This window comes from Pterocles gutturalis, unplaced genomic scaffold, assembly GCF_000699245.1.
Source record: "Pterocles gutturalis isolate BGI_N339 unplaced genomic scaffold, ASM69924v1 scaffold31938, whole genome shotgun sequence".
Lineage (NCBI taxonomy): Eukaryota > Metazoa > Chordata > Aves > Pterocliformes > Pteroclidae > Pterocles > Pterocles gutturalis.
In genome coordinates, this window is record NW_010126686.1 from 1 (window position 1) to 62,885 (window position 62,885).

The 62,885-nt window shown below is 37.7% G+C and overlaps 1 protein-coding gene across 1 annotated transcript; it reads right to left on the bottom strand.

Annotated features, from left to right (window-relative positions):
* Positions 1-13,182: 13,182 nt before the first annotated feature.
* On the bottom strand, positions 13,183-57,659 carry ITGA1 (integrin, alpha 1). The gene is made up of 29 exons (XM_010079068.1): positions 57,514-57,659; positions 54,049-54,161; positions 53,008-53,096; positions 52,801-52,915; positions 52,034-52,161; positions 45,220-45,368; positions 43,323-43,473; positions 41,558-41,723; positions 37,278-37,351; positions 35,278-35,422; positions 33,960-34,102; positions 32,511-32,654; positions 30,597-30,851; positions 30,043-30,173; positions 28,498-28,661; positions 28,168-28,304; positions 27,127-27,237; positions 26,720-26,805; positions 26,381-26,516; positions 25,308-25,388; positions 23,377-23,453; positions 22,594-22,683; positions 21,450-21,552; positions 19,647-19,760; positions 17,907-18,011; positions 16,657-16,761; positions 15,723-15,815; positions 14,100-14,216; positions 13,183-13,344 (listed from the first exon to the last, which is right to left on the bottom strand). The coding sequence occupies exons 1-29, from the start codon at positions 57,585-57,587 to the stop codon at positions 13,300-13,302; spliced, it is 3,441 nt and encodes a 1,146-aa protein (XP_010077370.1). The 5' UTR covers positions 57,588-57,659; the 3' UTR covers positions 13,183-13,299.
* Between the last annotated feature and the right edge of the window lie 5,226 nt (positions 57,660-62,885).

Here is a 62,885-nt window from a genome sequence, read left to right on the forward strand (position 1 = left end):
GAGGGGGGAGGTTCCGGCGGTCCCCTGTAGACTCTGCAGCCGGATTGTGCCCCTCGGTTCTCCCCCGGTTTCAGTCCCTCGGGGACCGCGCCTCAGCCGGGGGTACCCTGCGGCAGTGCTTGTGGGAATGCCGCTTTCCGAGTTCTGGAGTCATAAAAATGTAGAATCGTGGTAAAGCATGGACTTAGGTAGCCGCATAGAGTGGCCGTCTTCCTCGGGTATTAAATTGCATGTTAAATGACATTAAGTCTCAATCTTCTCCTTTATGTGAAATTCCTGCAGAATATGCCCTAAGCTGTGCAGGAGTGCGACAGGATCCAGGAGCCTTGCCACACAACTGATCTGGAGTTGTCAGTGATGGTGAGGATATATTGCCTATGCAAGATATTGCTTGTGGTGGCTCAGGTGCCAGGACGATATCCAGGGAGACAATGGGAATCAAAGCCAGTAAAAAAAGAGGTAGGATTTCAACTTGCAAAGAAAGCAGAAGGAAGTGTAAAGTCCAGGGTACCTGTGCAGCTTTCAGCCTATCTAGCCAAGTCAGCACTGTTTGAATACTGTATATTCAGAGTATTTGAGAAACATTATTTTTCTCCATCCAACGGTTCTGGAAAATACCAAAATCTGTGGTGCTACCTTTTCATATATTCTATTTTGTAACAATGATTTCTGCTGAATAATTCTGAACTTCTTGGCATTAACATTGTGTAATGAAAAAGACAGTTTGCCTGGAAAATTGCCTTCCCCCTTCTCAGCATCTAGGTCATAGTCCTCTAGGTGTGACACAGACTGTAGCTATTATTGCGGGAGTCCTACAAAAGTGCATGTGTTCTCTCAGTTTATTATTTCTTCTTAACATTCTGAATCTGAACTGTAAGTTAAAATGAAGAAGCCTGTCAGGAGGTGGGATTGTTAAAGAAGTATTTATTTGGACATTTGTTCTTTAAGGACATTGTGTAGTTCAAGAAACCTCTGCCAGGACATTAAAATCATTGACTTGTCCCTGTATAACTCACATTCGTTTCTTTCATGTATTTACTCTTTGAGGACACCCAGACGTGTTAGTCATTCTAACACATGAACTTGCACATGGGCTGACTGTGAGCACTCCCCAAGACACTGTCGTGTCTGAACTCTGAAGCCCTCAGTCAGTCATTACCAGAAGTGACTCACGTGTGTCTCCGAGCAGTCCCTGGCTTTCCTCTTCCTGGTGTGACAGAAGCCCTGCAAACAGACACTTCAAGGTGTAGCTACCTAAGGCAGAAATGTCAACTTCAGTACCAAAGGTGATCCAGTGACCAGAAGGCAAATTGTTATCAGGAGAGCAGCTCTAGGCAGTTCTCTTCCTGTCTGCAATGAGTCTATAAACATATGTGCAGCTCTGGGACAAGGAAGAAGAAAAACACTAATTAGTGGATACTAATGAAAGGACAATAACAAAAAAAAAAAAAATCCACAGTACAGAGAAAAATGTTTTTTTAATAGATGAAATAAACCTAGAATCTCCCTCTGCCCCACCCTAAAATAACCTCCACAGACTAAGATGTCTCAGTTCCCTCAGAAACAATGTCTTTGATTCAGTTACATCATTCTAATTATAAATATACCCTAAGGATATGAAACTTTCTTCCACATCCAGACACAATATTGAAAAATAGTTTCTCACACACAAAGGCTGTCTCCCAGGGTGTTGCTTCTCAGACCAACATGTGTCTGTATCTACAAAGAATAGGTCATAGGAGAATAAATACTGTGAGGATTGTTGTATTCTTTAACAAAATTCCCTTAGATGAATACTTCTGTTTAAAATAAATTATAAGGCATTTGATAACAACCCTCTCATATAACCCTGAACTGTATATTGCACATCATAGAAAACCGTATTTTCTATACTGTCCAGTATTTCACCTTATTTTACTCTCTTCAGTCATTTTATACATATTATTCAGAAAAAAAATATCCTTTATTATACCTTATCTACACTGATTAAAAAAAATAATACAGAGAACGGTTCGGTTAGTGCTTTTTATCTTTGCAGTTTGAAATGGGGCCTAACACATACCCTTTGCTCTACAGTCTTTGTTTCGTGGTGTGTTTCATAGCACCCTGTTGTGTCTGCTTGTCGGTGGTCATGGGGACACTTGCCAAAAATGCTGTATCTGCCTGAGCTGGTTTGCAGTTTCAGGCTTGGTTCTATGCAAATTTGGATTACTTGCACATCAGAAGAAACTATTTTGTTGACAAGGGCCAGATGAACTTTCTTCTTCCTGTTAAGGACTGTGGGAAGCAAGTAGCTTGACGAGTTCCACTACAAAAAGATCACTATGATTTTTGCATTTTCAAGAAAAACGAAAAGTTGCAGAGGGAAGATACTGAGCAAATATTTGATTTTTAAAAGATATTCAGCTGAACACATACTTAATAATCAGTTTTATTGTGGAATTTTGCAACTGATGTGTGTTATCCTGGCTTCTTAATGTGATGACAAAATGTACAATTAATGCCAACCTTCTCAGAAGAACATTCAGGTATCTCCATTTTCGTCCTCTGTGAGGGGTGGCCACAGAATCAGAGTTTCTGTGGTATGCAAAACTGAGGAGATTTTGTTAATCCATTTCTGGGAGGGGCCCTTGCTAAGGTGATGTAATTTACACACAGAAGGCCAAGGCATATGGCCCCAGGTGAGTCCTTTGATGTGATTTGTCTGAAGATGTTAGAGGGACGGGCTACCGAGTATGAGTTATTATTTTTGGCAGACAAACGGTGTCTGTAACAAAAATGTTACGTTAAGGGCTGCACTGAAGGAAAACAAAGAATAAGGTACAAAAAAAAAAATTCTAACAAGGAAATGTTAAAATTAGCTGTGAGGATGTAGTTTAGACATTAGTAATAATTCAGTTTCAGAATTAAATTGGAAAAGGTCAAAAATACACAAATGAAATTTTAGGAATTATTTAGGCAATGCACAGAGAATAAAACAGCACTTCACTATGCTACTGTCCAAACCACACATTTTTAACACTTTGTGCTATTTTGGTTCCGTCATCTCAAAATACTGCAGTAGAATTAGAAAAAGTTGAGACAGAGTAAGGAAGGTGGGGATTGTCCTCAGTACAGAGGCTAATCAAGTAAATTAGGACTCTCTGCTCTGGAAGAGAGATGCCTTTAAAAGGACATAGTAAATGTATACTAGAAGGGGCATGGGTCAGGCTGATGGGGTCACTTGTACTCTGTCTTTTACAATACGGGAGCGAGGGATGCCTGATGAAGCTACCACACTGCAAGATCAGCACAAACAGAAGATGATTTTTCTCCCAGGGATCACCCAGGTGCAGACTGCGGTGCTGCAGGGTGCCAGATGTGTAAAGTTAAATTGGACTTCTAGTCAAGGTAAGGGAAGAGAAATCTCCCAAAGATTACTAAACACCTTGAAGCCTATGAAGACCTTGAACTGCAAAAAGGCTGGAGGCTGGAAGAGTGCTTGTGGGAAGCTGGTCGCCTCCATACCTTGGACTTCTGCTTTACCAGTGGTATCTGCTTTGACTGACATGCGTCAGGACTCGGTACTGCATAGACCTTTAGTTTGACCCAATATTGGTTGTTTAATGTGTTTCTGCTATTGGGCCATGTTACAACCCGCATCATCAACCCTGGGCCCTGAAAGGGCTGCAACAAGGTTCTGAGATTCCCCATGGGCAAACAAAGGTGGAATTAATGCCAAGCGACAAAGAAGATCCAATTGAATTCTTCATGGATTACACAAAAGGAGTGGCTGTGAGGTAAAGGGTATAACTGTAGCTAGTCTAAGTCCAAACCTTATATTGTGCCAAACACCAAACAGAGTAAACTTTTCCAACAATTCTTATATAATGAATGTGATCAGGAATATAACTTTAACTGTACAACTATAAATGTGATTGAAAGTGTGACTTTAACTATATTTATACGTCCAGTAATTCTTACGTCATAAATATGATCAAGAATATAACTTTAACTATATATATGTATATCTATTTTTATGTATGTGTCTATGCTCTAACCATATGTTATCTGAGAATTGCAGAAGAGTAAGGAGAAGGAAAGGAAAAGAGAGGAAGGAAATAAGTAGACAAGAGCACAAATACATCTACTAAAGTCAAATCAGCCATGATATTCTCATCATAAAGATGATAGGAAAGGGGGGGGTATCACCACCCTAGGTTCCAGCAATGACTTGTTCACAGTCATCTGTCGAATCATGGGTCCTAAGTGATGGGCCAGCACATGGCTGCTCCATCTGGTGTCTTTTATACTGTTTCGGTTGGAAGACTCTGGAAGGTGTGTTGCATGGGTCCCCCTTGACTGAAGTGGTCCTCCCATCGGGTGGAGTTATGCACAGCATGTACATGTGCACCACCTCCTCTAAGAAGTTCTTGAGGTGTGTCTGGGGGTGCAGGGGGGACCTGAGGGTTTGTTTGCACTGCTGTGACCGCGGTTGGGACCTCTTGTGGGCACATGTGCCCTGAGCTTCCTGTCAGAGCCAGGGAGTTGGAGAGACAGCGTCACCTCTCTGCACTGAGCTTGCCACTGATCACCACTTTCCCTTCTGGGCAAAACAGTGTGTTTCAGGCATACCTTGTGTAGATCACACAGTCAGCCCATAACAGGACAACTTGAAGTTGTCTATTCAGTTGATTTAATTATAATGAATAATCAGGAAGGCAGACTTTCTAGTATGTATAAGGATTAGTTATTTTTAGTATCTAGCTCATTCTGTGGTTTAATTCCAAGCTAGTACTGAGAATATCATGGCTGATTTGACTTTAATAGATGTATTTGTGTATTCTTAATGTTGCTTTATTAACAAGATAGTTGCTTTCTCCTGCTAGGAATATACACAGAGGGCAGAAGATTAGTGACAGTGGATAATACCCTGTAGTCTCACTTCCCTTTGAAAGCCTCTGCATGGAAAGGGTGGATAGTTAATTCAGGCAGCAAGACTCCCTCTGTGTAGGTTTCAGAAATACCTAAGTTACTGATTCGAAGGGGAAAGCAGTCATATGGTTCAGGAGGACACCTGAAGTAGTGTGTAATGTGTAAAGTGGTAGGGTGAGCCCCCTCCCCAGGCACATGCACACCCCATGGGAGGCAACCTGAGCCCCACATTTAGTGTCTGTTCCCAGGCTTAGTGTTCACAGATTAAAAAGTCACAAGGTACAGCAATTAATGGATCATGACTGCCATAGGTGATGTATTCTTTCAGTCTCGCTCTTTGGCTGTGCTTTTGAACCAAAGTAAGCCTAGACTCAGTCTCTTTGCCTGGCTGTGCATCCCCAGCTCTACCTCTGGTGGTGCAAGGGTGTAAGGAGGCAGTCGGGGCTGGTGTGGCTGGAAGCTAACAGACACACACACAGACAGACATAAAGGAAGTTGCACATGGGTTACAAAAGCAGACAAAAGGCAGATGGGTTTAAAAGCCATGGAGTTGCCTCTTTTGCCTCTCTACCCATCTCAAACCCTCTGAGAATCATGCAAATACAGTTTGGGAAGCTGATTTTCTTACATGGTGATAACAAGTAACCTAGCTTGTTACACAAGCCATCCCAGAGTAAAAATTTTAAACCAACTAACATGTTTTCCACAAAAACTATTAAAAAATAACAGAAAAAGTCCAATAGAGATAAAAAAGACTCAACATAGACTATGGCAAAATGTTTGAAAGTCTGGCTGGGTTAGCATGTACTTGATTTCTTAACCAGGTAATATGAACCTTGGACTAAATGGGATTGAATATTGAAGAAGACAGGATTTTAGGGGGAAAACACAGCCGCCGTAGGTAGTTTAATGCTCCTTTTCACTACAGGCAAAGACAAGCATGCCAGTGTTCTGATCTAAAGAGCAGTTCTGCAGGAATGGTGCTCCTGTGCTTTAAAGTAAGGCTGTCGTCTGAAAAATAAATATAAAATTGATTTCCAGATAAGTTTCAAAGTAAATCCTTCAAAAGGAATCTAGTGTGGGCATCATATCTTCAGCAACAGCCGTATGACTTTCCAGTCCTGCTCCTGATGCACAGCACTGCTTCCTGCTCTAGACACACCAGCACACATTTACCTCTTTCATGCTGTTTTGACTGAGTGACGTCCTACATAGCACAGAGTATATACATATTTTTACTGACTCTTTTTCCAGGTGAGCAAAGTGTGTGCCTGTCATGGGGAAATTATATTAACCAGAAATAAGGTAGCGAGTGAAAAAAAAGTTCCCATTCACCTGTGAACCCCAAAAGTCAGTCCCTATACAGGAGCCTCCCAATGCAGCCTATGTAATTTCATGCTCTCTAGAGCAGCCAGTGTGCTACCACAGCAACTTCAGCCCATTTACCAAAGCATTAACCTTGATACAGCTCCAAGAACTGCTTGAACTCATAAAAATAGTGGGTATCTTGAAAATATTTCTCAGACAGGAGTTATAAGTACATGATGAGAAGATGAGAACCTCTGTCTCCTCAGAATATGTGTTTATCTACATTTTTGACCATTTCTATTTTGAAAACATAGTAGTTGTTTTCTGGTTTGTGGAGTTAAGACCTGTCCATTCTTCCTTTTTATTTACTGGTCACAAAAGTTGCTCAATCATTTGGTAGGCATTTTTTTAGCAAACCTGACTCCCTTGATAATTCCCATGGAATCACGCTGAATTTTAAATTAATTAGGTAAGATGAATTTTAAGTCTTCATGCATTGCTTTGTTTTTGGTTTATTTATTTTCTTCTTTCTTACCTTGTTTGCAACTTAAATGTGTTAATTAAAAAGAATACTGAATATATAAAAAAAAGTTTTGGTATATACGTAGCTGTTGAATTAGACCTATTCTCAACTGATCATCTGTTACATTATCTACCACTAGCTACTAAACCTTGAGTTAAAGATGAAATATCAGACAGGTGGGTGGGATATAAAATGTGGTAAGGGGATCAAGTGTCATCTAATTGACCAGCTATACAAAAGCGTTCCTTATCAGATTGCAGAAATTTTACTCATCCTATAAGAAAAGCAGGCCAGCCCTCAGTAACTGGAAGGAAGGGACGAACTATGCTGCAGCAGTGTCTTGTAAGACACATATTGCTCTCTAAATATACTTGCTAACGGCTGATCGCTGAGAACTGTAGGCTTCTTTCCCAATATTGGAAATTCATAGCATAAAGGAGGCCAGAGACTGTGAATTAATTTTGGCAGATCTCTCACATAAACATCAAAAAGCAACTCAGTAGTTTTTGAGATTCCTGAAAGTCTCAAAACCTACACCAATACCAGGAGAACCCTTTTTTTTTTTCTTTTTTTTTTTTTTTTTTCTGTCTAACAGGGTAGTGGGAAGTTTCATCTGAACCCTAGAAGTTTTGAGATGTAACAGCATCTGTTGTGGCATAGTGTAAAATGACTGAGACCAGAGCAATAGGCTCTTGTCAGTGAGATTTTACGAGCTGGCAAGCAAGAAAGTGAGCTATTAATGGCTATTAATTTGGGACATGAGATGAGAATACTCAGCAAGGTTTGTGTAGACAATTCCCCAAGATGAAAGAAAAATAATTACTTTTCTTCCACTATGTCCTCTGTCACAAAATTGCAAACCTTCACATACTTTTTGGTGAAAATTGAAGAGATCCTCTGTTTTTCATCGTGTGCTCTCTGGTAAGATGAAAACGTTCTGTAATGCAAGATGATACAATGGAACTTTCACTAGAGAGAGAGAGATCCTATTCTGTTATCCCAGGAGGAAGAATAATGGAGCTCTTACTGTGAGTAAGCCTTAAGGACCATGTGTAACACTGAACCAGGTACATGAAGCTTTGCAATAAATATTAACTTCCAGTACCAAATGAAGCTGAACCATAACTGAGAAGCAGGATTTCATCACTGAAAGTGAACAGAGAATGTGGAAAGGGGATTGACAAAATGTGCCAAGACCACTGGCCCACTAGATCTAAATGTGCAATCCACTTTGAATACTTCTGCTCCCTCTCCTATTTCTCTAAAAATCCCTACGAGGTGCAACATTCAGTGAGCCTCTGAGGAATGTCTGTCCTTTCTGAGAAGACTTACAACACTGAGAAGATAAGAAGGGCAGAATGGTAAGTGCACAAGAGGGGAAAAGCAGTAAAGCAGCACTATGCCTCATTGTCAGAAGAAAAATCTGCTTGACTGTCTTTTACCCCCTCCCCCCCCCCCTTTTTTTTTTTTTTTTTTTTTTTTTTTTTTTTTTTTACTGAATGAGCAAAGCCTTTTTAATTAAAACATGGTTGCAATGAGGACAGCTCACTTTATCATCTGCTTCTTTAAACAGAATCCAGTTGTGCTGTCTAAACTGTGGTATCAGCCAGTTGTTACTAAAACTTCATCAGTGCTTTAATCTTGATGACTCTTCATTCTCACAGGGCTCAAACTGCACCCACTGTATGAACTGCTTTTGCCTTTGAACTGTGAAGTATTAGGGCTACATCTGCTAAAGGGAATGAACTGTAATCCAGTTTTGTGCGAAGGATACATAATATTACATTTATTGCTTTGAGAAAGCTATTCTAGTTCTTTTTTAAATTCAATTGAAAAGCAATTTAAAACAAACAAACAAACAAAAAGGAGTGGCTTTTTGTGATTTGCATTTAAATACTCCTATAGAAAATGTCCAGCAAAGTCTAATGATCAGCTATATACAGAGTAGGACACTTTGTAAGCACTCCCCTATGACTAGACAGGATGTTGCTCTTAGAGAATTGTGATTCACCATCAAAGTAGTCTCTGATGAGATAACAGTTAAGTAATTACATGGTTTGTAATATTTTCTAAAAGTTAACTCTGATATAAAAGGTGTAATCTTTGTCTTCTAGGAAGTTTTCATACAAATGTTTACTTTAGGGAAGATGATATGAATCATGTACAATTATGCAAGACAACAGGCTATTTGGATCACAGGAATAAGTTGTACAGAAAAATCACTGGATAGGAAGAATGGCTAGATGAATGAATGTGTCTTCAACTTTTTTGTATGTAATGTCACGAAAACAAATCTGTGTCAGCATGTTGTATGGTCCTCTGAAAAGCTTTCAAATGTGGCTGTAAGTTCAGAATCCATACAATTAATGGCACTGTATTTCTGACAGCTTGACCACATTCAAGCTCTCCTTGCTGTTATGCTATGCAGGAATTTTTATTTCTATTGACTGGTAGGTAGATGTGCTTTTAGATACTTAGATGCCTATATATTATTCTTACATCAATTAAAAACAAACAGTACAACAGAGGCTTGCTAGACACTTTAACTTTTTTTTAATCAATAAAACACATGGAATAATTTTACAGGAAAAAGAAAATGCTGTGCATAATGTGATTTTCTCAAAAAAAGATGCAAATCCCCTCTTATTCCTGTTAAGTGGTGTGATTACCAACAGTACATTCCGGTTTCCTTGTTCTGGTTTTATTTCTGAATGGCATCATCATCTATACAACAGTTAATTCAAGAAGTTAGAACAATTAGACTATGTGGTATTCGTTAGATGAGTGTGACCCTTAACTCCAGCCTCTCGGTGCCAAGTGAGATGAAAACCCTTGGCTGCAGTTGAAGGTTGATTCCCCTGACTCAAACTCTGCAGAAGAGGAACATTATGCTCAGAATGACTCAGGACAGGATATGTACTAAAGGGCTCAGGTAAGGAGTCAGGATAGGTGGGTTGTGTCTGTAGCAAGGGCTCATTGTACAGACCTAGAGTGACACCGGACAAGTGCTGGAACGTAAGTAGCAGCCCAGGGAGATTGCTCTAATGTAGGTGCTGTTTGCCAAGTCTTCTGAAATTACACATGGGACCAACAAGCTCTAGAACAGCCTCAAATTGAAGCAGAAGTGATGGTTTAAAACTCTTGCTTCTTTCCAGAGAGGTTCTACACTACAGAAATGTAGCTTGTCCGCTCTCTCTAGGTTTAGCTACTTGGTGATGAAGTTAGGAACTAAGCTACTAAGGGGGCCACACTCCCTCTCTCACTTAAGCTCTAGTTATACACCCAATTTACTATTATTATTATTTTTACAGGCTTTTATTTGAAAAAAAAATGTTTAGCTTGTTAGTTATTAGAATTATATTACAGTGCTAATGTGTCTTTTTATAGGAACAAAACAGATTACATGCTGTTCTGGTATCTTTGTGCCTGCTAAATTTCATCGAGATGTTCCTGATGTTTGCAATATTGCTTTCAGTAGGCTCTTCTGTTGTATATAATGAAAAGCAGTAAGATACTGCTCTTGCAGTGCTGTATGGAAAGGCTCTATGGATAAAAATAGTGATTTTACTAATTTATCCTGTTTGAGAATAATGTGCTATAGTGCTATCCCCTTTACATACTTATATTTTAAATACTTATACTATAACTGAAAATCTGGTAACAGGGCAAATGTGAAAAAGGAGTGAGCATAATGACAAAGAGGAAAGCAGTGTGGTTATATGAAGCTTATTACTGTTTTTACAGTGAAAGCAAGTCTAAAAAGAATGAAACACTGATCTCAGATGTGCTTTGCATTGCTAAAATACTTATGTATTGGTGTGTAGTCTTTATCTAGGGAAACATTTCTGTTGACTTGTATTTTTTAAGTTAGGCTGATGCTTTAAAATAAGACATGAAATGTCATCAGAAAAGTAAAAAGCTCTGGTTAAAAGCTTATCATAACTAAAAAGTGAAACACTTAAACAAAATAAAAGTATGCTTCATGAAAATGATGTGTGGCTTGCACAACTTGTGAATAATTTTATGAAGCCAGGAAAAATGACCTCATGGTTAACAAGCTGTCTGAATAATAATAAATATAAGTATTTCCTCTGCTACCACAGACTTTCTATGTGTGCATAGGTGAGTCACAAGTCTTTCATAATTCTGTTCCTTGACAAAACCATAATAAAATAACAGCACTGCTATGCCTTTACAGGGATACTATAAGAAAAAAAAAAAATACAGTTCTGAGGCATTCAGATGATACAAGTTCCATTTAAATCTTTCAAACAAATGGGCAAAATCATACATTTTCTTAAAATAAAACCTGCATCTTACATGGGACTAAACCCACCTCTGTGAATATTAATTTTTCTTCATTGTTCAGCAAGGGATTTTTGCTTTCCTTCAAGGACTATTTAATTCACACGATGAATGAAGCAGGGATTCTCTCCACACCTGCTCTGCATAATTTTTTAAATATTCATTCAAGTCCTCCTTGTGTGCCCAGAACCAGGGGAACTGACCTCGTATCCCTTTGGACCGGATGTGCTTTCAGGCATGCAGACGAGCATGGCAAGCAAGTCCGCTGGCTTGGAGGCTCTCCCAGGCTCTGCAAAGCACAGCCACCCACAGTGTTCCCACGGAGGGCTTTGCCCTCTCCTATGAGTCATCCTGCTACCTTCAGCAGACTCTTGTTATGAAATAACCACCTTTCCCACAGGCACAAGGAGAAATTGCAAACACTTTCAAACTTAATCCTTCTTGCTGCATTCACATAAGTCTCAGCCTTTCCCAATAACGACTCTCTAATTTAGGAACTAAACAGAAGAGACTTGAGAGTGACAGCACCTTTCCAACAATAAAGAACCTTCTAGCACTCTTCCAGAGCTATACTTGCCAGTACGCTCAACCAAATCTATGGACTCTTCTTAAAGAATAAACAGTCTTATAAAATATATTACTGCTTTTAAAGCTATTACTATAAAGTCTGTGCTATGTTAAAGCCTTTTGGAAAACTGCAATGATTTCTTTTTCATTTCAGTGACATCTGTACCAAGAGGAACAAATTATCCTGGCTTCCTTGGCAAGGCAAAGGCTTTTCTGCAAACCAGTACATCTTATAGAACTTATAGTACGTCTCCTCAACATTTTCTGATCTATTGACAATCAATACTGAGTCGTCCTATGCTGAGGAAACATCACACTTTGCCAGTATGCCTCCATTTTCTTCTATTAATTTTGTGTGGCTGCAAGTGACATAGGAAGCTCTCAAAGACAAGGCACAGCCCAAGAGCCCTGGGGAGGGATCGTCATGGAGGGAAGACAATTGCATAAAAGAAAGAAAGAAACTGAATAGTCTAAATAGGTTTAAAGAAATATTTTGCTATCTACATTTCAGTGTATTCTCATATAAACTTTTAATCTTTGACACAAAATAAACATCATTTGTTAAGTGCTTATTTAGTATGCAAATTCTTCATCACTTCTGAAACTCATAAGTAACAAAGATGAGGTGTGATTTATAATACTAGAAGAAGCTTGCCAGTACTGAGTTTCCTATCTGTGCGCTTCTGTTAATTATAATTTTGTACACTTTAAACTCATTTAAACTCATTGGATTAAATAGCTACAAAACAAATTTACAGTGACAGTTTATGAAGCACCCTCCTGGCTACTCCAAGATATACAGCAAGAGTCAAACCTTCAGGGTACCTCTAAACATTTTCTGCATAAATATGGACATTTCAATTTGCAGATACAATTGTGCCCCTGCTTATTCGAGTACAGTGTGCAATCAGATGGGCTTGAATGTTTTGTGCATACATTTTTAGGCCTTCCAAATATCAGTTTCAAGTTCAAACAGTTATGTAATTTAACAAATCAATCCTTTATGGTCTGCTTGACCATGAAAATCTCTTTCTTGAACTACCCTGGGTTCAGCTGGACACACTGAAAAAAGCAGAAAGAGAAGGCCAAGGTATTTCAGTAACTCTCACTCAGAATTCTGCAGGTGCACCTACCTTCTGAATTGTCATTACATCAGTTACCATACAGTATTTGGTGCATTCTCAAAGTTTGCATGTTCTACTTCACGAACAGTCAGTCTGCTCTTACAGAACTGACATAAGGAGGAAATTTTGAAAATTATGCTTTTTCCGTTTGAAAATTGTAAGGTGATAAAAAAGGCTGGGATTGCTACATACCAGCTGACTTGTTGCACAATTTAGAATGAAAAGTGATTCCACATACACAGGTATAGAAAAATATGATTACACATTTTCCATATTAAAAACATCAGAATCTTTGAACTCAGTTACTCTCCAAAAATGAGTAACTCTTGAATGTATGTCCTTGAGTATCACAAAATGTCATAAAGCTGTTCATTCTTCCTTTGCATCGTTCTTTTGCATGTGTACTTGATTTGCTTCTTCTTGTTATTCTTCTTATTTTTTTAATTCACCAGAGTTTAGAAAACATTGTGACCACTGTATGTGTATCTAAGTTTATAATTTTACAGTAACATTTTTGAAGCAGACCTGAGCAAAAATTTCTGCTTTTTTTTTTCTTCTTCATTTCTCCATTTTCTTCTTCAGTGGTCTCTTGAAAAATCCAGCCTGCAGAAAAGAAAAAAGTGACTAAGAACTACTCAAAGCATACAGCCTGTATTGGTAGCACACGTGCTGGTTCTTACTACTGTTTTAATACTTTCAGTACAGTAAAACATCTTTTAATATTTTACCATTGAAGTACAACATTGTTTTTCTGGTAACAGAAAAACTAAAGAGACGTCATAAAAGCAGACAAAAGGAGTACAGTTAACATACAGTGTGTGATTGCTGAATCATTGTTATGTCTACATAACGTCAAAGGCTAAAACACTTGCTATTTAGTACTAAATTGAATAAATAATACTTTATTTTATACTTGTCAAATTTTTCAAGAGATTATGCATGTTGAAATTTATAAATTCTAACCTTCTAATGTAAGTATGAGCTAAATATTTAGCTTGAAGAAGAGTGCCCACTTGTGGCAATACTTACACCACAGGCCTAGCAGCTCTTGCAAAAATTTAAAATCTGGGTATCAAAGGCCACGGTCAAAGCTAATAAAAAACTCCTTAATAAACTCTTAATTGTACTAAAATATCTTTTTATTTTTCTTTTCAAAACATACTGGCAATATAATAGGTTTCAATTGGCTAGCATTGCATGTTACACATCAGAAAAATATAGTGCTATTGGTTATTTTTTAGTAGATTTTAGTAGATTTTATGCTACTTATTAGCATCTGTGAGGTTCTAGTTATCAGAAAGACATGGCAGAGAATGTGTCTTTGTTTATTTTAATGGAGACAAGAATATGCAGCTTACCTTCCATAAGGCAAATATAAGCAGTGCAAGAATCAAGAGTCCAGCAAAGATACTCAGGAGGATAACCCATAAGGGGACTGTACCCGGTGGGAGTTCTTTGGAAATCTTAATCATGGTCTGCAAAGCGTTCAGAATGTAAGTAATAAGTAACTCATCCTTCTAAAATATCAACAGAGCAGCATGACTTTCATCAGTATGCATTGATTTTCCAAGGTATCACTTCATTCTTAGTACAGGAATTTGTAGAAGGGAATTGAGAAAATAATCTCCAACGTGAAACCCTATGTTTACATAATATCTTGCAATTTGTAAGTGCATTCATATCATGAGGGTTGGCCCTGCTGTAAGTCAGCTATCAAGGACACAAGACCAAAACCATGAGTAATTGAAGTGTACGTTAAGGATCATCAAGTCCAACCATCATTCATCTCTCAATGCCTGCCTCCTTGAAAGGTGGCAGTGATTAACAAGCTCCTAAACCAATTAAATGAAATAAGTGTAAAAGGCTGTGTAGATACTAATTTGATTTTTAAACCGGGTATATCAGGTGTAAACAAAACTGAAATAAAGAATATTCACATTTATTTAAATGTGACCATATAGGAGTTTGAATTATTTTAACTTAAGAATTTATTAGAGACACAACTTTATAGTTCAAAAAAAGCACTGAAGAGCTGAACACTAAACATTCAGCTTGAAATTATGTCTTGAAAAAAGTTAATTCTGAAATCCTTGGTTTGTAAAGGCAGCTCTCATTACCTGCAAGCCTCTCAGCTGCATTTTCACTCTTATATTGAATTTTCATCTATCACTTAAAAGAAATGCCTGGATACAATACCAGCTAATAGTTGACCTGTGATGTTTTTATTTCTAAAAATATTTTGCACAAGCTGTAATTCACACTAATTATTACTTCGCTCTACATTTTGGGGGCATTAACAATAGTAACACATAATAAGACTTTTGCTTAAAAATGTACATTGTCGTAAATAAGCCCCTGAATGTGTAAGTTATCACAAAAATCCCCAATGCATTAACTGCTATAAAAGTCTTTGAATAAAGAGTACTAAATGATAAATAACAAATCTAACAAAATGGAAGACATTTGTCTTAATATCTGACACCACTACTATAATGTTATATACTTTCTTATCTAAGAAAATGAAAGGGAACGTCTGAAAAATAAAAGAACCTGTTTCAAATATATATCCTGGGCAATGAAGTGGAAAGAAATAATAAATAAATTAAAAATAAAGCAAATACAATATACAAAGTAAGATCACTCCTAAATAACCCAGGACATTTTTTAAAATACTATTGATTCCTTTAAAAAAATTTAATTATGGTTTTAATTTGCACAGATGCAGAAAGCATTTATACTGCAACACGCAGAAATACTTCAGACAGGACATCTCACCCAGGTACACTGGTGGGTAATGGGATTTTAGGGTCATCATCTGACTAATTCTGACATTGCTACTGTAATATGAAACAACTTACTTTTATTTAGAGTAGGATAATACATTACAACAGGTAAGATCAGTTCACTAGTAATGAATTAAAATGAATGATTCAGTAGCACAGTAAATACTATGAAGAATAAATGCAGTATCGTGTTCTTACCTCCAGTTTTTGATGGTCATTTCTCAAAATCAGTGATGAGTTCTCACTCCTAAGTAATGCTTTCACAACAAGGGTTAAGCTGTGAATACTTGCCTGGAAGCAGAGAGAAATGGCTATGGTTTATAACTAGGTATTTTAAAGTAGAAAGCTTTGTAGAAATTAGAAGGGTGAAACCAAAACTTAATGCTGAAGTTTTGGGAGATTCAGTGAAGCTGCTCATGTGTGTCCCCTTCAGCACACACATCACGGTTTGCAAGGCAGCAATACAGCTTTGAAAGAGTAAAGAGCAGAGATTTCAAAGAAATACAAATTTATCCTGGAATACTACTTTGGCCACAAGGACAGATTCAGGCTTTCTAAAATTCTGCTGTATCTCCCCTCCTGTCCTGTTACTTTCCAGAGGAAAAAAAGAAGACAGAAAACAGGAGCTTAGCATCAGAAATTTATCAGCTGAGCAAAACAGTCCACAGCCTCCTCATTGTTGTAACCATCAGAAAATACTGAGGCGTGCTCTGAGGTGGACTCTCTCTCCTCTACTCTTTTTGATCAAAAACATATTTTCTAGACTTGAGAAATCTTTCTGGACTAAAATTTATTTTAAAATTATATGCTTATATGTACCCTTCCTTACATCTGCTGATTTAGAGTTGGTGGATGCATAAATATTTAAAAAAGGACTACCAATAAAAAATAAGCAAGGGATATCTCCTTACCATGTTTTGAAATTCCTGCTAAGCTCTAAGCTAATAGAGCTTATAAATTGCATGTAACTTAGCTTTGAGGAAATTTTAAAATAGCAAGAGAAACTATTTCCAATACTGCAGGGCTGTGGAGACTTAAGAAAACGAAAGGAATAATTTTAATAGACATCAGAAACATTGGCTTAAGTTTCTCAAACCCAGAAGTAATCTGAATATACATGGGATTTACTTACTTTTATGATGGTAGGTTTCCATACTCTTAGTGAAACATTCACTTGAGATATGTCAGATGGGACCAGGGCACAGTTAATGGATGCACAGCTGTATGTATCACAGTCCTGTTTAAAAGGCACAAGCATGAATTAATAGGAAGAAACTTTTCACATTAGTAAAATAATAACATGTAAACTACTGTATTACATACAGATCATTGACTTGCTATGACACCCTTACTAAACTGATATTAATTACTGGGGCTTTTTATGTAAAAATGACATTGCAGTGTATAAATCGAGTTGAGATATTCATGCTGTGGTAGAATAGAGTCAGTTTTTGCAGGCTCTCTTAGCCTGGAGGAAGATCTGTTGCTGTAGGTATGCAGCAAAAGGCATCAGCAGAGCTCCTATAAGAGGCACAGAATGTAACAGCAAGTTTTTTTTCTGCCAATGCAGCTATGGCCTCTCTGCAGTGTTTTTTTATCCTTTCAAATCATGGGACACCTGCATCTTTCAAGCAGGGCAGGATGTGTGTGTTAAAATTTAAGTATCTCTATTTCCCAGTATCACTTGCTAGCTGGGAGGGCAGCATAATCATTATCACCACTTTGGAAACATTTGCTTTATCATCTCTTTGAAGGACTATGATAAGCAAGGCAAAATACTCTTCTCATGGCATGGTTTGTTTCATTTGCACCAGAAACTCAAATTGTACCTCTCTGCTGAGGAGACAGTATGAGGATTTCCCCCCCAATATGCCAAAATAAATAAAACAGCAAAATTACTTTGCAACCCCTCCACCTAAATATGAGAGGCTAAACCTTTCCAAACAGGATCATCAATTAAATTTCTACCAGCTGCATGGAAAATCTGTCAGATCAGAGTGCTAGCATTTGAAAGTATTTTCAACTGGATGTCTAAAAAAGTTGCAAGGGAGATGAAGCCTTTAAAATACTACTATTTATTAATTACAACGGGAATATAGAAGGTGAAGATTTACTCAGCTGCACTGTTATTTATACATTTGCTAAATTTAAAAAACCAAATACCTCAAATTCAGTTCCATATGCACTTTTGTAGCCAAATAAAAACTATACCTCATCTACATAAAGAAGGCTCTTCAGGCTATTAAGACAAAGGGAGTTTTCATAGGGTACAGTTTGAGAGAAGCTTTTCTATATTTATTGCAGAAGTACTCAGCTCAAAGATCTGGGTTAATATTCTGAGATTAATATATATATATATATATACACTATATGTAGACTTACCATAATTGTATCCTTTGTAGGTTCTTTTATTTTTGGCAACACAAATGGTTTCCCAGTGCTGATCTTTAAGGGATCTACAGGGTAACTAGTCTGGCAGATGGCATTCTGTTAGCAGAAACAGAATTATTATTCTTATTGTCTGAATATCCAATCTATTACAAAAATTCTCTGTAAACAAGGCAACATTATTAATATTTGATATTTAATAAAATTAATAATATTTACTAACCCATAAATGCAATATAACTGCATATTGCAAGAGTGCAGAATAGGAAATTCAGATGGTATAAGTATTGAAATATCACTATTCAAACAGCAAATTACCTTTTTATGAGATAATTTAACCTAAACTCTAACCAGCTATTTAAACATTTGTAGAAGCAAACGAGCTTTCTGCAATATGACCACTACATGAACCAGGTGCTGAGCTTTTGCACGGGAATCCACAGAGGTTCTGCCTTAGCAAGCAGACAGGCAGTTTAAGTGCAGGATTGAAAAGCCCCCATTGCAGCACCCAGGGAGAGGGAGCAGGTGCTGGAGCACTGATAGACCTCCATGGCTCCTTCAAAGGCACCTGGGAAATGCTCTGGTGTTTCTGGTGTGGGGGATTTTATTTTTTTGGCCAGGTCATTCACTTTGAGATTGCTAGCATGAAGACGATGGCAAATCCCCTGCAGTGCACTTTGGCACACTACTGTCACTAGAGTGTAGGTTAGTGGTAGATGAATTATATGCACAGAAAAAGCACAGGTTTGTTGAGTTTATCTGCAAACTTGGGTCAAATGTGGTGATTGCCTAGGAGTTAAAATAACGGTGGAAGGAATTAAAGAACAGACACAATTTCTTTGTATTCTGAAATATTCTGGTTTTTTTTATTTCTTTGTTTTAAAGTGAACTTTAACCTTCATTTAGACCATTTGGTTTGTTTTTCTGTGGTGCAACACCTCAAAACTAAATGAAATATTTGGAGAGAGGTGCTCCTCTGTATGTGTCTCTCTCTGAGAAGAAAAAAAAGCCCAAAAAAAAGCTCGAGGTCACTACTTAGTGATATTTGGGTTCTTCAGTCATACAGTTATTGATATAGCTCTAGTTTTAATATTTGCAGATCTGGAATCATGGGACTTGCTTGAATTGTGATCTGTTCCTGCTGTTCTGGAGGACTGAAATGGAAAACTCAAATGAGGGCTGCAGTGAAGAGGATTTTGAAGATATGACCTACCATCCCCTTCAGGATGTCTCAGTGGCCCAGAGAAGGAAGAAGCCAGAGGATTGCTAGTGCTGGAGAGCAGACATGCAGGAAGACTAATTTCAGTGACAGAAAGAAGAGGACTGAACAGGAGATTGACCGCTGGATGTACATAGCAGGACTAGAGCATTTGCAATAAGCACTGCTGATAATGGAGATAATCTGAAGCTCGGTAGGCAAAACTAAGAAAGAAATTGCTCTTTCTCAGTTTGGACCCCTGATGACTTGGCAATATATCAAATTAACCTTGTCATAGTCCGCTTATTGTTCAACACCATTTTAAATTTGCTCATTCTCTTTTAAGAAAACTTATCTCTGTCTTCTTATGCACATCTGTACAAACTTGTAAAACACCAGCATCTTGTCTTTTAGCCTAAAAGCAAGATCCATGTTGAAGCATAATTTGGGCATAATCCCAAAAGTTTGCATTTTGCAGTTCCTTACAGCAAAAATTAATTTTAAATTAATAATAAAATTACAAATTCCTAGCTTACTTGGGAATGTGACAATGCAGTAAGGTAGAGAAGAGTGTTCTTGGCTTCTGTTGCATTGGGAAATAAGATCTGCAGTGTGAGGTTTGGCATTGGAAAGTGTTCACCTTTTTCAATCTACAAAAAAAACAAAGAAAAATGCTTTGATTAGTACTTTCCTTATTTTTTGGTATTTGACTTGTGGTTTTTTTCCTTTCGTGTGTTTTTCTTTTCTTCTGTTTTTTTTTTTTTTTTTTTTTTTCCATGTTTCCCCAGTCAGTTACGCAAAATAAGTAGTGTGATGAACTCTTACTTTTTCCCTGAGAACAGCCTGTTGTGAATTAGCAGACACATTCTTCTGTGGTCTCTGGTAATACAATGCTCTATTGAAGGAAATCAAATGAACAGGATGAGAGGGCCCATTTTGACATAAATTCTTTCTTATATTCTTTACTGCATCCTCTTATCACCTGAGATTTCTATCTAAGGTAATTTCATTTCAATTTTTAAAAAAGTCCCCAAAAGGCTTTAACATGGGAGAGAAGCCGCTGTACCAGCAGCTGCTCCTGATGATTCCTCCTCAGGTGTGCTTAGGCAACAGCCCTCCTGTTCACTTGCTCTTCTCCCCCGTTTTCCTTCAGAACATCATAGGACATTGGGTAGATTTAGATTAGATATTAGAAAGAAATTTTTCACTGTGAGGGTGGTGAGGCACTGGCACAGGTTGCCCAGGGAAGCTGTGGATGCCCCATCCCTGGAGGTGTTCAAGGCCGGGCTGGATGAGGCTTTGAGCAACCTGGTCTAGTGGAGGGTGTCCCTGTCCATGGCAGGAGGGTTGGAACTCAATGATCTTTAAGGTCCCTTCCAACCTAAACCATTCTGTGATTCTATGACATATCTGTAAGTTGCTGCTTCTGAACATGCTTGTGGCTGAGGATGGAGAAAAAGCCTAGGTGGAATTACTGGCAGGGGGATTTGTGATCCTGTCTCTGAACCATACTACCTTAATAAATACTCAAGAACCTGTTTAACTTTTTCTTCTATTTTTTTGTGCTAAGCTGCTTGCAGAGATGAATTGTGCTCACGAGATCATAAATGGTATGCTCTGCAGTCCACCAGCTCTTATATTCAGAAAACAAAGATTTTGAAATGAGATTAATCATTTTTAAACATCCACAAAAGCTCTGAGATTACTGGATTTGAACTTTCAGACTAAAAAAAGTAGCTGAGTAAAACACTGTAGGTGGGACAAAAAAATACAAAAAAACCTTTGCCGTTGTTAGTTAGTGAGAGCAAGAACTTTCTCATGGCCCATTTTTCACAGGCAGAAAGTTGATTCAGAGACTTTTATCATTTGTATATGGGACCCTTGTTCAGCTTTGGTTTTGACACTGTGAAACAAGGATACTCTCCAGAAAAATAAATTAAGTCCTACTGAAACTTGAGGCTGGGCTTCTATTGCATTAAATATCTTTTCCAAGTCATCTGAGTTTGCAGCATTCATTCCATTTGGAAGACAATGTTCTTGGAGCATGGCATTTGCCTTTTTCAAAGCTGACTGGATTTTAAAAATTGCAATGAGTGCAGGTCAAGTTCTCATTTACTGGAGCATGCTCTTTCCCCTGCTGAGGGCAACAGCTCTAAAACCCACCCGAACTACTGAGACCCTCTGATCCACCTTGCTCCAAAGCAAACAAGAAAAATAAAGTTTTAAATACAAAATACTCATTCTATTTAAGTAATAGGCTATGACATTAAGGGATCCAAACCAAATGATAAAGAAGATGAAGCTAGTACATATATCATGCAGTTTTAATTGTTTCTTACCCTATAATGCAGAGTAACTTCATCCCCAATCTGCTCTGTTGTGTTAATAGCAGTAGGTACAGTATCGTTTGCTGCAATTATAACATGGTGTTCTTTGAAAACACTGCAGGTTAAGAAACAAAACAAAAACCCCAATAAGCACAAAAACTTCATAAAAACTCTAGCAGTTAATAATACTATAGGCATTTTCATTATTTCATGAATCCTCCAGGACTAGTCTTGCAATTAAGAGTGCACTGCTACTTCCACTGAAGTTCAACTCATCCATTTTCTGAGTAGTATTTGCTTTTTACTATGTATGTTTTAAATGTTTTGTTCAGATAAAACTACAAAATGAGCAAGTATAGTCCCTGAAAATAACACGAGGGCCTGATTTTGCTGTTCTTATTCTAGCTGTGCAGTCCCTTATCCTGAGTATTGCCATGTGAAACAGGCAGGGTCCTATAAAAGACAGAACAGAGTAAAAAGAGAAGAGAACCAGCATTTTCTCAGTTAAATGTTATTCCTTATGGGTCAAACAAAGGCTGGATTTGAACCATGAAATGTATCCAAAATGAATTTAATTAATTACATCCACACACTATGCAATATACTCTACTGATAATATTTATAATGTTTTACAGGGATGGAATTTAACTGAATTCTAGCTATTTCTGAAGATAAAGTGTACCACAAGACCTGCATCAATGTTTATGTCTGAATTGATAAAAAACCTCTCTGAGAATCTAAAATTAAGGCTAATTTTTGAAGCTGGAAATCAAACACCGTACCATGCAATATTATAGTGATACAAACTCACGGCCATCAGGAAGCTGGAAGTTTTTGCTTTCTTATGTACCTGAAACATTCATTCTTTGAATGAATACAGCAAAGTACAAGAATCAACAAAAGCTGCTGTTGTATTTGCAAACTGCAGATCAAATTCAGACAGAAAAAACTGAGATAAAGCCAGATAGGGACAGTAACTGCTCCATTATTTCATGTAACTGCTCTTTTCAGTGAGACCCCTGCTTCCTGTTCATGAATCTAGGAGCTGTTATCTGTGGATACTGAGCACAGACCAACAACAGAACAATACTATATTCTCCCTGAACACCTGCTATTTACTCTGCTAGCAAGTAAAAGTACAGAGAAGCATCAATACCTTACAAATATTAATCCTACTTCATATTTTACTGGAATTGTAACGTGTCCTCTGTTGTCACTCAAGGTCTCAGGTGGTTCTTCACTGTCACTAAAATAAGACAACATATGCCACTCAGATCAGACTGTGACAGTCATCTGCACACACAACACAACTACTAGGTGGGAAAGAATCTCAAGAAACAGAAATACCTATAGCTCTGGGCATGAAAAAACACTACAGTTAATTACTATCTCCTAAAAATGAATTCAAAAGACTATTTCCAGTAAGTAAAAAGTTAAATCCTGCACCAGTCCTACCTCAGAGATGCATTTTTGTCAAAATTATAGACTGCAGTTGACTGAATTAAAATGGATCAGGTAAGGGCTGCTGCTCTCACACCATCCCTGGATTTTGCAGGGACAGCAAACACTGAGGGCAAGCGCATTCCTCTACTGTATCACAGACCACTTTTGCAATGCTCTTGCTCTTTGAAGGCCAGACCTTCTTGTTTGGCACAAACTGCAGTTCATGCTAAACTATGCAGTAATTCTGTAGGAGAATAAACCTTTTCTGAAGGTAAAACTACTGGAAATTATGACTCATTAGTGACTCGGGCTCTAGAGACAAACCGCTATTTATTTAGTCCACTCAGTCCACTGCTGGACTGAGTACATCCATGAAGCTGCCAGCTCTACAGCTTGTTTAACTACTTGTGAGTTTAGAAAAGTCATCCTTGTTTTCCTATGAGCTTTCTCAGGAAAAAAAAAATCAGAAGGTAAACAAGTAATGATTGCAACTAACCTTGTTGCATATACATGAACAGTAACATTTTCCAGGAGATAAGATGCATTGAATTGGAACGATATTTTGAAGGAAATCTGTTTGGAGAAATACATTACACATTTTAAAAGAAAAAAAAAAAAGAAAGCATATTAATAATTTTTGGTCTGATGAAAAATTAGTAAATTTTTGCTACTTACATCTACAGAATCCTTATTCACATTTTAACACTTTTCTATGCATGAATCCACTTGTTTGAATTTCTCCCAACCAAGAGGGAAATCTAATAGTTATCTCTTATTAAACAGAAGGCTCAAATTTTCAGAACTGGGAAGCATCAATAAAACTTATTATATAGAATATTACAAATACATACCTAAATAATTCTTAATAGAAACCAACTGGTCTTGCAAGCAATTTATAAAAACAACTTTTTTTCTCTAATAAGAAAGAAACAAAGCTTCAACAAAGCTTCAAAGCCTCACAATTACAGTGGAGATGAGTTCCCTACAGAAGGCTTCTGGCATCTCACTTAATATACAGTAGAACACCTAGAATACTGAACAGAAGTGTTTACAACATAAAAAAAATAACTACTATGTCATCACAAAAATTCCCTCCTTGTTTTAACTAGGGCAAATCTATCACAATTTGGGACCACACAGAATTTGGGAATACTGTCCGAAACATGTCACTCTTCATATCCTGACTCTTAAGGGTAATTTTATATGAATCAAAAGTTTTGCTATTTGTTACTGTACAGGTTTTTTCAGCTCAGACTTTTGTTTTTCTTTTAACGTGTACAAATCTTCATTGCAATGTGAGTCAGGGAAAGTTGTCTTAGATATTCCTTAATATTTTAAAAAAATAGGTCCAGAAATAGGCTTCAAAAAAGACTGTATTAGGGATGCATATCTATGAATTAGAGATTAATTGATTTCTGAATGCAAAGGAGAGCGTGAAATTTCTAAATTTAAGGATCTATAGCTACAGACAAACTAACAATCAAAGCATGAAAGGAAAATGTGAAAAACAGAGTAAAGCTGGGAAGGGAGGATTGTGGGCACTGGCATTGGGTAGTATGCTTATTTGGCTCCAAGAACGTAACAGCTGACTTAATTCCTACAAGTCCAAGACACAAGCTGGAATGTGTATGTGGGAGGCAATGTAAGACGACATCTCTCCTGTTACTCCCTCTGTTATGCATCTGCAACGCAGACCTGATAACACAAAGGAACAACAAGAAACTGCCAGGAAAGAGGGTTGGTCTTATTTGAATGCAATTTGGTATCTCCCAATTCAATATCAGAACCATTTAAGTAAGGCTTAGATGCATATTTTCAAAGGCTAAGTTTAGCTAAAGCTCCCTCTCTATTCCAGGACGAGATACAGGCTTATCACTGGAGCTGTTCAAATTGGAGCTTGATTTCAAGTGGACTGCCTGCTGGAAAGGACTCTTGCTTCCCACTGAGCAGAGGCAAAGTCTTGACACCTGGCTTTGGCAGATCCAGGTTAGCATTTCCACATACCAGCTTATTCTCTTTTCAACCATATGACCAAATTTTATATACAAAATAACTAAAGTCATAGGCTACAGTCTGTCGAAAGCCACAGTACCTAATGCCTTATCAGTATATCCTAACCCATATCCTACCCAATATCCTATCCTTCTGGAGACAGACCCTTCTGGCTAGGTGTGCCACTTGCCTTCAGCCAGTGTCAACAACGGCACCTTTTACCTCCTTACATACCACAGCTGACTGCCCAGGTACTGAAGACCTGATGTTTACCTATCTGGCGCAGTGCAGTTCACATCAAGGATAGCTTGGGAAACATGCAGGGACAGGTTTTGCAGTGAATACAAGATGAAAGAAATTCAGAGGTGATAGGGACTGCCCTGGCCTTAGAATGAGATGGAGCAAGGAGAATGTGCATGCAGGGGAACTTTTTACCTCTTCTTCAGGTTTTAGAAATGGATATCCCACTTTACAGGTAATGTTGTGGTTAGATTCACAACTATCTTTCTGTACATCCTAAAGGAAAAAGAAAGTGAAATCATTACCTTATGCAAACTGCCTTTAAATTCTGACTAAGCTTCAAGGGCCTGTTGAACATATACACCATTGCTGCTTTTTCCTGTCAAAACATCATAAGAGTCAAAGCCTTAACTGAACTTGAACAAAAGTAGGAACTCACAACTCCTCCAAAATAATTTCCACCTATAGACATCTACATCAATTAGTAGCCATTATTCCCTTCCAGTGAAAGTGTTTGGAACATTAGGAATTATATACAAACTGGACAAAATGCAAATTAGTCATGGGGTCTAGCAGATCAACATACGTATAAGTACACAATTTTTAAGTGTAATTTTGTAAATGTGTTCCCAACTTGGAAATAAAATTGGCATTCATGCTCAATAAGTTATAGTCTCAGGGTTAGCAACAGTGCTATGGACCCCTGACTTCTCCTCATGTGTAACACCCAGGACCTCTGATTAAAAACAAATTTCTCCTAATGTTTCTCACCCCAACAGAGGTGAATTTGTAGCATATCTGCTGAGGCAGGAAGAAAAACAGGTACTTTGTAAATGATGTGTGAGGCAGGGATGAGGCAGGCAGTGATCAATGCTGTCCTGCAGAGACAGTACTTTTTCTATACACATGCAGAAGGAGAATTCTAGAGGAGGCTCAGGAGCTGAACTCATCAATAACGAGGCATTTCTGTCTGTACAAATGCACAGATTATTCATGGTGCTGATGTTCACCTAAGATGCAGGCACTTACTGTCCAAATGCCATTGTGAAACTTGTGCCTGTAGTTTAAGGAGACCAGGCAACAGTTCACTCAGGTCAAAATAAGTACACTGTTTTAGAGGGATAAACAAAGACAGCACTCCCAGGGAATCTCTTCCAATCAATCAAGATGATGCCAGAGCAGTGAAATTCAGGCTTAATACAAAGACTTCCTTAGATCTCCCTATCCATATAGGTTATGATAAATGTCATAATGCAAAAAATTCCTACCTCAATGCCAGCAAAAATAATATTTGGAGAATACTGAACCAAAACTCTGGTGTTATAGGCACTGTCTTTTTTGTTCTTCACAGAGAGCTGGATGGTGAACTTATCATTGCGTGACTTTACAATGAATGGAGAAGAGCTGTAAAATAAAGTGAGAATGTTGGACATCTTACCTTTTGAATCTGTTTTCAACATAAAAAGGAAATTCCTTCAGTGTCCAGACTACATTGCTTCTGATTTGGAAATTACACCATAACAATATCTTTTTAGACTACAGAATTTATAATTTACATAGACATTTTGTACAGATATCAAGTGATACAATAAACCCAGTGTAGTTACCTGTCTCCAGCTATGCTTGTTTTTACATTCAGAACAAGATCTGAAATGCACTTATTTTTGGCTCCACAATCTTTTGTGAAAGGAATCTGCAACAAGAATATTTTTATTCTCAATCTTATTACATTTATTATTAAAATTAATAACAAATTTTAATTCCTTATCTAATTTTATTTAAGGTCTTCTGTCTGACAATCAAAGACATCTCCCCTAATACTAATCAGTTAAGCATGCCAATATCCTGTAGAATGCACAGGTGAAACATAACCTTTCTACTTATGTCATTCGTCTGGATTAGAAAAAGACCCTCCCTCTTTAGCCAACTTGTGGACAATACTTTCAGCTCTTGTGTGGGCTATAAGCTTTACCTTAAATAGTTTGGTTATTAATACAGAATCTTGCTGACTTACATATTCTGATATTGAATTTGGCAGGCTGCTATCAAGAACAGGTCCACTCTCCGGATCAGAAAAATTGAACTCCAGCAAAACTTTTACAGAGTCCTGAAAGTCAGGCTTATCCTAGAACATAAAGAAAAGAAAATTGCTGTTATGGACATCCACTTTAGTACCTAAGGAGGTTAAAAAAGCCCAAACAATGCTGAGGTAAAGTATTGTTCAGTCACACTGTCGCCATCCTTGCTAGAGGAGCATCTGAATGATTGCAATTGATGATAAAGCATTTAACATGCACGCAAATCCTTATAAATATTTACAAATGTTTTTGTGTATCTCATCTCATCATACAAATGTCACATAGCCTGAGCATATCCAACACAGTTTCATTTAAGAATGTCATGGAATGGTCAACTCATTGACTTTCCTCTTTTAGTTGTGCTTAAAGGATCAGTGAGATGAAGAACAGAGGTATCGCCTTGCACAAAGTCAAACTGGGGCCTGCTGTTAGGACATATATTGCATATTCAAGGAAATTCTAGGCATAATTTATCATTAGTTTTGAATTATGATACAACTGTGAAGTCAATAAACATTAGTTACAATCTGAGAAATTTCATACTCACAGTTGCTTAGTACATTTCTGTTTTGCAGTGAATGAGTATTCTCTATCCCAAACTGAATTTGCGAGTTTTTAACTGTATTTTAGTAAGAGGAATTGCACTAATACGGAAACTAGACTTCTAGCTCACATACTCCTGCTGAGTTTTGAATGCACCTAAACTATTAACTACGACAGCTGCTTAGTTCCACTAAGTGTGTTATGCTCTTTCTTAGGACAGACACAAAGAGACAGGTAAATAGACTGTACATGTAAGTAAATAGTTTATATCCACATCTATATACAAATATATAAATCCTAAGTAGTAAACAAATTTTATGTACACTTAAGATTAATTCTGGATGAAGATTTTCTTGTTCAATTTACAATTAATGGAGTACATTTGGTTTATTATAATGTCAACATGAGAAAAACACTTTAAATGATTTACTTGCCAACATGTAGAAGTTATGTTTAATACAGTCTGACCCTTTGATAGTTATATTTTTTTGCATTTTCCTCTCATGGCTTTCTGTGAACAAGCTTCGAGATATTTGTCTCTGTGCGTCAAGAGTAACCCAATACTGCAGACCTGCAAAAGAAGTTGAGATCCGTATGACAAACCAATTTGCCTCTACATATTCTTTTTTTTCCCCCAGTATCTTAAATGGACTTTGAGCAGCGATTTTAAAAGGGTTGCATTCCATTTTTCTGAGAAATAAACGAATGTGAGCATAGCAGTTTAATAGCGTAAAGATTCCGTAACTTAGTGCTCTTCTACTTACTGGATTCAAATGTATTTGCCTTTGACTTTAGTCTGGTCTTAAAACAAATCGTGGCATTTATGCATATCGTTTTTCTTTTATTTATCTGACAATTTTGTTGTTGGATATTGATGCTTTTGGGTACAAATTGCATGGAAACATTTACTTCAGCCACATCACGAGACCTTAACAAAAACACAAAGAGAGAAAGTGCCTTGAAAATAATAGCAGCAACTTTTCCATTTAAGAATGAACTTAAAAAATATTCAACATTCAACATCAAAATGCACATATGTGATGGTCTAGACAAATAACTAACTATACACTCTATACACAGTAGCAGTAAACAACAAATTAAAGAAAAAATGGCCACAAGGTTTCTCCACAGTGCTGTGCTTGTTGCAGAACAGACACCAGACGAAAGGAAACATTCAAAAGCAGCTCTATAGAGCCAGTCCCATTTTAAAAGAGACTGAAGACCTGGACCTATCCTTGAGGGTATCGCTAGATGAACATATTATTATACACAAGCTGGAGGGTAGCATACCACCTCTTAGGCTATGGGTAACTAAACAGGCTGAGATTCACTAAAAATTTGCTTCAATTTAACTCCCTTTTATCCCTGTCCATGCAACACATTCCTGCCTCTCCCTCTGCTATAACTCAGTTCTTTTTGCTTTTGAGTATGCTGATACACTAAACCAACAGCAAATTTAGCTGGCAAAACAGCTTGCTTCAAATTTGTGGTCTAAACAATGCAGTGAAGAGGCATCTCATTGCATTTACAGATGGAGTTTTCAGAAAGACAAACTACCAGATGAAGGTGAGGAGAAGCTGTCAGCTTGAGGATGGTAGAAAGACCTGACTAACTTGATCACCTAGCAAGTGTGCTAGTTGGAACAGTAGGACAAGGAAAGCAAGGATCTGACTTAGCAATTACCTTACCAGAGAGTTTTAGTTGTGCTTTAGAAAGAAGGGATGACATGCTACCTTGTTTATGTCTCTTACTGGTATTTTTCTGTTCTCCCTTAAAAAATGTATTACTCATTATACCATCTGAAACATGCTCTTTTGTAAAGAAAATTAATTCACTGTTAACCAGAAATTTTAGTCAATTTTTCCCAAAATTTTCTGCAGGGACTCAAACTAGAGTTTTCTTGTTAGGAAGTCAAATGAGTTTTCTTAGTGATCCCTTTACATTTCAATTTCTCCTTGATATTGCTAATAAGATGATATGCAGTATACTGTAAAAAAAGTTTTTTTCTGTTTTACTTGGTGCCACAAGTGGAATCAGTTTCTGTTCTGAATATGATCTAGAAAGACAAGGTCTTCACAGTAGGCTAACAAGGTTTCTAAAACATTCCTGTATTTGTTACTGCTGTCCATCAAGTTTAACACCAGCTCCTCCAGAGAGACATGAAAATATGACTATTTACAGACAGTGTCAATGCATGAGATGAAACCAGTATCCTCACAACAGTCCAAACAGTACCGCGCGCAAGTTACACCAGTAACCCAGGGCAAATGGGTACTTTCCAGCCCGACAGCTGCTGTGAGCATCCGTACCAGAAGAGGGCAGCCCCACCAAGGCCTCCAATGGTGACATCAATCAGCCCGTCATCGTTCAAATCCATTTCTCCATGCACAGACTGGCCAAAAAATTTCACTTTTTCTCCATCTCCACCTGATGCAATACGCTGTGAAAAGCATTAGGAGTGCATATTGAAAGATTTTATAAAAACATTCAAGACACATTTGTTGGCAGTTAGATGACTGTTAGACTCTTTAAATACATTAAATTTTTATTACAATACTCCTAAAATGGTTACCATGGTGATGAACACACTATAAATTTTCAGAATTGCAAAATATCTACTTTTCTGGCTCTACAGAACATTTCAGAATGTTTCTAATAAAAACATGCAAATATACTTTCTAACAATGTTAGAGTTAAATTCAGTTAAAGCAGTGTGAGTTTAAAAGTACAGAGCACTTTAAAAAAGAAGCTGTCATGACAGGTCGAGACACAGTTTGATACTATGTTGGGAAGACATGTGAAAACAGGATTTGTGCTATGTACACTTAAAGCAGCTGCTAATCTTTAAAGTTTTATTTCATACCTGTGAATATTTTTTACTGATTGTGTTGCCACGGCCATGATAAATATAAACAGCTCCCCGATGATCATCCTCTAAGGGAGAACCTATTACAATGTCATTATATCCATCAAGGTTGAGATCCTTCACTGCAGCAATTGCAGTCCCAAAGCGTGCACCACAAGGCTCATTTTTAAGAACTTTGCAGGTGTCCTGCTTCAATGGTGAACAGCATGTTTGCTTTATAGGTTCAAGAGTCATCTGGTATTCAAACTTTGTCTGTGAAAGAACAGATTGAGAGTTTGTGGATTTCCACCAACATTTTAGCAATGCAGGCTTTTAAGAGCTCCTGTCCATAAGACAAACTGATGAATTAAATGAAACAATTACATCCTACTCCTAGTGACTGAGTGCAATTAGAAACTGTGATTTTGGAACTATAATTCAAATGCTCTTTCTAAGCAGCAGGTGAGAAAGACATTCTCACTCCCTCTCCTTCTGCATCTAGATGGTTACTCATGATTCTTGAAGTTAGAGGTTCACAGGAAAGTGTAGCAGCATAACGATATTTGGATGTTGTTGTAAGTAAACCGCTTCATTCTTAAGATAGTGTAAAGAGTTTCTCTAAAGCCATTCTCTTAATCTGAGAAGCAAGCCAAATTTCTGATGAAACACAGATGGCAATACTGTTATTCTAGAACAAAAGACAGCATTTCTCTTACATAGACTGAATTCTGCCCTCAGTAGACACATACTCCATGGCCTGACATATGTATTCTTCTGGTCTAGTCTGCATCCTAAACCAAAAGAACATACACAGTGTGGTATGTAACAAATCTTTCCAAGAGATTGGCACCATGAGTTCCATGTTAGAAATTAGCAGCAGCAAGAAGCTGCTGCATCTCTTTTATCTCGATAAAAGGAAGCACAGGAAAAACAAATTTCAAACCCTCACAGTACTGGAGGACATGAAATTCTTGTTTTCTCGCCAACCCTATTCACCAGCAATTTGTTGTTAGCAACATGCATGTAGAAACTGGAAGAGTTTCCTGCCCAATAGATCCAGTCGTTTCAGGTTGCTTCTTGCAATAGTAATTTAGGAGACCATCATTGCTAGGATACACTTTGACAACTGTTATGATGATTCACAGTGATCTTTATGTCCAATCTAAATCTACCCTCTTTCACTTAAAAACTTGCCTCTTGTCCTGTCACTACACTCTCTGATAAAGAGTGACTCCCCATCTTTCCTGTAGGCCCCTTTGAAGCACTGGAAGGCTGCTAGAAGGTCTCCCCAGAGCCTTCTCTTCTCCAGGCTGGACAACCCGAACTCTCTCAGCCTGTCCTCATAGGGGAAGTACTCCAGCCCTCTGACCACCTTCATGGCCTAATACTAATGATACTAATGATACTAGACTTAAAGAAGACAAAAAGAAGAAAAAGTATGCATAGACATTGGAAGGAGAGACTTATCAAACTAAGAAGTTGAGGTGTAGCTGATATATTCCTCAGTCTAGTCATGACATGCTTAGGGGTTGTTGGATGTACAGGCGTTAGCCCCAGGTTAGTAAGCAAGTCACGACGATACTGCAGCACACACTTTTAGGATGGATGAGCCCTACTGTTTCCCTAATCTGTGAAAGCAAAAAGAAAATCTGATAGAAAATTAATCTTATAAATTTGCATCTATGCCTTATTGCACCTTACAGCATATAGTGCTTATCTATATAATATACTCCATCAGAAAAAAAGGTGAGAAAACAAGAGTTTGGGAAAGTTTTCAAAAATAATCTGCATTATACTCCCAATTGTCAAAATCATGTTTCTCTGTTTTCAACAGGTCATCTTCCCCAGCGTAAATTATCATATTTCTTTAAAATAAAACATGAAGACAGTGAAGAGAATGTTCTGTTCCTGGTCAATAAACACCATCCTTACCTTGTTCAGACTATAAACATATACTTTCCCTTGCTCTTCTTTCTCAGTTCCCATATACATAGGAGCTCCAACAAGAAGAAGGTCTGTAAATGAGTCCCTATTGATGTCGATTGTGGTAATAACACCTCCAAAGTATGACCCAATCTGCAGGAAAACATAAGGTACAAATCAGATACAGAGTCAGCAACATCATGTAACATTTCCTGTTGAGAGACCTGTTTTATGGTTGCTTACAACTACACAAAAGTTAACCATTAGGTAGAAATTTTCTTTGCTACTTCGAAGATCTTTTTGGTCTGTTTGCCTTTGAAGCTTGTTTTCTGTTTTAGGGTTTGTTGTCAGATTTTTTAATTTAAGAATTTAATTTTCAACTCTCCTGAGTTTGAAAGGTACCAATGGTGCCTTCTACCTGCTAAGGGGAGGAGGGCCCCTTAAGACAGCATTTGAAAGAAGTGTCTTGGGGAAGGCCAGTTTTCTCTTCAGTCCCAACAATAATACATAGAAGGAGCAAAATCAACAGTCTTAGGCTTGCTAGGGGAAAAAGGTAGGATGGTGGACAAGAGCTCTGAGACAACACAGTGCAGGCAGTCTCCAAAAATTCCCAAGTTGCCACTGAATGCGGAGGAACAAGATCTACACAAAGAGCTAGATACATTTATAGTCTGGGTACAAGGTGTGGGATTTATTTGATTGCATTCACTTCACATCTAAGCTAGACACCCTGCATTTCCTTTACACTCAACATGGAAGCAGTCTCTTCTAGTGCAAGATGCATCTCATCTCACTTCATGCTTCCAGTAGGCCAGTTCCTTCACACCTTAAAAACGCCTGCTTTCCTTCATTGACTCTAAAAGGATTCATTGATCAGATGAGTTGCAGATGTCAGCTACAAGTTAAAATTAGGTAATCTTAATTCTCCTTAAAGAAGCTTGTACTGCAGCCTGGGAAGACCCGAGTAGGCAGGTCTTTCAACCTTCATGTGCATAATATTGTACTACCATTTTTAATTATGTGATTACTTCCTGTTTTTTTCCCGCAGGAATAGATCTCAGTGAGCTGCTACTCAATATAATAAGCAGCTACTCAATATTTCCTGTTATCCCATATTATGCTCTTGCACAGAACCCTGCTTGTTGAACCTGCTTCCTGACAGAGACATACCCCTTCCGCTCAAAAGAAAGAGAAAATTGCAAGTACACAGATGGCTACAGCCACTTTGACACTGGGGAAGGCTTAACTCATATAGACAAATTTTCCCAGGGTCACTGACTACTGTAGAATCTACTTTCCATCACTTACTGTACCAGACTAGCTACCTAACCTTTCCTTCTGATCTTGCTTAGGATCCCATTTCATTTGCTCTTCTGATGCAAAGTTCTCATTTGAAATCGCTATTTCTGCTTCTTGCACCACATTCCTCTCATATGTTAATCATGAATGCATACTTACTTGTTCTCCTTTTAACCTCTGAAGTACTTGTACCTCTCTTCCTTCCATTTTATAAATGATAACTTGGCCAGTGTGATTGTATCGTGGCTGTCCTGCTATGTACAGTACGCCCCCAGGTGTGAGTGCTGAATTCACAGTATATCCTAGGAAGCAGAAAAGAAGTCAAGATGCAGTACACACAAAATGCATCAGAAGTACTTGCTGAGATTTAGAGCCTTTTTAGGGCTTATTCTACCACTAGATGTTTAGTCCTACTCATGCTAGAGAATAATATCAGAGTTAATAAAAAGATCTGGATGTGTATTTGTCTACAGTCTCAGAGCCATGAGCACCACTATGTTAATAAACCTGTTCAGAGACTGGTGAGTCATGTTCACTTTGCCGTTCTCACACAGGGTAAGATGATTATGGTGCTGATGAAATAACTCACGAATAGGTGGTTGAAAAGAACAGTTGTCACTGGCTCACTGTCAAACTGATGGAGTCTTACAAATGTAATTCTGGGGGCAATTTGAACCTAGATCTGTTTAATATTAACAACAATTTAACAACTTTGGTGAAAGAATAATTAAAAAATTTGCAGATGAACCAAAACTCTGCCAGGGTTGCAAGTATTACAGAGGATAGGATCTAAATTTAAAATGATTTCACCAAATTTGAGATATTAAAACAAACAGCTAATGACATTTGCAAAGAAGACAAACAGTGTACTTAGGGGAAAATAAATATTCTAGTGTTGATTGTTCATCTTTGAAAATGTGGCTTAGATGAGATAACAGAGCAAGCGGAACCATGAGGTGTAGAAAGACAGACCTAGAGAAGAGAGCAAGGCTGCTGACACTTTTTCGCAGAAAAGGCTGAGAGGAAAACAATAGCTTGCCAATATGCAAAACATTATTACAAAAAAGAGAGTGGTAAACTGTTGTTCTTGTCCATTAACAGAAACCAGCTTAATTTTAAGAAAAGATTTAGGCTGAATATTGTGTAAAACTTTTTAACTATCAAGGCGTAGAAAAAATTGATAAGAATAGTAGAGGAATCTGTGAAACTTTTTTTGAACAGACTAGGCATCTCTGTTGGGGGGTAATATAGATATACTCAGGTCTGTAAGTGTCTGGACTAGTTTTTTTGATTGTAGAAGTAGTAATTTAAAAAAAAAAAAAAAGAACAAGAAAATAATACAGTAGACATGTCCATACATTATACATTTCCCCAGGCTCCTAAAATATAAGATAATATTCTGTAAGATGTGTTTGTGAATGAGATTTGAGAGAGGTCTTGTGGTAAAAAGTGTTACAAGATGGGCTACTTCTCTTACCTAGATAGGCTGCAAGGGGTTCATTTTTTTCTGAAAGCCTGTCACGAAAAGTGTCATTAGCTGGTATTGAAATACCACTGTCCTTCACCATGACCACTGTGCCATTCCAGTCATAAGCTCCAACTGCTCCAAGCATGACCCAATCCTTATGTAGAGAAAAACAAAAAGCCTGTTCTCTGTGTGAACCATCTTTAAACATTCATTCATCATGATGCTCACATTTTGGGTAATGTTTCCCGTATACTTACATATGTAGCCCTGCTTTTCCTATTACAGTATAGCCCTTATGGTCATAGTATGTCTCCCCCCTCTTTTTTTTTTTTGGTCAAAAATGCACCCAACAGGGCCATTCAGGAAAAATAGCAGAATGAAACTTCAGCACACCATCCCAGGCCAAACAGGAAGACAAAATGGATGCTAATCAGAGAATACAACACTTACATGCATTTCCCAGAAAAACTTTCAGAAATTCGAACCTTTCTCTGTTGAATGTGTGAGTCTTGTATATTCTGCAAGAGCCTTTTGTCAATGAGAAATGGTTTGCTGACCTTTCTTGCCTGAAGGCATGAACATAATGTTCCACATAAGACAAACACCAGAGATCTTGAGTCTGTCAATGTTCCAAGGACTGAGGACCTACTTCTGAAGTGAGGTTCTGATGATAGCAGGTCAGTTGTTTGTGAACTTCAAGAATATGCTCTACCAAGCAGAAAATCTTATAAACAATCTTTGTGCTCCCTATCAAGATTATACTTGTTTCTAAGGTATGATGCTTCACCATCTGAAGCATCATACATGATGTAGTGCAGAGTAAAAATGAACAGGGAGTACTTCTGCAATAAAGTAGTTATGTTAAATCACACTGAAGGTCTCTTATTCTCTTTTTTACCAGTGATATGCTGAGCTGTATACAAACATATGTTTTCTTACATATGTCAGTTTGTCTTGGATGGCTTGATTTTTGTTCAGTTCAGTTGTGCTCTTTTCCACTATCACTGCTTTTTTGGATCTTTAAATTTTATTTCCTCCTAGTTCTTTTGATCTCATGTTAAATTTTAATTTCATTTGTGTACAGTCAGCAGATCATCACAACGGATACTTTTTGATTTTTCAAGAAAAAATAAAATACATAGGGAGTGATTTTCTGCTAATACAAATTCCCAGGGATTTTTGCATCCCAGTTTAATGTTCACCCCCTGAGAACTGAAGTAATCAATGTGTTAACAGAACTAAGAATATGTTGTGCTACTAATAATGCAGATCATATCCATGATAGAAATATCCTTTTTATATATATTCTGTCTCAATTTCACTGGTACAATCCAGTATCAAATGATACATTAATATTTAGAGAGAACAGTTTTATAGTTCACAGGATCATAGAATGGTTTGGGTTGGAAGAGACCATTAAAGATCATCTAGTCCAACCCCTCTGACATGGGCAGGGACACCTTCCACTAGACCAGGTTGCTCAAAGCCTCATCCAGCCTGGCCTTGAACACCTCCAGGGATGGGGCATCCACAGCTTCTCTGGGCAACCTCTTCCAGTGTTTCACCACCCTCATTGTAGAAATTTCATCTTTATGTCCAATATAAATCTACCCTCCTTCACTTAAAACTGTTGCCCCTTGTCCTGTCACTACAGGCTCTGAGAAAAAGTCTTTCTCTGTCTTTCTTAACGTATTGTAGACTATTCTCCGTAGAAAGGGCTACGGGACCATTACATCTAGAGTTCATGTGAAGAAGGTACTTGTTCTCTTAAGCTTTCATTGTTTATAATAATTTTTTACAGACATTTTACAAAAAGAAAAAAAAACAAATCACAAAACAAAAAAACCCCACACCAAACCAAAAAGCAAAAGAGATTATGGGAAACTCCAGAACTTCCAACAGCAAACAGGACTGTACAAAGAATTCTGAAACACTCATTCCAAATTCATGCCATCACCAAGAAAAATCTACTTTGTAAAAGAATTTCTATTCTCCAACAGTTTGTTTACCTGAGAATAATGAGCACTGAAACCAGCTTGAGACATTTCCATTTCAAATGAGGCGGCCTGCTGGTCTGTTGTTGCTATTGAACAGAAAAAATTAAGTTTCAAAAGTAAATTAGTTTCAATCTGAAAAAAGTATCTCAACAGTGTAATGAAAGTGCTCATGTGATAGTAAAGGATAGCATAATTAACAAGAATACTCAGTGAATATAGTTTGCCATAGATTTTTATAATAAACACAGAAATTAAGATCTGTGTTAAATGCTACTATTAAGTATGAGAGTTTCCATTTTAAGATCATGTCTCAGAACTTGTCCAACAAATATTTCTGGGATAAAATTGACCAGATTTGACCTCAGGCTGACGGTAAATATGTTTGGAATGTTTGATTAATATGGTTAAGCCATTTTCCACTTGAGCTAAGTGAACAATAAAACACCAGCCATGTAACCCCAGCTTTGTATTCAAGCAACTAAAAATTTGCAGGCAGCTGGAGAAACTTTAAACGACAAACATTTGATGTTTGTATGAATGTTCGCAAAGAACAACATAGGAAAATCTCAGCTGTCCAAGATTCATAAGCCTCAGGGAAGAGCCTGGGAGCTATAATCCTGCCCAGAAAGTCAGATGAAAATCTTCCTGATTCTCTTAAGCGACTTTGAAAAAAAAAAGGTATCAGGTGACAAATTTCAGTATCTTGTCAGGTAGTCATACACTAGTTATTAAACTCTGATGAGCTGCTTTGCTCCTAGAGACACTTGCAATATCACCAGGGAAGGAAAAGATCTGCCTCTTCCTCTACTTAAAAGCAATACTCAAGGACTATTTTGCCACCTTAAGTGGCCCCGTAAGATAGTTATGTTCTGCATATTGAGTCCTCAAGAGCAAGATACCATAATGGGTAGTAGAGGGGAACTACTGTGAAATCTGCTCTGATGCTTGACCAGAGAGAGTTCACAATTTTCTACCAGCTGAGTGCTGAGGTAAACCTCCAACTGTGTGAATAAAACATCCATAGCAAGCCATGGCTGCATGAATTTCAGGCATCTGGACTAAATAATACTGAACTTTTGATCCTCAGCAACTAAAACACAGAGGTTGCTCTCTGAGACATGATGTCTGCTAATTGTTGGGATTTATAGCCAGTCATCGGAAAGAGACATGATCTCAAACACAAAATGTTTGACACAAACATGGACCATCATGTTTCTCAAGATGTAGCTGCTTTGCTAAGTCTGAAAAAGTCCCTTTTAAGCATAAATCTCTTAAGTTGCACATTTGCTGATAAACAATATTTTCCTGTGGTAAAGGATGCTCCTTAATGAGCTGAGAAAGACAGGACTCTCACAGTCTGAGACAGAGGACAATGCCAGCACTGTTGGTGCATGCAGCTCTGAATGCTACTCAGATAACAGCCCTCAGTCTAACTTTCCATTGAGTTTCAAACTGCCAAGCATCCTACAAAGGATATTTTTGTACCTGCCTACGGGTTGGATAAAACATAAAATTGCTGTTAAAACCAGAAGTGCATGCCATGAGACACAGAGGCATATGAAAAAGATTATGTGTAAAAATCGACTGGCTGTCAAGTATGGGTTTTTGTTGGATTTGATTTTTCAACCCTCTCTCATTTTTCCTTCACAATTTTTTAAAGGCCAAAACCAAAAAGAAAACAATTAATCCAAGAAAAAAAATTAAATGTACTGCTACACTGGCAAGAGGCTCTTTAGATTGAGAATTTAAACAGATTCAGATGCAGAATATCAAGAATTCAGCTACAGTGTATGAGTTTAATTAATCTTTTCCACACTGCACACATCCAATAAACTGGATTGTCACCGGAAAGCTGGGTGGGACAGAATTAATCTGCTTTTCTCCCCCACCATAAAGATGTGTCCATGGACACAGTTGCAAATCTAGAATAGCTCCTGGAACGCTTTGGGAGGGGACAGGAAAGCATGCCTGAAGAATCAACAGAAGCTGATTTAGTCATCAGCCTCTTCAAGCTCCAGCCTTACCAACCCATTGGAGGAACTCAACCTTGCTAAGTTTTGACAAAAAGCTAAGATCCCATTTTCAGTTCCTATTCTGATTCTCTTGCAGCCAGATTATGTGACTTCTGTGACTTTCACAGGTGGACGAGGTGACATTTCTTGCCTCATATCACAGGTGTCTTATATAGAAATCATAGCACATCTGAGTTCCTAGTGAAAATCTGGAAATTAAGAAGCCTTTTGGGAGTGGTGAAATCACCTACCTGATCACTTACAGTGTAGATGAAAATAATTTTCCACATTTTTTGTGTCAAATATATTTTTTGTAATACAGCCAAGTTTATATAAAATAAAAATTCAAAATAAGGAAAATAGATCAAGGCACAAATATCATAACAGTTTATAACAAGTTAATGTTAAATTAAAAGTAAAAATATCCAAGAAATACATATTTGTTACTGCATCTTTTCCAGAAAATTACGGCTGAATTCAAGGAGTACTGCCAAACTTGTTGATACTTAAAGAGGTACAATAAATTTAAAGTACCAAAATACTGAAGAACATGTTGATGAGGATTAGTCTGACTACCATATAAACAGATAACATTTACACAATTTATTCAAGCAGTTACCTTCACCACTGATAACATAACTACATATTTTTGGATATTTTTTTAAGTTACAGAACTTATTTACTGTTCAAATGTTTTGTAATTTTTTTCTGTAGATTTGAGGAATGAATTACTAAAATCAACGGAAGGGTTAGGGCTGGTGATATAAAGCATTCCCCACTAGCAGGGAGTTCAAGCCAGCAGAATTTACTCCACTATTTGGAGGCTGGGGTTTAATGTGACAGATAAGTACCACCTAATGGCTACTGATTGCTAAAAGGGACAAGGCAGAGTGTGACACAGTGAGACCATCTCTTCCAGTGGCAGATAATTGTTCAAAGGGTTGAGCTATGGCATGAACCCTTGAATCTGAGTACACTGATATCTAGAAACTCAGTCATGTTAGGTCTTATATATCCCTTGTCTGTTGTCACGACTAGCAGTTGATTAACTTTTTATTCTATATTCATTATATTTAACAGGTGTAACTAACAGATTTTATTCTACTAATGAAAGACATTAGAGAGTTGTCTCACTTTTCTAGAAGTACAAAGCACAAATTGAAGACTAAGTTTTCAATTTCTGTTTGAACAACTATTTTTCCACTGAAAGTGTATTCTTCATAGTAAACAGAGACTTAACAAAAGAGCCCCCTATTCAATGAACTCTGAAGCACTCAATGAGTTTAAGTAGGCTATATTTTGGGCTTTAGAGAGATTACATTCTCCTCAAATTAATCTCCTTCAAAAATGAGGAAACAAAATTTTTCGTAAAGAAAAACATAAGAACACATAAACTGGAAAAATATTTAGTAATAACCAGCTGGAAACAATAATATTTGATGAAGCTAAATGATAAAATAAACAACCCCTAAATATGGCATTAGAAGAAAATATAGAGAAATATAGCTCCGATTTAAAAAACTTTAAAATACACTCTCGTATTTGTACTATTTATTGACATAAAAGTGAACATTATCTTTCGTTTCAGATGTAAACTACATAATTCTAGATACTTGAAATTGAGATGTTGGAAAAAATAAGTCCAAACAGATGGATGTTTTCTTTATCCCTTCAGAGTTGTCCAGTATAGTTTATAACTAATAAACTCAGTCTGTTACCAGTTGTGTGCTTGAAACAAACAGAGATTTGGAAAGCGTTGTCTAGTTTGTGTGGAGAATTTAAGCAGACATTATGAGAGAATTGACTTTCTGTGCTAAAATCTGCATATCATGAACATTATATATCTTGTCGACTCTATGCACGAAGTCCATCTTAACTTGCATAGCAAAGGAATATGATATAACTAATAACTAACCACAAAGAGAACCTAAAGGTATAGGCCGACGACCACACGATCATGGGGTAACCAGGCTATGGCCTGGCAATGCTTTTTTACCTAAGGGAAGGCAATATTATGTTTACCCCAGCTAAAACAGTAACGCTTACTCACACTTTTAGGCTATAGTCTCCACAGACTCTAACCCCTCTGAATGTATTTCACTTAAGTATCTGTGTTTTCGAGGCCTATTGCAAAATACTTTCATGATCAGCATGAAAAAAGTAGCTGCATAACAGATTTTATGCAGCACAATACATTCCAAAGGAAGATAAAAGCAGATGGTCTTCTATTTGCTTCAGTCGTAATGCAGGCATGAAGTACAATTTTAAATAATATCATACCTTCCAGGGCAAATATTCTCTCTCCAAGTGCTTCAACAATAGTTACAAGAGCTAATTCATCTGAGACATTGAAGAAATGCTTTTCAGTAGGCCTACTGGCAATTGATTTTATTTCCTCCACAAATTTTTCAGTACTTAAATTTCCTCTGCTGTAGCTGCCAAGAATCTAAAGAGAATTTAAAAAAAGAAAAGTCAAGGATACATTTTATAACCTGTTTTAAAAGATACCTTTGAGGCAGGTTGTCAAAGAATATTTGGAAATAATATCTGACCTGAACTTTTTTCTCTTAAAACCTCCCTCAAATTGATTTGAAACCATTATTATCCAAGGAGAACAGAACTGTATGAAGGCTCAGTTGTTTTTCTGAAAATATCAAGAATAGCAAAGAAAGCAACTGTATGGTGTAATGCCTGCTATGCTCAACTGTCCTTTTTTTTGCCTTTGTGACAAAATGCTAATGGTTTATTCAATGATTCTATGATTTGTTGAAGTAGGCCTTCATTTAGGAAAAAAACAACATAACAACACCCAAACCAGAATCCACAGTTGCACTGGCTTCCGCACAGGTGGCGCCAGTTCTCCCCATAGTGTGGTACATTAGCAATTAATGACTAGTTAATTACGCATAGAATAATTCTTTTTTGTGTGCAGATTTGCCCTACAAATACATATAACAACAGCATTCAGAGTTAGCAACTCCATCACAGTACAAGACCTTAGATTTGGCTTGCAATTTTAACACCACTGCTGTAAAAATTCAGGATGGCTCAGAACAAAATGACTCACTTGTCCAATTCCCAGACCGCCAAGTATTTTTCACGGAAAAAAAATGCTCTATACCCTTAACTTGATTTGAGAGGGAAATAAAACCGAAACTCCCATGTTCTAGCATTCCTGGAAAAACGAACAATTCATATTTGGTTCTAGACAGAGATTTTATGCCTAAAAATTATTGCAGCTTCAAAGACAAATTTTCCTTCATGATCTCTAGATTTATGAAGGCAGTGACAATTTGTGTGCTGCTTGATTCAACTTCTGCTTTATGTCTTTCTTTAAACTAAAGATAACATCTTTCTTGAAGTTGCGGGGTTCCATACCACCTCATTGTACCAAAACAAAGAAAGACAGAAATAGAAAAGCAACTTTCCAAAGTACCTTCAAAATTAATGAGAGGAAACATGATTTGAGTATTGTATACACAAATACAGTGGAAAGTTCACACCAAATCTGTCATTAATGTGTCCATATTTCTTGATATGGGTAAACTTCCATCATGTTCATCCTCTCTTTAAGCTACTAAATTTGCTCAACACGAAAATGACAACTACAGGATGCCACCAGACAAAACAACCAGGATAAACCTGGTTTTTGTTGGTGGTTTAGATTTGCCTTTTTTTTTTTTTTTTAAAGTAGGTAATGTGTCTGTAGAAGTTGCTCAGAAGATTTGAACTAATCCACTCTGATCAGTACTGCTCTTATCAAAAAGGATTTGATTTTATACTGCCCCTCAAACTCTTTCTCCTTTTTCTTCACATGCACGCAGACCTGTCATCACCAGGAGGACAGATGGATGGCTTTTTCTTATGTGCTATAAAATTGGAAAGCAAATTTTAAATTTCTTTTTTCAGCTTCTTTCTTTTTTTCTTCTCTGAAATTATTATATTTCCCTAAAGATTCCATGAAATGAACTTTTAAACAGAAATTACATTTGGAAGACGAAACATGCTTTAAAGATTCTGAATTTTCCCATTAAATTTCACTTACAGCAATAGCAAATCTCTGAATGTTTTCATCTTCACAATTATCAATCACTTCTTGTAATCTGTAGTTGTCATGTGATTCCCCATCAGTCACAATAACCATTACTTTTTGTACTCCTCTTCGTGCACCGTGAGCCTCAGTAAAAGCCTCTTTCCTGAAGGGAGCATAAAGCATTTGGAGAAAGGCAATATCAGCATTTAGCACATGCATCATATTTACATAGTCAACGATAAACAAAAGAACATTAACTAAGACACAGGAAAAGGAGACTCATATTAAGCATGAACAAACAACAACAGTAGTTCACATCCAAAGTGTTTCACAAGCATTCATTCATTATTCATTCATTACAGAGCAACAGCAGAAAATACAGTGCTGGGTAGTGAAGAATTCTTCCCCTCTCCAGATAAACATCTGTCACCTTAAAATAGCTTTTGGCAGCTTATAAAAAACATAACCAACACCCCCTCCCCCCACCCTCCCATCCCAAAACCCACATACAAAAACCCCACCTATTTCAACCCCACAGCAGCACTTGAAGTGGTCAAAGTATTTACTCAGCTGCCTGCACACCTCTGTGCATCTACAGTAAGACTGAGTGTTGGGGATGTGGCAGAAGTAAGTTTCAGGTGAGTGGAGGCAGGTGGGGCTGACCAGTCGAATTTTAGTCACAGATGGGCAAATGGGCAGTGAGGTTTTGGGCAGCTGCTCATGCAGATTCTGGATGGGACCACAAAGGGTGAGGCTGGATTAGGGATCTGGAGAAGAAGGAAGGAAGCAAAGCTTCCTCTTTTTAGAATACCGTAGAACTCTAAGACTGGTCACACAAGTGAAAGCTAGGATCTACCGCTGACGATGGCCAAAAGTGGCTGGATATAAAGACTGCAAGAACAGAGGACTGCAAGAACAGAGGAAGCTTTTGCTGACGGTTTTTGTATACACAAGCCTGCAACAGTTTGTGGTGCACAGGGACTTTCTGAACCACATGTGGTTTCTGAGTATTTGGCAATTCTGAGCTGGCTCTGCTTTCATGAACTTGCTCGGACTCCCTCAAGCTTCTGCTTGTATCTAAGGAAAACATTACTAGTGAATATGTAAGAATTTAATTGGATTTAAGACATCATATCAACAAAATGTTGGTCAGATAATCAAATAGTTGATCAGAAAGATGATGCATATTTCACTAAATGGTTGTTTGGAAAGGGTAAATGCAATCTTTTATGGAATAAAGTCATGCTGTCATGCTAGAAAAAAAAAGTAGAAGAGAAAAAAGATAGCAGGACATTAGTGTACGGTTTGAAAGTGTCTAAGAGACTTTGCATTTATGGTCTGTTCTACAAAAGTCAGATTTCATTTTTCTCATAAAAGAAGCATTTCTAAATAATGCTATTACTACAACAGATTTTTAATCTCACAATGATCCAGAAGCCTCAAAGACTTTGCATATAAAATTTCTAGGCTTTCTGATAAGTGTGGGCTCAAACCCCATAATAATCTTAATTTCGGAATGAAGACAAATTAACATTAAAAAGTTATATTTTTTTTCCTATCTCCTCTGAAAAACTTAATTTCCTTCATCTCTCTACAAAGTTCCTACCTGCTCTGTTTGGACATCAAAGATTGTCAGACATTTGCTTAGGACTACAGCCTTGCTTCATGGATCTTCTCTTTCCCTATTTGCTCCATTCAAGAGACAGCTGTCTTTTCAAGGGGACATATACGACTGCTCTGGGTGCTGGGCCGAGTCTGTTTATCCACCCTCTTCCTAAATATTGTTCGCTCAGCTAAAATGAACTCAGATGTCAGCCACATCATATTTTTAATTTATAAAATCAGAACTGTCACCATATTTGTTTATGTTTGTTTCTACCATATGCAGGGCGATATTTTGTGACCATACCTTGCTGTATCTATTCCCAGGGCCGTCATAGTTTGCGTGCCACCACGCTGGCGTATTCTTGTGGCTGCAGCCATCACATCTTCTGTTGTTGAGTATGTGTTCAGGAAAAATTCATGGACTACAGTCTGTCCATACTGAACAATTCCAACCTGAAACACATATAGTTCACATTAAAAATCAACTACCCTTAAAGAAAGCACCTGCGTCTCCTACAGTGGGGTAAATGCCCATCTGTACCTACAGCCAGGAAAAGAATTGAACTCTCGTGTTTCTCTCAGTATGAAACACCTATAAGCATTTGAGCAAGACTGGCTGAAAGACATTCAACCTCTTGAAACATTTTGACGTTTCTAAATTGTTTTATATTAAAAATAGGAACAAAATCAAAAGCAGGCTCAATCTTCGTGACTTGTGCTAATCTGTGCCACAGCTCTGCTCTCCCCTCAGCCAAGGCAGACCAATGCTCCAACCACCAGCCACAACTTCTCCAAATAGTTTTCCTTATAGCGTACGGGGACATCCTTCACTCGCAACTCTCTTCATTCCACCCAAATATAGCATTCCTACATCTGACAGTTTATTTACCCTAAACCTAGCCTAGAAACAGCACTGCAATGACAAATTTAGGCTCTCAGGGTGTGAGGAAGACCCAAATACCCTTATTTTGACGAAGACAGCAGGGCAGACCCGGACATGGCCGTTTTCCCAGAAGAAGGTAAGCCAAAGTAAGACACCTAACAAGTGCCAGAGAGGACAACATTAATAAAATGGTGGCTTCTGGAATAGGAGAAGGATGACTGAAAGACTCTAGATTATCTCAGCAAGACAAGTCTTTGTGCAAAAGGTCAACGTATGGGATTGGAACCCAGCCACAAATGCCTGAGGGAGCCTGCTGCAAAAATAAGTGTGAAACAAAAAGATGAGCAATATTCTTAAATATAAATTAAATTATCTCATTCATCTCTGTCAGTTTTTGGCAGTTTCCTGACAGCTTTTACTGGGAAGATTCCACACAATGGTCCATTAGCATATTTCAATTTTGTGTTATACATAGCAATTTATAGCTGTTATTTAGTATAATGTAGTATTACATGGCATATTTATGTCTCACTCATCTATTATTAAAAGCACTATAGCATTTAGGTTCTGAAGATCAATAAGATCTCTGAGTTGTTTATGCCATCATATTATTTCAGAAGTGGTTCTGTATATCCTTTGCAATTGCTTTATAGGTGGTTTTTGAGGTATTTTCATAGCCTCTCAGATTCTGCACAATGTTTCTTTGTTTGTAGTAGAAGTGTTAGAATTGGATAAATATTTGATACTAAACATCAGTAGCAAGATCATTATGAAAAGCTAGTTACATACTATTATAAGACTATAGTTACAATGGTGTGTGGTAGCAAAATCTATCCCACTGAATTTCTGTATCCCTTTGAAAATACAATCAAATCTGGAAGAACTGATGTAAATTCAAAGTCATGACAAGTTGTTCTCTTTTAAGATATTTTAATTCCCTCTCAAAAGTATAGAATCATAGAACAGAATAGAAACATAGAATAGTTTGAGTTGTAAGGGACCATGGAGGTCATTTAGCCCAACCCCCCTGCAGTAAGCAGGGACATCTTCCGCTAGATCACGTTGCCCAGAGCCCCATCCAGCCTGACCTTGAATCTTTCCAGGGATGGGGCACCTACCACCTCCCTGGGCAACCTGTTCCAGTGTTTCACCATGCTCACAGTAAAAAATTTCTTCCTTATGTCTAGTCTAAACCTCTCCTCTTTCAGTTTAAAACCATTACCTTGTCCCATTGCTACAAGCCCTTTAAAAAAGTTTATCCCCACCTTTCTTATAAGCTCCCTTTAGTTACTGAAAGGCCACAATCAGGTCTCCTTGGAGTCTTCTCCAGGCTGAACAATGCCAGCTCTCTCAGCCTCTCCTCACAGGGGAGGTGTTCCAGGCCTTTGGTCATTTTCATGGCCCCCCTCTGGACTCGCTCCAACACCTCCAGGTCCTTCCTGTGCTGAGGACTCCAGAGCTGGATGCAGTACTCCAGGTGTGGACTAACAAGAGCAGAGTAGAGGGGAAGAATCACCTCCCTTAACCTGCTGGTCACGCTTCTTTTGATGCAGCCCAGGATACCATTGGCTTTCTGGGCATGCTGTCCTCCACCTACAGCTGAGCATCCAGAGGCTGCATGTTCTCGTGGGCAGCAGCTTATTAATCCTGCACAGTGTTTACTCAACCGGCTGGGGCACAAGCTGTATTACTTGAGCAGTCACTTGGCATCAGCTGAACCCCAAGCTGAAGGTTAAATTTTTAACCCATTCCCTCCAAGCCAACTATTTTGTGGCATGCATCTAAAGTGACATACAGCATAATCTGAACAGGATGCTGCTAGTCATTTAAAAAGACTGCTATTAACTGGTGATAAACAAGAGGTTTTCATCATGTTTGGTCTTTTGGAGCAGGAGGACCTCAAGTATTCCAGCATCATGCACAAGTACAGCCAGAGACTATTGTACACCAGGGAGCTCACCACTGTGGATTCACAGGCTCCTTATCTGCAGCTTTGAGGATTTTAGTGGTACCAAAGATTAAACTAACTATTCACTGCTGCCTGGGTGAAAAGTACCTGCCAGTCTTTCATGATGCTAGAGACACATGTTGGTGGTGTTGTTTTCTTGAAAAAGATTACAGGCTGACAATGAGTTTTATCATTTCCTATTTGAAAGGAAGCGCTGTCCATGATCACAGCAAGTAAACATTTTGAGCATTTCCTTCTCAGGAAGTGAATGGGAAGAACATCTGAGTCTGGAAAACTGAACTGTGTTGCATAGCTTGTAAATCAGGAAGGAAGGGGGGCATGTGGTTATCTTATGGGATACAATCGTTCTGCAGGACCCTTCCTTAGCAGTAGCTTTGAAAACACTGATCATCATGTTCTACATACTTCATGGCATTGAAGATGAGCTATTCCTCAAAAAAGGGTAACAAAAAGTTTCCCAGAACTGACAAAATACTACTAGGCTGCATGTTCCAGTCTCCTACAGGATCACAGAATCAAGTCCACCTTGTAAAATTAGAATTATGTTCTATTTTAGACAGATCAGATAGCAATGAAGGTTTGAGATTTTGCAGTCCTTTAATCTAATGTAAAATTATAAATGGCACATCTACATGATGCAAATGTGCCTTTATAGGACAATAAGCCTGATCAAACTGTGTAACTTCAGCAAGTCCCTAAGAATGATGCTTACAGGCATTGTATGTTTTGATTTGCTTGTTTAATTTAAATCTGGAAAATGCAGTAAGACTACACAGAAGGATGTAATTGTGCTCCACTCCAGAAAACCTAATAGTTTTCCCAGCATTACTGACCATAATCTATTGAACATCTTTGTAATTCCTAAGTTTATGTTCCCGTCCCTAGCGTTCCATGGCTGTTATATTACACAAGGGAATAATTCTTTAATTGTCCCCAGCTCCTGTGAAAAAGTGTTGTATGAGAGAACAAGCAAGTGAAGTACTGTTCTGCTTTGGGACAAAACATTTCTGAGGGCAATCATTTATTGTTGTTCCATAAGTGAACACAGCCCTTATGAAAATACATTCTGGCTTTCCCAATAAATTATTAAGCTAATCTATTTGGTAAAACCTGACAACATCAGAAAAACAAAAATGAAAGGAAAACCATTTCTTACATGGAGCTGGTCTGCTAGAATTTTCACCACTGGGATGTGAAGGAAAACCAGAAATATTTTTTGTTGTATTTAATCATATTTAATGTAACAGAAAAGCCGAGATGCTTTGGGAAGCACTAATGGATAATACATTTTATCATATGGTGAGCTTGCTAAAGATACCTGAATCAAAGAAAAATTGAATTAATGCTGCTAGATTTTGTTTGCTCGCAGGGACTCAGGCAAAAATTACTTGTAAATTATCACAAAGATCATTCTTCATCCTGAATCTTTTTAATACCTCCTTAATACACTTCTGTTCTTCTGGAGACAAAACTGATCATAAGATACGACATGGCATGACTTACTTGTCCGTTGATATAGTCCCTTTGGAGATATAATTAGGTACAGGCCAAATACCTGTAACTGCTTATGTAATATATCAATGGAGAAATAAAACCTATCTGAAAATTTCTGAAGGCCATTCCAACATAGCTTTAAAGCTGGAATTGAACATAAAGTATTCTGCTTTCTCTTTTGATATTCTTTTACCACAGAAGGTTGCTTATATGTAAAGGATTAAAAAACACACCCTCATATTAAAAAGACAATTATCTCTACAAAAGCTAAAAAAGAGAAAAGAACTATCTTGCTTTGCAGTTGCATTGAAACGTGGAATAAGGCTGGGAGAAATATTTTTTTCCTACTTGTACCATTCTTTCTCATTTAATTCCTTCTTTCTTTTTCACTTTTCTGTCATCACTTTCCCTTAATTTCTTCTGTCCCTAAGTGCAGATATTCAGCTTAACCATCAGTATGTTGCTGTGGATTTTATGGAGGACGGAAAGAGGAAGAGAAGGAAATACTTATGAAATAGTTATACCATACACTTTGGCTTTTTGCATCTGAATCCTCTGGCTTTCACTTTCAAATTTGCCAAACATGGGACACTGAGGAATTGCTCTTCTGACTTGCCATAAATCTAATGTCCATTGTTCATAGAAGGGGTAAGTGGAAAAAAAAAATCTCGCAAACTTCTAATCAAAACACAGTCTTGAACAAGGCACACCCAAGCTGCTAAGGAGTTATTCTGCAATCGCCTCATTCCTTTCCCGTGCAAGAGGAAAACAACCTGAAGTGAGTGAAAGTCCACTGATTTCTACATGCTTGACAATCCCCAAAAGATGAACATGGAAAAATCAATTTAAATAGACAGCAAGTAAACAGTTGTTCCTGTATTTCTATTCTGTGCTCACAGAGGAGAGGGGAGAAAAAAGCCTGCTCTGTCATTTCTCCTCTTTCCCATTCAATAGTAATTTAAACACAGTTTCTGAGAAAGGAGACAGTGTGGGTGGAGGAGGCGGTATAAACCCGTTACTACCTTTGGCTGTGCCAGGGTTCCCGAGCAGGGGACTCAGAGGAGAGAACAGAGACAGGATATATCCTGGGAGTGGCGGGGGGGAGAGGTAAGAGGAACGGAGAAAATTCAGCCTAGCTTTGCCTTTTGTTTCAAGTTTTTCAGCCTCTCTCGCCCTTATCCCATTCTTATCTCCCTCTCAAATGTTTCTGCTCTCCAGCAATCAGATGCCAAAGCTGACGTTCTCAAGTGAATATGCGTACGTGTGAGAAGAGGGGTAGCTATGCCAAACTGTGGGTAGAACGGATTTTGTAGGTGGAGATGGCGGATTGCTGGAGTGCAGGTCAGCAAAGGGACCTTTTGTGTGCGAGTGGAGTCACACAGACGAGGCACAATTCCAAAAACAAACATAACAGAGGTGTGGCAATGTAAAAATTTAGGAATTTCAGGGTGAGGAAGAGGGGTGAGCGTAGAGTTGATTGTCCTGTGTACTATTCCCATAAAGTCCTTTGGGCAGAAGGCAGTGATGATTTCCACGCAGCCATTGCCCCAAACTGGGAAGTTCAGCTTTAAGTATTTTCCCAAGATGCCACATGTTTGAGTAATCACCAGCTTAAGGGACCTGGAAGATTTTTTTTTTTTCCTTTCTGTTAACTTTGACAAAGTGTTTTTCCTTCTTCCTTAGAATATCTGGAAGAATTGTATGTTTAAAATAACAGGACACGATTGTAAAGTTGACAGCATGTTAGTAATAATTTTATCAGCCACTCTTCAGTACATTCAATAGGGGAGTTGGGCAATAACTCACAAACCCCAATTTACTTGGATGATGACTCTCTGCAGACACAGAGAGCCACCTTTGCACAGTCTCCTTTTGTGAAGGCAGGAGCAGAATTTTAGGAGCTAACCTGAAGTAACAAAAATGCTAAGTGTTGGCCTGCAACATATCAAATATTGTACAGGATCCCAGAAAATCCTTTATTTTGGGAAGGGGAAGAGGAAAAAGTGAAAGGAAGAACTGGTTTCTTCTGTTGCTGTTAAAAAAGATTTCTGCATTAAAATGTATCCCAGCGTCCATGTTTCCCCCTTCCCCAAGTTCTGCTGGAATTGCTACTTACTCTGTTCAGCAGACTGTGAAACATATTTCAAGTCCTCAGCTGGGGTAATTGGTTGTAGCTCCAGTAATTCTGGTGGAACTGCACTGATTTATACCAGCTGGGAATCTGGCCCTCTCCACCTCTTATATAAATGCAGCTTTTGCCATTAATAACATGTGGCTTAACAGCCACTCGTTAATTATGATTTCAAATGTTTAAAAGCTATATGCTCGATGCTCCACAGTACAAAATACTTAATGTTTCTCCAAAAGCTTATAATCAAAGGCTGTCTGAACCACGCATGTGTGCCTTGGAGGAGCAGAAATGACCTTTCTGCTATCAAGTATAAAAGACAACAAGAAGTGGTTGTGCAGAGGAGGGAAGTGGGAAAAGACAACGTTCAAACGGCCTCACCTAGTGCACTCAGCTTTTGTCTCTAGGTTAGAAAGTCGGTTTCTCCAGAGTGCCTGAGTGGTGGGGGGAGGGAAAGCCTCCCTGACATCGCTACTTGGCAGCAGACACTGACTTAGTTGTGGTTTCAGCTATTTTGTTTTAGTACCCCATTGCTGTTAAGTTCTTGTAATTGGAGAGCTCCGTAGATGATGGTCTCATTCCATTTCCTGTAAATCCTTGTTCTCCTGGCAAATTAAACAATCATAAAGTATCTACCATGTTACCTGTGTTTGCTGAGGACCTATATCCATGTTTTTCAGGAGGCTGTTTAGGAAGGCTGTGACACTCTCCCATGGATAAATGCTGTTGGACCCATCGAGGACTATGACAATGTCCAACTGGGTTTTACACTCTGCAACACAAATTGCCACATAAGAATTGATTCTAACAGGGAACAAATGTATCTCACAGCTCTGGTTACTTGTGATTAGTAGCAAATGCGTATCCTTCCGCACTGGGGCTGAACTTGCATGTTCAATACCAACTGTCACCTATGAACTTTTGCATCATATTTACAAGGCTTATGTTCCCTTTATCAGCAAGACACTTTCTTGTAAGCAGAATTTGAAGAATGGGATTAAAAGGCTGCATAACTGCAGCATTTACTAGTGATCCCTACCTTCTTCAATGTCAATCTGTTCCTCTTTGATTTTTCCAAAGGACCAGGTCTTTAAGGTTTTTATCTATGTTACTAAATTGGGTTTGTATTAAGTATTACCATGTCGTCATTATTTAAAAAGAGTCTTTTGGCCATAAGTAAAAAACATAAGCAACTATTTTTAGTAATTGTGTTTGGATGTTACATAGCACTCTAATGATTGTTTATACTGAGATAAATTCCAAAAGTAGCAAGAATTTAGGTTATATACGGACAATGAAAACATTTACTTAACTTGGTAATGCTGGTAGCTAAGTTAGGCAGTTCATACTTTTTGGTATCCCTATGTGTATACATTTGTCTTGTTTGGCACTTTTCCTGTGGCATGCATACCTTGCACAGATGGAGCAATTGCCTCAATGGTTTCAAAAGTGGAGCTGACATTAGAGCAAACTCCAGTTGTGTAATGCAGACGCCCACATTTATAAGCATAAAGTGGTCCACATGCCTTTAAAAGATGAAAAAGGGTGAAATGTTATTGTTATGGTACCTGAGGAAAAACCGGACTCCTTTTAAAACTGGCAAAAAGTTCTTTCTTACCAGAAAGCCTCCTTTTGGGTTAGTCACTAAGGTTGTTCCAAGAGTCATGTTTTCCTTTACTTCCACGACATTAGGAACTGAAGTAGAAGCTATAAATAGATTAAAATGTTAAGTATTTGGGAACAAGAAAACAAAACGTTAAAGTATATATCCCCTAGCATGGAGGTTCCAGCTTCAAAAATAAAACCCAGACTGACACTGGTTTCATCAAATATTTTAGCACCCTTCCTCCTCCTTCTTCAGCTGCAACAATCAACAAAAATTCTGAGACTGGCTTTTTTCCCAGAAAATTTGTCTGGGTTGCTGTCTAAAACAGTTTTCTTGAACCATAAAAAAGAAAAAAAAAAAAAAAACCCAGCACAATGAAAGCAAGAGATTGCTGTTCACACAGTTTTGCTAATTAGAAAACAAACATTCATTTTTTACCCTATCCTGCTATAAATTGCTTATTAGCTTTTATATTTGTCACTGTTATATTACTGACAGGTATTTTGACATTATTTATATTGACATTAAATACACCAATCATCACATTTTTAACTGAAATTCATATTAACAGAAAGTCTCTTCTTGTCTATATCACATATCTCTTCACATGAAAAAGTTAATATGTAACTGTATCATAAGATGCATCAGCCTGGTTATGGCCAGTTATGTTCTCATCAAAAGCTTACTGACATAATTATGAAGGCTCTTGTTGGCTTTAGAGAGCTTTGGAAAGGGTAATCCCTGAATCTATGCTCCATGGCCTTTCTGGCTCCATGGCCAGGACTGCCAACCACACTCAATTAATGCCAGTCATAAAGTTTTGATAACACAGCCAGGTGCCCATTCTAAAATCATGAGCATGTTTTCCATAGTATTATGAGAAGCTTTAAAATAAAATTGTTTTTGATGTTACAACTTCCTTCACATTTAGCTCGCATCCTAACTAAATTTTCTCTACAGAAACAATTCTAATGCATATTTACTAGGTAAAAATCTCCTAAGATCTGATCTCTATCATTCCTCCATGTGACACAGCTTCATTTTCTTTCATACCTGGTAAATTCAGTTTTATGCAGGGCGATTGGCTGTCCCTTCCTACAGGGCATTTGTATACATCTCCTGTTCTTTTCTCAGGTTGGCCAACCAGTGGTGAACCAATAAGTACCCTGCAAATGAAATAAGTTACTTGAAATTTCTTCTTTCTTAAAAGGCATGAAAGCCAGCAAATAAAACTTACCAAAAGAGCACAGCTGCAGCAAGCTCTGTACAAAGAGTACAGAATGGACAGCAAGAAAAGCATCTGTTATGGTACTTCAGATACTAGCAAAAGTAGCCATTCTGTCTCCTCTTCAACAGGGACACAGAAAGGAAATGTGCCTATATACCACATTACACTATAGAATATAATTTAAAAATATTCCAGTGGAAAATAAAAAAAAAAATACTGGTGGGTGGATGACAAGTATTAAAAGTAATATAGAAGAAAATATCTGTTTTATATAATATTTCCTTGATTTTTAACGTATTTTGGAAGAAAATGTATTTTCAATGCTGAGAGACCAAATGCCAAAGGACAGGCTCAAAGGCACCCAGAATAATTCAGTCTTAAGAAATGAGAGACAGAAGCATAAAATACATCATTTTCCCTCTCATTAATAAAAAATAATGCTATTAAAAGAGTCATTAAAAGAAATGTCAGGATTTTAAAATGTTAAAGATTTCTATCCTGTGCATTTTTTTTTCAAAATTTGGTATGATTACAAATCACTCTTCTCAATAGTACTTTGTAAGCACCACAATTCAGCATTGACTCCTAAATTCAGAAAAAAGGAAACACCGTTTAGAGATGGACACTGTATTTGTTCTCAGATCTTCATTAGCTACATTAAATAGGCCAGCATTAAGCAGCAGACAATAAGTGGCTCCATTAACTGTTTAAGGAAGAACTTGGATTAAATTAGAATTCACAGCACACACTTGAAACAGAAATCCTGGCATTAAGAATAATAGTTGAGCAAGATTTGCTCCTGGGCACTTAGATGATTCTGAAGAGTTATTGAGAAAACCATTTCAGCCCTTAATCATAAATTAATGAGTCCAGGCAGAAGATATTCAAATAGAAGGACATAACAGGTAAAATGTAGCCTATGGATTTAAAAAAGATAGAAAGGAGAATTTAAATCCACTACACAACCCAGTGTATAAAAAAAACATACTGGAAAATCTCATTGTGATCCATTAAGATTTTTTCATTAATAATAAATTAATTCTAAAGCAAAATAAAATACTCCAAGTATATACTGGATACGACTGCTCTTTCAAGCTATATGCTGTAATGTATGTAGTCTTTACACCAAAACTTATAAACAGGCACCACAGCCTATGATGCATTCTTGACTCCCGTTTAACTGCAGAGAAGCTGTGTGTGCTTGATGTCCCATGAGAGGTGACCGGTGCTCAGCAGGATCATGTCCCCATGATGTTCTTTTCTCAGAAAAAACGAGCCCCATGAACAGAGAGGAGTGGTCTGAAAGGCTATTTTGTCTTTTTGCACAGGAGACTTTTTTAGGAGGCCTCTGTTTTATGGAGAAACAACTTCAGTCAGGCTTAGAGAACACTGGTTGCTGAAAAGCTCTATCTGTGGTATCTAGGTAGCGTCATAGTAGTTGACAAAGCATCACAAGACTGCTTTGTATATTTAACTGTCAACCTACAGATTTCCTGTTCTGGATGTTGCTATGCTGAAAGCAACTTGAAAGCTTGACAACTTAACAAAAAAGCTCTGCAGTTTCATTTCAGAAATGTTCAGGTCTAACACACTAGTTTAGATTCCCGTCTTCCTTCAGCTACTGGAAGAGTCGCCATTTCCAGCTCATATTATTTTTTGCTCTTGAAAGTTTTCAGGACAGTTTACAGTATAGCTTACTTTGCAAAATCCCAGCTCCTAGAACGGATACTATTTCCTGAAGGTCTAAATTAGCTCAAAGATAATTATAATTCTCCCATGACCCTCATGCAGATGATTAAGGGAATGGAGCATCTTCCTTATGAGGAAAGGCTGAGGGAGCTGGGTCTCTTTAGCCTGGAAAAGAGGAGACTGAGGGGTGACCTAATCAATGTTTATAAATATGTAAAGGGTGAGTGTCAGGAGGATGGAGCCAGGCTCTTCTCTGTGACATCCAGTGATAGGACAAGGGGCAACGGGTTCAAGCTGGAACATAGGACGTTCCACCTGAATATGAGAAAAAACTTCTTCACGGTGAAGGTGACAGAGCACTGGAACAGGCTGCCCAGAGAGGTTGTGGAGTCTCCTTCTCTGGAGACATTCAAAGCCCGCCTGGATGCATTCCTGTGTGATCTGATCTAGGTGTTCCTGCTCCGGCAGGGGGATTGGACTAGATGGTCTTTCGAGGTCCCTTCCAATCTCTAACATTCTGTGATTCTGTGATATATATTCAAACATCTTCCAACCTGGACAATCAAGAGCTAGCATTTTCAACAGCAGGGTCTGCAATTTAATTTCTGTGAACATCCCCTATTGCTAATGGTGAACACTGTGTTCCACTGGTGGAAAGACTCTCGGAGTCAGACAGCTCCAGCACTTGCGGAGGAGATTCCTCGGGCACTGCAGAACAGTCTGACCTGGTTGTCACGCAGCCACATGCCTGTCATCCCAGGCTGCCCGTGGAAGTCCCTGGCTTTACCAGGAACGTCAAATTACTGGCAAAGCTCTAGGAAAACCAGAGCAATCTGCAAAGAATAATGGAGATCTCAGGATTCTCGAACCTTTTACCACACAATTTTTATTTCAGTCCTCCAGCCCTCTTTAGCCTGCGGAGTTGTTTTTTACAAGGGAAAAAGCATAAGCAGGTGTTTATCAAGAGACCAAGGAGTGATGATACCAGTAAGCACACCAAAATGAAACTGATAATTCAGGAGAACAACAAGAAGGAAAAGTCAGGTTAAGCAGAAGGCTCCAAGTCCCAAGTGCAAATATATTACCAATTGCAAGACATAATTAGCTCTCCAAAAGGGAAGGTGGAGTACTGTATTAATAAATATTTTAACAGGGAAATCTCACTACCAGTTAAAAAATCAGTTCAGACAATCTGACAGAAAACTTTAGAAAAAAAGACATAATACTGATTAGTTAGGTAAAAAAGGAGCATTTTCACTGCCAATACATTAACACAAGGAAAAGATAAATAATGATTTTATTTGATAATTGTAAAAAAGAGGGTTCAGGCATAACACAAAACTTTCTCAGCTCCATCAATAAGGGAATTTACCCACTTTGTGAACTCACTTATGTCTTTGAGGAAATAAATGCAGGTGTAAATTTGGACCTTTCAGTCTCCCAGTCTTTCCAGGTTTCCTTAGGACTGTGCGTTAGTTTAAGAAATGTGACTGACAGAATTGGACCCTTACGTATCGCACATACAAATAATAGTATAGAACCTGAATCGTGGAATAGCTGATAATTTGGAGTTTCCATTTAAGAAAAGAAAAACAGCTTACCATTTTCCTTCCTCATTTTCATACTGTTGGACTGTGTACCCAAACATGTCTTCCAGAGGCCCACTGAAGGTCATTGCATTTTTCACATCAACATTGGAACAGTCAACGAGGTGAAAGAGAGCTTTAAAGAAAAAAGTAATATGTAGCAATACACATATAACCCAAGACTTTTAAGAAACCAAGGTTCAATTATGCCTTAAGTGAGGGTACAAGACGGGTTGAAAGTGGCATTTTTATCACAGCTGGTAAGACATTTAAAACATACTTCCTCACACATACATATGCAGCTAAATTCAGAGATGTAGGTAACTGGACTTCTGTATCCAAAATCTACTTTGCAAAGTCCATCACTCATTTCTAAATCACAATTCAAGTAATAAGTAAAATATTATTACCTTTAATAGTAAATAAAATAACTTTTGTGTTACTTTTACTCCTTTTATCTCCATGCATTTCTATGGTATGAATTTTACATAAAATGTTCCTTCCTTCATTCAAGGTAGAGGTTCTCAAGCTTTCATAAATTTGAGAACTAAGTGATTTTCAACTGTTTGCAGAAGACATGCATAGGAAAAGAACAAGGAAAAGCTTTCAGATGTATGTAGTTTTAATCTATATTAGAGAAAAAAGGCATATGATTTTCTCTTAATTCTTTTCTAGAGTACCTGCAAACCTTTTATATTTGGAAAAGAACAGAATTAATTTTTTAATGTGATCAGATGCTGTCATGTCAAAAGTAATTTCAAAACCTGTATGTGACTACTTGCAGAAATCCAACATTTACTCACTTAGGGAAAGTTGCCCTACAACAGTGGTGTTGGACTATGATGAGATCAGTCATGAGAGCACATGCTTCTTCAGACTGATTTCCCACACCCTAAAGCTACTGTAAAAATATGACTGTGCAGTAAATGATCTCTTCCATCTTTGTCCTGTTGAAGTCAATTTCAAAAGTAACCACTGACTGCTGCTGCAGAGCTCTGTGCTTCATTCACAAGAGCCAAATATTAGTCGAATTTGCAGAAAATCAATACTACTTAAAACATAATTATATGCAACTTTCATTTCATTTCAAAGAAGCATTTCATGACCATTAGCTGACATTTAAGTTGCATAAAAATACCCAAATCCATAATACTTGCTGCACGTCAAAGCATCTAAATAACATCCAGTTAAAATACATCTGTTATTCATCCTAGAGATGATGATATTCTCATATAAAGCTTGTTACTGAGCTCCCAAGTGGTCAATGCTAATCTGTCTCTCTCAGCATCTTATTTCCTGGTTAATGCAGTAGCTATCACAGAAGACTATTTATCACTTAGTAGGTATTTCCAGTTTCACTGGACAGCAAAAAAGGAAAAGCTTCATTTGTGTTATTTCAGTTTTTCTTCCTCCAGTCAGAGTCAGGAAATATAAAGAAGTGAACAACCTAAAACCGAGTTTATTTTTATTCTTCAGAAAAGATTCATTGCAAGTGATAAGAAAAAATTCATGGCTTACAGTCTGATGGGAAATAATTTGCTGGAAAAGTAGCCCATGCATCTTTTTTCTTCCTTAAAAATTTATGTTTAAAGAAATTCTACTACACCTGTTCATGTGCAATAGGTGTTTTCCTCTCCTACTCTCAGTCTTCAAAGTGTAGCTAAAACCAACAAAATCAGTCTTTAAAAATTCAGTCAAGTTATCACGATTTCAAATATTCTTTTGTTAAATTTCAGAGTAAAAATTATTGCTGTTATTATTTTTGACACCATGTGTGGGATTCAGACCACATCATTTAGACTCCCAATCTACCTCCTAGACAATGAAAAGGTTCTAATGAGATTGCCTGCTAAAGTAAGGGTCTTAGTTCATTTAGTTGAAGAAGAACGGTAGATGTAAAATCTATCCATGTCAATTTGCCTCTTAAAGATTTACAGAAGTCTGTTCACTTTCACCCCTCAATAAGATGGACAGAACATCCCTCAGAGGTATGTTTTTCCCGCTCTCTCACCTTATGATGATATTTAAAATATATTGTGATATGAAATATTAAAGGCCACAGATTCCAGCTCAGGTCTTCTAATTACCTTCTCCTAAAGCTACTGAAGGTTACATGTGCACTCTGTGCTCTGTACACTCCATTAAAATATCCTCCATCATCTTTATAACCTCCGCTGATAGACAAGGAACTTCTTCACTATGACGCAGTACTGACAACTATTGTGATTTTTACTGGGTATTCACTATACTAAGTAGTCTTGAAGTTTCCTGAATCGGTTATGTGATACACTCAAATGCCATAATTTTAACAAATTCACTTCTAATCTCCATAGCTATAACAGAAAGTTTGAAAATGTGGAATGCTAAAGCAAGCAAACTAGAAGAGGAATAAAAAATGTCAGCTATTTGCAACTAACCCTCCAAATCCTTGTGCTTCTGAGTGAGGTCAAATTAGAAACAGCAGTAAGTGTTATAAAAAATAAAGCTAGAGGAATTGAAAGAAGCTAGATGGGCCAGACTTGTCAGAAATAAAAAGGAGGTGACTCTACACAGCATGGAACAGACCCGTAGACCTTGTTGACAAAGGATGTTTTGGATGCTAAATATGTATTTAACGGGTAACTGAATAAGTTATTGAAAGACAAAACCACTGCAGGTTACAAACCATACAGAACACACACCTGGTTCAGGAAATCCCTTCATCTGGAAATATTTTGAAACTGGAAGAGGAATATTATATATGCTTGCTCAGTTATTTTTTGTCTCTAGCTATCGGCTTACATGTACTCTTGCAGACGTGATACTGGACAAAACACGGTCTTGAGCTGATCCAGTATGTCTGTCCTTTTGCTCTCATCTTCCTGTTCCACCTTACCCAGAAATCAGATGCTTTGAAGTTTGACTGTGTGGCATATTTTAATATGCAAAGGTATTACACGACCTTCTGTGGCTTCCAGGTGCTATGACACATCATGAGCATAATGTTTTCAAATAAAAGTAAGGTTCATGATAAGCAGTGTAAAATTAAATTGAAAATAATAAACAGATTTAAAGGTTTCTTATTACATTGTCCACATATTCTGTAAAAGGAAATCTTACTAGTCAAAGATACATTCAAATCTGCAGGTGGTAAGTAGAAAAGTGGAATTTACAGTGACCAACATTTCACTGTTAACTAACAATAATCTGCTGACTCATGGCAACCTGGCTTTCACATTTTGTTTCATTTTTCAGTACAAAGAACATCATACACATGAGCTGATATTCAGAACATTTAAAAATATCACTGACTGTGACTGTGTATATTAATAACAATAGCTAGCTTGCACTCTTCCAAACTTCTAGTTTCTGTTTAAGATGCACACATGCTCATCTGTTTCTAGCAAACGTGTATATGAATTAAAAAGACTATTGGCAGAAGCAGTGGAAAAAGAAGAGCTACAGGGAAGATGGAAAGGATTCTTTTGAAAGTTATGGGGATTAAGGAGAAAAAAAAAGACATTTTTTGTAAGGAACGTAGTATTTAACTCTATACTTAATCACAATTAATGCAGGTAAATTAAAATAAGATTTTGAATTATTTCATGTTGTGGCAACAGAATGACCAAAAATTCAGATCAAAGAACTAATCAGAAAAGCAGAATATAAATGTTTATCAAAGGATAAAACTGAATTTCCAGTTTTTAACTTCATGTTCTGAAAGAAATGAGGCACTGTAGAAAACCTGGGACAACGTCCTTCTCACTACCAGTTTAAACTGAGGTGAACACTAGTTGATGCTTGTGGCATTCTTTGCTGAGCACAGTTTGTACCTATACGGGAAAGGTTAACACTTAGTCACCAAGACAACAACCCAAATATTATTTCTATTACAAACCTAGAGTAGTAGCTCATACTTGTCCAGTAGCCACTAATAATTTTTTTTCTGTTTTATTTAAAGATGTCATTAAATCTTTTAACCAAACGTTAGTGCTGCCTGCCTGGTTATTCTGCCTCTAAACCGTGCAAAACTAGATTTCGTTGGCACTTGTCCACATACATACTGCCTGGCCACTCTAACTTTTGCAAACAAAGAACAGCAGAATAGGCACCCTTGTTTTACTAGAACAGATGGCTATAAACATAACCCGAACCGCAGAACAAAACCTAACACCTGGCTTGTTTCTGTTGAAAAACAGATCACCACAAATCACCCACAATAAATGACATCCTGAAGACTCATTTAGCTAAGAGAAGAGGGAAAATTCAGTTAGGATATTTTATCTGTGTATGATCTGTAGCAAATAACAGTTGCATCCTCTATAAATGGTGTTTATTCTGAGAAACACAAATGTTTTTTCCAAAAATGGGAAAGGACAAATTTGCACTTTGCATTGAACAGGGCTTACACACTGGCCGCACACTACTTCTCCCCGCCAGCCTGTGGTCAAAGTGTGATTTCTGTTCTATTTCATACTGCTCTAGCATTTTAGGCGTCCTTAGTAATTCCTCTGTATTTTGCGAGAAGAGACTGAAACAAAGGAGGTCTAAGCAAATCAAGGAGGACAACAAACCATCCAGAAACGCCTTGTAAAACTATGCACAACTAGAAAATATTGGGAAACTCAAAAAAAGTTACTAGCAGAAAAAAAAAAAAAAAACCCAGACTGCTTCCATTCTGGAAAATGACAGAGGAGAGGGAAATTTAAGATGAAGATTAAAATAAGATTAAAATTATTTATGGAGTTCTCATATACCTGAACCTCTTGTAAAAATAATTAAAAAACCAACCAAACTTCTTTAGTATATTATACAGCACATATTACAACCCATGATGCTGGAAGGATACTTTAAAGACCTGCAAACACAGGCATGTGATACAGCAACACAGAACAGTGCATCTGATCAAAATGTACAGAAAGGTGATATTAGGCCAATCTGGTGGCCTTGTATGATGGAGCGACAGCATCAGTGGACAAAGGAAGGGCAACGGATGTAATCTATCTGGACTTGGGCAAAGCCTTTGACATGGTCCCTCGCCACATCCTTTTCTCTAAATTGGTGAGGTGTGGATTTGAACAATGGACTGTTCATTCATTCAAAGAATTGGTTGGCTGGTCACAGCCAAAACATTGTGGTCAACACCTCTATGTCTGGGTGGAGGCCAGTCACAACTGGTGACCCTCAAGGCTCTGTCTTGGGACCGGTGCTCTTCAACATCTTTATCAATGACATAGATGAGGGAATCGAGTGCACCCTCAGCAAATTTGCAGACAACACCAAGTTGAGTGGTGCAGTTGATACAACAGAGGGAAGGGATGTCATCCAGAGGGACCTGGACAGGCTGGAGAAGTGGGCCCATGAGAACAACAAGGCCAAGTGCACTTGGGCTGGGGCAATCCCAGGTA

Excerpts from the sequence above, each read along its gene's own strand:
- ITGA1 (XM_010079068.1), bottom strand. The coding sequence starts at position 57,587 with ATGACCTTCAGTGGGCCTCTGGAAGACATGTTTGGGTACACAGTCCAA. Across the intron at positions 28,305-28,497 it reads GGCAAATACATTTGAATCCA|GTCTGCAGTATTGGGTTACT; the intron begins GTAAGTAGAAGA and ends CTTCTTTTGCAG. Across the intron at positions 18,012-19,646 it reads CTGCATTGTCACATTCCCAA|AATGCCATCTGCCAGACTAG; the intron begins GTAAGCTAGGAA and ends TTCTGCTAACAG.